This window comes from Coenobita brevimanus, chromosome 33 (genome assembly GCF_032717465.1).
Source record: "Coenobita brevimanus isolate Jiangsu-jjx chromosome 33, ASM3271746v2, whole genome shotgun sequence".
NCBI lineage: Eukaryota > Metazoa > Arthropoda > Malacostraca > Decapoda > Coenobitidae > Coenobita > Coenobita brevimanus.
In genome coordinates, this window is record NC_136986.1 from 12953244 (window position 1) to 13025332 (window position 72089).

Below are 72089 nucleotides of genomic sequence, written 5' to 3' on the forward strand. Positions count from 1 at the left end.
AAAATGTGAGTATGTTTAAGTACTTGGGTAGTGTGATGAGTAAGGATGAAAGTTCTGAAGGTTAAGTGCTTGAAAAGGTACAACAAGGACGAACATTGCTGGTTCTTTGAAAGCAGTAATAAGGAAATAGGGAAGTGAGCATGGGAGGTGCAGTGTTACTACATGACAGTAGCCAGTGATACTAACTCTAACGTGTATGGAAGCTAAACTTGGACCTTGTTGGAGGGATACAGGTCAAGAGTGAGAGCAGTGGAAATGAGTTATTTGAGAGGAGCATGTAGAATCACATGGAGAGACAGGCCAACAAATGAGGATGTGAAGGAACGTTGTGGTGTGGATGTGGATGTGATACAAAAGTTTTAGGAGAAACACATTGAGCTAGGTTTGGCCATGTGGAGAGGATAGAGAGTGAGAGACTGAAGGGGAGAGTGTATGTGACGTGGAGGGGGAGAGGGGGAAGGGGGAGGCCAAGGATGAGATGGAGGGAAGTGGAGAGGTAGCATAGAGAGAGGGGTGTGGCAGGCTGGGAACAGGGAAGTGAAATGGAGGGGGGACAGGGAGACGTGTAGGTGATTTGTTTTGTGGCCAACCCCGTAAGGGATTAAGTAGTCTGGCAATAGATAGATAGATTTTATGACAAATGCTCAGACAGAAGTTGCATCCACACTATGCCACCTCCTCTGCATGCCATCCCCTATGCTATATGGGCATCTGGTAACGCTCATGACTAGAATGTAACACTGCCAAATTGCAGAACTTCCACCTATCAGAAATCTTTTATTCCCTGAACTGCATCTCTTTGCAACTCACTTCCCCAGAGTTGTTTCCCTCTAAACTTCAACCTACAGCTGTTCAAGCCCAAATGTTACTGATTTTTATGAATCAAGGATACCAGTAATTTGGTGTATGGATTTTTTTTTTTTTTCCTGTGATTTGTTTTTCCTTCCTCTGTTCTGTTATTAAACAAAGAAAAAAATATCACTGTAAGCAAAACCAACTCACTTCATCTTCAGAGCTGCGTTGAGTCCGTCCATAACATCTTCCCCGACAAGCATGCTCCCAAGTTCTCTATAGGCACTTGATTCAGAGTTTAAAAAGAACTTCTTGTATGAACCATCAAAAGATCTTATTGTCACCCTGTAACATGTACAAATTAAAATTGTTTAGTTAGTATTACTACTAAGGCCCCATAGAATAACGCAACACCAAAACTTAACTTCCAGATACATTTAGTAATTTTCTGTTAACTTTAAAATTTACCTAAAATTGCCATATTTGCATTTCGAATGCTAACTTGTGACAGTAAATTAAAACCAAGATATGATGCTAGTCACGAAAAAGTGCTATGGAAAAGAAGCAAGACGTAGTACTGTCTCTCCCTGCCACTGAGTTTCCTGAAAAGTTACAAATAAAAAAACGGGCAAGGTAAATTGAAAGAGCTATAGTATTTTTATTTGGTCTTTCTCTATATCGCTTATTACAGCACATTCATTGCATTTATCCTATTGTAGTATAATAATAATAATAATAATAATAATAATAAAGTTACACAACTTTCTGAATATACGACAAGCAGTGAACTGAATAATTTCCAAAGTGCCACAGGATGTGCGGATCCAGTCCACGTATTAATGCAGACAGTGGAGGAGGCATAAGCGAAAGTCTGTACGGCAGTGATATATCTGCAGAACAATGGATGTGAAAGTGAATAAGGTTACAAGGGCGGTAAGCACAAAAGTAAAGAGAAAAAGAATATAGAAAGCCGGAGATGAATATTGAGGGATGGAATATTTCAAGTATGGTTAAGTGGATGATGTATTACGTGGTACTTGAGAACACCATTTATTGATTCTTTCAGTGTTGCCCTGCTTTCGAACAATCAGGTCTGAAAGTAACGTATCAAAGGATTTGAATAAAACACCAGCTGCTGGGTGAAAACTAACTCACTGTGTGATGTGTTGGTGAATGAGGGGCAAAATAGTACTAAGAGTTTAAGAACTTTGATGCGGTGATAGAGCAGAGATAAATAACCAAAGGGCCCAGCATTAACTTTACATTTCAATTTCATCCAGTACCTTTGCATCCAAACATTTGTTCTTCGATATCTTACCTGTCAACTACTTTGACCAGGTTCCTCAACTGTCTCTGGTCTGGGTGGCAGCCTTGGGAGGGTGAGGGAAGCGATGAGGCTGGCGCGATATGCTGTGCCCACTCACAACACCGAAGAACAACCAAGTGCCGACCAGGATGTGGTTGGACTGGCTGGTTGAGAGGCGTCCGTACAGTCCCTGGCCCAACAGGGTACCCACAGACTCCTGCACTACCGACCCAGTACTCAGCACTCCATGCCGCGTTTGCCATGTTTTTCTCCTCGTAATCTGTAAAACATACATATACAATGATATACATATACAACGATATGAGTGCGTAGCTGTTTCTTTATTGTGTCATAGGGGCGAGCAGTGATGTATCGGACAGTGAATGGTTTTGATAATACCAGTCATAAAAGAAAGTGCACCTTCACGCATCTGCTACCGTCAGGAAGACACACAACTCTGATGATGTCATTTGCATCATTTTTTTTTTTTTTCGGCGGAGCTGCTTGATATGTCCAGATTCGTAAAGTAATTTCGATCTTTTTCTACTTTTTCAATGTAATTTTTCGGCTACATATAGCACGCTGTACAATAGTGAAATTGTTATGGAATAGTCAGATATTGGTTATAGTGAGATTATGATGTATTATTCATTTTTTTAGAGTTCATTTAATTAGGAATGGCTAAAGTTCTTTCTTCGTCGAAAAAAGCAGACAAATTAATACTGTATGAAAGCAGAATTAATTAACAATTCCATGCTATGGTTTCAAGAAGTCAGCAAGTGTGAAGTTGCCTACCACTTACATGACAGTGGTGGCTGTAGCAGAGGCTCGGGGTGGAAATAACAATCTGAACCCACTCTTTACTCATCTATACCATAAATATATATTTCAGCAAAGTGTTTAATGTTATGCTGTATAAAAGCAGCAATATATATTCTTTATTTTCCTATTGCATGAATCTAACATCATCCAAGAAGAGTCGTTGTACTTATAGCTGTAAAATGAAACTAATATTTTTTCCATTACATTTCTTTATTGCTCACTCTGATTTCCACCTGTGAGTCTCCTGTTAAAGACTCAGTTGAACATATCGTCTGGAGTTAACTGGAAAAGATAGTAGAATTAACCTGACCAAGGGAGTGTTCATGGTACGAGAATAAGCAATTGTCTCCATTGACACATTCAATTAAATAAATATCATATCCTGTTGGCTCATGTTATATAAAATGGAAGAAAAAGAAAACGCGACAATGAGAGGGTTAAATGAATCATTGTCCTCTGTTAGTATAAAACAGTAAAGAACAATGGCAATAGGCATATTTGGCACCAAATGGGCCTTCACTAAAATGAAGAACCATACTGTGCTTTGCTAGAGTAAAGCACATTTGTGAAAAAAATCCTGAAGGAGCTAAACAGAAACATCTACCTTGTGAAAATATATTTACGTGTGTGGCTACTCAGAGAGATGCCTGGAACCACTGTCAAACTCACATCTTCTTCATTTCTGCAACATTCTTGGCCTTTCCTCTTAACTTTCTCTCCGTCGAACATCACCTCTCCTCCTCTAAACCTCACCTTCTCTTCCTGTCTCAGGACTCAGCTGTCTGAGGCAACTAACAGCAAACCCTTTTCAGTTTCCTCCTACTTCTCTAGACTCATTTCAAAGCCACAGGTGGCTGTTGTATATGTGTACTCAACGATTTATCTTACTCTCGTGTTCCTAAACTTGTTTCTTCTCAATTCTCTACTCTCTAGCGTCGGCTTTCTTGTTATTCTCTGGCTAAATATATCTGTGCTGCTTACTTAGCTACTGACTATGAAAAATTCTTCGACTGTCTTACTTCACTGATGGAACACATTCTCTCCATTTCTCCTTTCTCTGAAATCTCCATTCTAGGATATTTCAATGTTCACCACCACCTTTGGCCTCTCATCTCCTTTCACTGATCTACCTGGTGAACAAAACCTACATCTTTTCTATCCGTAATGATCTATAGCAGCTTGTATAGCACCCTACCCGTATCCCTGACCGCCTTGGAGAGATTTCTAACATACTTGACCCTCTTTCTTACAACTAATCCTTCTGCTTACACTGTTAATCTGTTCGTTGGGCTCCTCCGATCACAACCTAATTACCTTGACCTGTCCTATTGTTCCTGTACGGCCTGTGGACCCACCAAAGAAACGTCGACTGTCGCACTTTGGAGCTGCAGATTGGGAGACTCAGAGAGTACTGCATCTGGGTGTGCATTGCACATTACGGAGGTTATTCTCTCAGGCATGGAGCATACATTCCCATCTCATATCCTTTGACTAATGCAAGAAAGTCTTGGTTTAATCACGTTTGTTCTAATGCCATCCGCCCAGCAAGGAAAGGGCCTACAAAAGGTACCAAAACCAACCCACCCTGAATCATATCTCGCTTATGTTTCTGGACTGGAATTGTGCTAAGTCTGTTCTCTCCACGAAAAATAATTTCATCCATACAAAATGCTCTCAACTCTCAAACTCGAAATGTTCTCGCTCCTTCTCGCACCTTGCCAAAAACCTTTCTAACAACTTTATCTCATCATCCTTCCCTCCTCTTTTCTATTCTGATGGCTCTGTAGGTATTTTTTCTTCTGATATAGCAGATCTCTTCGCTCAGACTTTCTCCTCCAATTCCACCTTAGACGATTCAGGGACTGTTCCTACATCACTTCCACTCTCTGACTTCCTCATGGCTGACATTAAAATTTCTTCAGCTGATGTATTTTCTTATATCGCTGGCCTTAATACTAACAAGCCATATGGGCCTGACGGAGTCCCTCCTGTTGTCTTGAAGAACTGTGCCACTGTTCTTACACCCTGCCTAGGTAAACTCTTTTGCCTCTGTCTGTCAACTTATACCTTTCCTTCCTGCTGGAAGTTTGCTCTCATTCAGCCAATCCCAAAGAAGGGTGACCATTCCCAACCCTCTAACTATCGTCCAAGTACTTTAACATCCTGTGTCTCAAGAATTTTTGAGTAAATTCTTAACAAAAATTTTTAAAGCATGTTTCCCCATCACAACCTTCTTTCTGATCGTCAGTATGGGTTCCGTCAGGGATGCTCCATTGGCGATCTTCTCACCTACCATTCAGACTCCTGGTCATCCTCCTACCGGGACTTTGGCAAAAGCTTAACTATCGCACTTGACATCTCAAAGGCTTTCGATTGAGTCTTACCATAAATATTTAATTTCCAAACTGCCCTCTTACGGTTTCTATCCTTCTATCTGTGCCTTCACCTATAGCTTCCTTTCTGGTCATTCTATAGCCACTGTTGTAGATGGCCATCGTTCTTCTAGATCTATCAACAGTGGTGCTCCTCAAGGCTCTGTCCTATCACCGACTCTCTTCCTTTTATTCATCAATGACCATCTAAGCTGTACATGTAACCCTGCCCACTCATACGCTGATGATTCCACCCTTCACTTTTCTATTCGGTTCCCGCAATGTCCATCTCAGCACTTACTTCAACAAATAAGGGATGAGGCTATGGCAAACCTAATGTCTGACTTGGCTCGTATCTCTGACTGGGGTAAAAGTAGTCTTGTTGTTTTTAATGCTTCAAAGACTCAGTTTTTACACCTATCAACCCGACACAATCTTCCACAGGAGTACCTACTAATGTTTAATAATATCCAGCTCAATCCTGCATCATCCTTGAGCATGCTTGGGATTTCATTCACTCGGGACTTATCTTGGAAAGATCATATTGCAAACTCTTGGAAAATCTGCTTCCAAGAGATTAGGTGTGCTAAGCCGACTCTGTACCTTCTTTACCGCTGCACAGTGTTTGACTTTATACACGTTTTTTTTTTATACTTTATACACGGGTTTCATTCGCCCCTGTTTAGAGAACAACTTTCATCTGTGAGGAGGCTCCCCACATACAGCTCTTCTCATTTTGTCTCATCAACTCTCCTTCTCTTACTGGCTCCCCTTCAGCCTCTGTCTCTTCGCCACAATGTTGCATCTTTATTTGTTTTCTGTCGCTGCTTCAATGGTCGCTGCTCCTCTAAACTCTCTGCTTGTATCCCTCCACCTTTACGACGGGCGAGTAGCACCCTTCTAGCAACAAACTTTCGTTCCTTTTCTGTCCAACTCTCTAATGCAAGAGTTAACCGTTACTCTCAATCCTTCATTTATGCAACAAGTCAACTCTGGAACTGCCCCCTTTGTCTCTATTTCCTACTTCCTATGATCTCCAGTCTTTCAAACGATATGTGTCCAGGCATTTCGCAATGAACGGATCTTGAATTTGGCTCTCTTTGGTATTGTTTTTTTTTTTTTTTTGAAGGAACGGTTTGTGGGCCCCTGGCCTTTGGTTACTTATTTCTTGCATAAGAAAAAATAACTGAAAGACGGCCCGGGGCTGCTAACTGAGAATGTCCCAAGACTAAATTTAATATAATGATAAACAACAACCACAATAAGAACAACAACAAGGACAATAATAATAATAATAATAATAACATAAGGAACCGTTTTCTGGTGCCTGTTATTACTAATACTGGATGCGCCCGTTCCTGACCAGTTGCATGTTTACCTTGACAAGTGTGAAGCAGACAGTCAGCGTACAAGCCAAGACACCGATCCACACTTGGCCACTCAAAGGGTAGTAGAAGCTCAGCCAACTGGGTGTTATGACTGGCGTGGCCATGGCGAATTTAGCAGCAGTTTGATCATAGGGAAACGTCAAATCCCATCTGGAAACATTGTTAGAAATAAAGAGGCTACGTTTGTAGATGTTATAGCCATTTGTTCCATCTAACCAGAGGAAGGAATTTGTTATCGAATAATAATAATAATAATAATAATAATAATAATAAATTAATAATAAAACTAATAATAATTATAATAATATCAATAATAACAATAGTAATAATAATTAAGAATGAAAGAAAAGCATTCCGAATCCGAATGCTAATTGCCTGCCAGAATATGCTGTTGACTAAGTCCATGATTTTGGCCATATCTTCATATGCTGAAGGTTTCATTTTGATAGCTCAAGTCGTTTACGAAATATAATTGTACCACAGGCGGTCTATAAATGATTCTTGATTTTTGGCAGCCATGTTTCTGATCTAAACCAAGACCCCGAGTGCCCATTTTCGAACTCGGTCAAGATTTTGGCCACATCTTGATACCCTGAAGGATTCATGTTGATAGCTCAAGCCGTTCATGAGATATAATGATGCTAAAGACGGGCAATAAAAAGTAGTTGAACTTTGGCAGCCATTTTGATGACCTTGACCTTGACCCCGATTGCCCACTTTCGTACTCGGCCAAGATTTGGGCCATAGCTTGAGGCCCTGAAAGTTTCATGTTGATAGCTCAAGTCGTTCATAAGATAAAATGGGAACACACACACACACACACACACACACACACACACTGAGACAGGGAAAAATATTATTTCTCTGCCTCGTAAGGTGGGCGATAACCAGAGGCCCTCCCAACTGGGGAATCACACCAGCCGCAAGCCAATACATATCTAGCACGGCTTGAAGTATGACATTGACCTACTTTCACCAATTTCGAACTTGTAGATTTTCATCCCTACTACGCACCTGTAAAATTTAGTGATGATATCTTGCAAAGTTATCATGGTAACAGATACACAGATCTTGACCTACTTTCACCAATTTCTAACTCATAGAAAATTTCGATCCCTGCTGCAGTACATACATGTTAAGTTCTGTGGTGATAACCTGAGCGGTTGCAAAGTTATTGTGTTAACAGATACACAGACCTCCTACTTTCACAAGTTTCAAACTCGTAAGAGATTTTCATCCCTCCTACACACCTGTAAAATGTTGTGACGATATCTTGATCGATCGTGAATTTATCATGGAAACAGACACATAGAGCTTGGCCTACTTTCACTAATTTCGAACTCGTGATCGATTTTTTATCTACTACAGACCTGTAAAATTTTGTAATGATATCTCGAGCGGTTGCGAAGTTATCTTGCCAACAGAAACACGGACAGACGGACAGAAAGACGGACAGAAAGACGGACAGATTGAAAACAATACCAGCCTCGCTATTATTATTATTATTAATATTATTACTATTATTATTATTATTATTACAGCTGAAACTGAAGTCCCATCTGGAAACAGTACCATAAAATTAAAGATTTTTTATATTTCCCACTTGATCATCTTCCCATAGCTCCATGCATAGGCAACCCTCCAGATCATTTCCTATACCATCGAACATTGTTAGACTACAAGAAGCTACGGTACAATATTTACAACTCCATCATCATCTTCCCATCCATTATATCCTTCCTATTTCTGTTTATGTTGGGAAACGAAACTCTATCTGTCTATCTATTGTCTGACGCCATAATCCCATAAGGGGTGGCCATTTGACTTTGGAGTTATTTGTTTTACGGGGAGGGGCACTAACCCTCCACCTACCCAATTGCTGACACGTAGGGAGCACGTATGGTTTGGTTATATGATAACCATCCAGCGCTGTAAATGGTTTCTTGGCTTACGGGAAACCATTTGGCTTGTCACTCAATGTAAAGCCACCTGTAAAGGAAAGAAAAGCAATAAAAAGTGACAGGAAAGATGGGAGAAATAGGAAGAGAGGAGGGCAGGCACAGAAAAAGAATGATAAAGACTAAGGAAGAAGTAGGCAGCACTACATGAAGTGAGTGGATGATGGTCGTCACCACCTACCACTAATAAAACCGAGAATAAGGCACAGGTAATATATTTTTCTCATAGATGAATATATAGTCCTTCTTGGACGCACTGGCGGAACACGTTGGTACTGACATTTTTTTCATCGGCTGAAATAAGATTCTTTTTTAAAAGATGAGTTATCAGAGCCAGTTTCTAACCCCTTCATTATGGGATGGACTTTCTTAGGCTTACTAATGTTGCTTAGTAACATAAGTGAACCAAGAAAAAGTGTCATTATTGTCAACAAGCAAGAGAAGGTAATATGTACAGAATTCAGTTCCACATTTGTAGACAGTCAGTAGAAGAATGCTCCTGAATTTTGTTCACTGACAGGTTCATTTTCAACTTACCCCACTTTTACAAGTAAAACAAAATTCAAAAACTATTTTCCTCATCACTTAGGTTATCTATAATTAATAAGATATTAGGCAGTTTCAGATTAGATAGGCTATCTCTATCTTTTGACAATGTGTAGGTTTTCTTTGCTGCAAAAACTATCCACAGTTAAACCGGATTATCAATAAAAACCAGTGAATACTGCAGTGCAAAGGTTACCCTTAGCTTTGAATCTCACCTCTCCAGTTCTTGAGGAATAACACCATATATCACTGTTGCCATGAATGATTTACGAATCTGCACCTGATCTGTCACCTGCAAGTAAATATAACAATGAAAGAAAGAAATGAAATCCCCAGTTGATATATATATATATATATATATATATATATATATATATATATATATATATATATATATATATATATATATATATATATATATATTATTTCGTGTGTCATTCTTACCATAAACTCTTTCAGAGAAATGTTTCGAACTAAAGTTATGATGTAGCATTCCTTAAAGCTTACCAGCAAGATGCCCTTCCTAATTTGAATGAAACTGATCGTTTTAGTGCTTAATAAAGTACGAGCCTAAGGCTCCAAGTATAATACTGTATTGTTCTTCCGAGGAAAACCTAAAAACATCGTCATGTTTATTTCGAGATGTCTGGATTGAACACATTGGTTAAAGTTTAGTGATCATAGGCAGTGTGAAATACAGAATGATGACAGATCCTAATTTGATCGTTTATATACATGAGGATTGAGACTACCAGGTAACTTTTGCAAGCAAGAGCTGGAAAGGAAAGGGGACTATGGTTCCCTGCTTGGCGGATGCTATATGGCTTCCGTTATTGGGGAGGGACAGAGGCATTCACTTCAGGAAAGTAATGTCAGTAAAATATGGCAGGATATGCAACGCTTCAGTGAAATGCGAGAAGCGCTATGCCACAAAGAAGCAGAGGGGTGGCGGGGAATCATGCCTTCACCTCCACTGTGTTTTAAATACGAGAGAGAGAGAGAGAGAGAGAGAGAGAGAGAGAGAGAGAGAGAGAGAGAGAGAGAAGTCTTTCCAGAGTAAAAACAATCCCCTGGACCAAGTCATCAAACTGTCCAGAGATAATGGACGAGCTAAGGCATTTTTTTTTTCTAGTTTTTTCCAGTTAGGGAATAAATATTCAGAATGAAACATAAATTACTGCTTTCGGTACCAAACTTTTTGAAAAGAAATCTAATAATATCCTCTAAATAATAAAGAATATAATAACATCCTATAAATAATTAGTTATATATCAAACAGGGATAGAGTCGAAAGAAGCCCATTGGTGCATACCAAACAAGAAAAAAAGGACGTCACTCACACGACATCGCTCACAAACAGTGGTGCACTATGGTTGAACTTATCTAAGTACATACTGGGGGTTCATAAAATATACCAAATCTGATATCCCTGGGGTTTATCATGTAGTTTTAGGTGGCACTGACGATACCGATGCCAGCGACAGCTAGCAGTTTGTACTGTATGTTTCATTGATCGACATCGATCATCCCTGAGGGCAGCGGAGATGTGAAAGTGCTGTTTCAGTAAGTTTACTTTCATTCATTCATTCATTCGAAGTTTTCCTACACACATAGTGCAGGCCGGGCCATACATTAGCCCGGTCAGTGGGGTATGGGCTGGTTAAATAATAGTAAGTGGGGAGGACAGGACCTGGGGATTGCCCAGCACACACGTCCTGTCTCCTGGCTGGCTTTGTGGTGTTTTCAGCAAGGATGATATTGTAGAACACTGATATGCCAGAGCTAAATCGAGTTTGATTAACACCTTAAAAGGGATGACATCTTATTTGAAATTAGGTTTCAGGCAGTAGCAGCCAAAATGAGATCAAATCCAAACCCTTGCAGTGAATACTTTTGGAATAATAATTGTGAAAAACAATGCAGTATCTTTAGAGGTCACATTTTAAACAATCGCTAACATAAAAAAGTAAGTGGGCTACTAAATACAGTATTCCTAAACGATGCTGATATTATATTCGTATGTAATATTCAAATTAATTACTTTAAAAAAAACAACAGATAGTAACAGCAAAAGTTTGAATGTAGACAGGTATATAATTCTCACCTCGATCCAGCTGCGTGATGGAAGGACTCGGTAAGTAAAATTCAGGGCTTGGCCAACCGTAACCAGCTGATTGTAGTCAGTGCCTGAGTACCTGGTGGTGTTGCCTTCAATTGCCTCTTGCCAGTAGGGTTCTATTGGAAGCGCCGTCACGTTTATCGTTGCGCCATAGAAACTGCCAAAAATAATGTAATATTGTGAACGTATGGAAGCTGCAGTGCAACATTAGGTGGAAGTGACTTTTTATTCAGCCTATGATAATCCTGTAGGAATAAAGGCTATTGCATATTATTCGAAGCAAGTATAGGTACCAGGTACTCCGTGACAAATTTTTATCATACTGGATTACTAATATTAATTTCATTTAAGTAATTGTGTTTTGGCTCGGTGTTCTCTTTGATTACATTGTAACATGTATACTACAAGCTACAAGTTACACCTGTTTTACACTAATCTGCACTAGATTTTCAACCTTTCACAAATAGATACCTCAGATGCAGAAAAATACAAAGCCGTGGCTCTACTTCATTTCCATAACACTTTCTCATGACTAGCACCATATTCTAGTGTTAATCTCTTCTTAAACCCGTTCAAGATGATGAGATGACAGTTTTAAGCCAGGTTAGAATGAAATGGGTATAGCCCAGTCTATACTCGTGAGTAATTTGGATACGTTACTTATGTTTTTTTTTTTCCATTTTGTAATGCCCAGTAATTTCAACACATTACATAAGATACTTCAGTTCTGAAATGGCCAGTAATCTGTACACATTACTTGGTGTATTTCTCCGGGAAAAGGGTGGAAGGTGTGAGATAGCGTAGACCTGATGTGGGGGTCCAGGAAGCCACTTGCACCACCCGGGCACCGTCAGGACTGTACGGCAAGTGAATCAACATGCTGTACCTGCACAATACGTTTATAGTTTTGAATGAATTATCTTTATTCCCTAGACACTACAAGGGTGTATTTTATTATTTCCTGTAGCTAAAGAAGGGACAGTTTCATGTAGTCTTTGGAAGAACTCTTGTATCTAATCGAGGCTATAATTTAACCCATTTGTTTAGGAAAATATAACTAACACTTCAATCTGAAAATTGTCTCCCTAGTGAAATTTTCTGGCCGTAGCAGGAATGAATGAAAACAAAAATGTATGAAGTTAATTCCACTTACATTCTGTTCATCACATAGGGCCGTCTTTTCTAAGTCTTGGATGGTTTCTAGTAATAAATCTTGTCCAGTTAATTGGTTACTACAGTTGACTCATCAGCCATTGGTTCTGTATAGCCTACTCTCCACTGTTTTTATCTCGCCGAAACAAAGTCGTACTCAGGGCTTCTCACGGGATAAAGACCAGTTACTCTGCCCTGTTCACTTTAACTTGACCTAATCTTATCACCTCTCCATCTTGAATGCTAAGCTGTAACTAGATATCAGCACTATGATATGTTCATGGTCGTGAAGTGTCATAGAAAGGAAGTATAATCACAAAATTGTTGTTCTGCCACTTAGCTGTGTGGAATAAGATGCAAAAGGAAAAAAATCTGGGATTAATTATAATGAAGAAAATGAAATGATCATGTAGACTGCACAAGTAATAATATCATCTTGCTTTGTTCTCGCTTCAGTCCAACAAAGCTTTGAACTACCAACAGCAGGCTTTTATTCAGTGCGGAACTCTGGCTGCCATTTCCTTTTACTTGTTGGGAAATTTAGAGGGTCGGCAGATACTATTGCTCAAAAGTGTATGTGTATATTTGCCACCTAATTATTGCAGCGTCTTCCATTTATTCATTTTCTGGGGGAGGGAGGAAGGGGATTCCCACAACCGCTAGATAATTTTACTCAACACTGGAGAGTTTTTAAATACAGGGGTGAAAAATAGCCTCCATCAAATCTTTCACAACGAAATCTCCATCCAAAACTCAACTTAAATTCTTGGGTTTTACTCTTGATTAAATTTCATGAGACATTACGGTTCTGAAGGTGCTAAGATCTCATCTATGATTACGTATTCGTCGTTGTTAAAGCTATTTAAATGACACACAAGCGCATAAGAGGGTGTCCCATGCAAAATTAGTAAAGAAAGAGAATGAACCTACTTTCGTAAGGCACCGAGGATCCGACACAAATGACAGTACACTTAAATTACAAAGGGAAATACGGACTCCTAGATAATAACAGAGATATACGCATGTCTGTGGCCGTGGTGTACGTGGTGCACGTGCCCATTGCCCTAGTTCCCATCAGCCAAGTGTAGGGACAATCAGTATTACTGTGTGAAAGGAGGGGAACGGGTTTCAGCACGCGGAGGCTGCTTCTGATGATCCTCAGACAGGTATTTGGGCACATTTTCCGGGGACAGGCAATTCGTGCATCATGGATTTTTCACGGCATTTTTTTTTCATTGTCCGTGAAGGAATACCTGCGCACAGGATCATTATCACCAGAAACTCTCCCTACATTGGCTTGACTGCCCTTCCTGTAACAAGGGCAAATATGACGGAATGGTATTCTTTTGAAGTCAGTGAATTATACATGTTGTCACAGAGTTTTTATAGAGTATGCGATATTAAAGAATAATATGCAATAATACTTGAGAACAGGACAGAGAATCGACTTGTGAAAATCAAGCAATGATTACTTTATGCCGACTTACTTCACCGATTCTCTAAGGACGAGAATTTATAAACTTTCACAACAGTACACAGCAGAGACTAATTGCTCACACGTGCTGTTTGTTGGTACTGTTGGCCTGTGGAGAAAGTGACTCCACACCTGACAATCAATAACTAATGCTATTAATGATAAACAGATTCTTGCGGGTGCAATTAACTCCTGGTTGCACAACGGATTTTAAGCTTAATACAAAAGGATCGGCCTAAGTACCAGTTAGGAATAATGCAAAGCGTTTATGCAAACTGGGAGCTATAAGTGAAATAAACTTAATGGAGAAATAAAACACGAGTTTACATTACATTAAGCTCAAGAAAAATAAAATTAATTTATTGATTACAATGAAACAAATTTACGTTACACGTTTCATTATGAATTTTAAAAAAAGGAGAACACACTCACTCGCTCACTCAAGAGTTAAACTCTTAAGCCTAGGAAAATATGAAAGAAAAATACTGGTCAGAGAGTGGGCTAAGCAGGAACTGGGCGTCATTGCTGAGGAAGGATGCTGCCTCACTGAACCTCTCACCAAATCACGCTAGGTGGTAATTCAGGAACTCGCTGGACAACGGTGGCGGCGGGATGAACTGGTCGTCGTTGCTGAGGAAGGACGCTGCCACACACGCTGCTCGACACTGAGCCCAATCGAACCTACTTCCACAATGCTCAAATCCTGCCTGAATTCAAACAAGCGAGGCGAGGACTGAGGCCAGCTGCCAACTGTTAATGGCTAGAAGTGAGCAAAACACACCCATAACAAATCACTCTGTGGAGGTGCTAATGTCATGCACAAACACGATCACTTATGAAACAGTGAAAAATTGATCCGAAAACACTCCCGATTAGGTGAATATGTGGCGGTTGACTGAGTGATACATACTGGGATTCCACTAGAATTCGTGGTTTCCCACCAAGTTCAATGTCACGAGTTTATTTAAATATATGGTCGCAGCAACCCGTGACATAACGCCCCATCAAAATGAATTTTTTTTCTTGGGGGGAAAAAAAATTTCAATTCACATACATATAAATTCTAACTCAGTCACACAAGATTCACACTGTGGTGTGTGTGTGCTATCCTGCTACAGGAGAAAGTCACAGTTGCCAGTGAGCAAAAGAACCTTGTATTTACGTTAATAGAAGCAAGCTTGAGGAAAAAACTTCGTAATGACGGTGAAAAATCCTGTACTTAGGTCAAACTGAGCAAAAAATTCGCTGCATTTACATTAACAACTAAATGTTATGTAGCGTGATGTATGTAATACTTGGTGTAAGTGTAACAGTTATGATGTAACCGTACCTACGTGTAAAATTACATAATGCAAATCAGCAGTAAATGATGACAACAAGGCAGAAGAGAAGAGGCGGCAGCATGCATCAGGGACGATCAGCTGTTCTGCACTGCAATGCTGCACCCGCCAGCTGCACCTGCAAAAGGAATCAAGGTGGAGGGTCAAAAGTGTCATTTCTCTCTCTGCCTAACAATGAGTACTTATGTTATAATTAACCAGGAAAAGTAGTCTTTGGATTTACAAATCTCTTAGAATCCTTGTAGTTTACTGGTTAACGCTTATTAACTAGGAAACGTGCCAGTTCTTCAATTCACAAATTTCTTAGAACAAGCAGTTTACTAGTTAACCTAACATTATTAACCAGGAAACGTGCCAGTTTTTGAATTCACAAATTTCTTAGAACAAGCAGGTTACTGGTTAACCTAACACTACACTTACAATTAACCCACCCCATCCCGACGTTTTCTGGGCAGTAGTACGCCCCAGTCCCTACATTTTGGGACCTTTTTTTTTTTTTGGCTCAAACATCTGCTTTAGGTGAGAAACATCGAAAATTCATAGAGAAATCACTCACCTGAGGTTTAAAATACTCGATCTAGGTACGAGTACCTCCTTACCTGGCTGGGTTTTCTAACAGGCTGGCACCAAAGAAAACGAGTTCTATGGAAGGGTAACTATTTTATCCACTCATAAACAGTATTTATTTATTTACTTGGTACGAATTTATATGTAGTTCAAGAGTATATTGGTTTTCAAACAGTAATATAGACATTATAAGCATTGTTTCACTCTTTAACTCATCACCATTCATGACCTTTTTTTCCCACATTACCTGATCATCATTTCTGACTGTTTCTTCCTCTAATGCTATGTAAACTTTGTCCTCCACATTGTCATCGACTGGGGAATCACTCTGGCCTTGAATGTCTTTATTGGCCAGGTCACTGGTAACAGGTGAATTGCCGAAACAATGGCGTGTAGGGGGGGGGAGAGGTTATGCGGTGTAAGGCATTGTCCCTATTTGGCATCTTGTAGAGGAATAGAGGAAGGTGTCCTGTGTATACGTGTCAAAAATCACTCACAAAATCACTCGTGAAAATTGAAAATTGTGCAAATTAGGGACCTTGCAATGTTGCCGCATTAATTCACGTCTCCGGGATATGAGTGCACATCATGTGAGGACGTGAATTCACGTCTCCGGGACGCGGTGGGTTAATGACAGGAAGCTGAGAATCCCTACGCTATCTCGGGCAGGTCACATTTTAACACCCACCGTGGGTGTGAACACTCATGTGGATAATGTGCATTCTCCGGGAATCCTCAGAGAGGCCCACAGCTCGAGACATTCCACAAGGTAATTCATACACTGCCTCGGACTGTCTCTGCGGGGTTCTCAAACTTCCCCCTTAACTTATGGTATACATGTATATACAGGCCCTGGACATACTGTGTCCGGTGGGGCCAATGGGTGAGACGTCAGGTCTGCACCCACTTTACCACTGCCCTGTCTCTCAACTGCTTCAGAGATTATAGGTGTGGGTTCAAACGGCACAGGAAGGAGATGTCCCTGATTAGTAGTACTTTGACACACACTGCAGGAACGCACAAAACTATCTATCTCTCGTCCCATCCCTGGCCAGAAAAAGTCAGCTTGGATACGGCCCTGGGTCTTCCTTTGCCCATGTGACCTCCTGAGGCTGAACAATGACCCCATTCTAACACTGCTAGGCTGTACTTAGCGGGAACGACAGACTGCAGTCGAATCTCGCCCTGGGGTGTTCGTGACTCATGGTACAGCCGTCCTTGTTTGCGAAGGAACTTGGCTTGACCTCCCCGTGAATACTTCATCACTCTACCCTTTTGCTTCTTCCACATGGCAGCAGGTGTCGGGTCAGAGTGTTGTTCTTGAACAACAACTTGGCTACACATCAGATCTTGCGGCGATTAAATGGTCACTGGGGTGACACAGTTTGGAGCCTCAGCCATGGCTCGGGTTACTGCAGCCAAAGTCTGAGTAGCGTCATCTTCAGTGCAACCATACTTGGCACCGGGAATATTGCCTATGATAAGGTCAAATAAAGGTTCTGGCATGACAACTGCGACTGTCGTACAAGTGTAAAATGGAGATGCCACCTGGATACATGCCTCAGGAAACAGTCTCAATGATCCATCAATAAGGTTAGCTTGGATCTGTCGACCTGTGTACTCCTCAGGCCGAACTAGACTCTGCCTGACAGAGCAACCTGAGCAACCATTGTCTCTCAGAACCTTCACAGGAATGCCTCCCACAAACCCTGGCTGAACAAGGAAATCACTGTCACCTGTGGGAAGGCCTGTGGAGGAAGCAGCAAGCCACTGATGAGGCTGCTGAATAAATGATGCGGCAAACATGGTGCCCTGAGAATTAGATGCTTGAGGGGTTATACTCACTGTCTGTGGAGATGGAGCATTGGCCTCCTGTGGAGTGTTCACTGTCACTTAGGGACTAGTGAACTGTGGGGAAGTACCCGTACTGCTAGGGACAACACCACCGTGCTGCTGCTGAGGAATGAAGGCTGCGTTCGCCTCCTGCCTCGGATACACTGGGGCTGGTGCCGAAAAGGTTTGTCCCTTCGGTCGATTGCGTGGCTGATACTGCTGCTGGTTAGGGGACTTGTTGTACCTCTTCCACTCAGGCTTCTGAGTGTTTTGCCCCTGGTCCTTCCTCTGCGGTTTTGGACCTTGGCCAATATTCTGAAAACGGCCTTATTGCTGGGGTTCAACCTGAGACGGTTTCCCAGATTTATCAGCTTTCCTGTTCCAGGTATGCTGCTTGCGAGTTTGATACCCGTATGCAGTGAAGAATGCATCAGCTTTCTTCACCATTTGGCTGGCATCTCTTACCTGGCAGATCTTAAGCTGAGCCATAAGTTCAGTAGGCCACAACTTTTCTAGCTGCGTGCGCAGTATAAGATCAATTATCCCCTCACGCATGGAAGGAGTTTCATCTTTCTCCATCCAATCATCTAAGTAAGCAGTAAGGAGGTCAAGAAACTGAACGGCAGTCTCTTTTTCCTGTAAACACGCTCTCATGAACTGACTCTTGGCATCTTCAACTGTGAGACCATATGCTTTGACGAGTGCTGCCTTCATCATCTCATACATGAGATTGTCTCCACGAATTCTGTGGAGAATATCGAGGGCAGGGCCCTCAAACAGGCTAAGAAACTGAAGCTGCTTAGCTGCATCATCCAGTGGCTACAGTTGAGCCATGTCTTCAAAACGAGCTATGTATGGCTCAATTCACTCGCCTTCCTTGTATGGAGGAAGCTTGATGTGTGGGGTCACCAAAATATGTGCAGGGATAGTGCTTGAGGAGCTTGGGCCAGCTGCACCAGATGTGTCTGAAGCCAAGGAACCTCACTTGAGCTTCAACATTTCAAATTCATGTTTTTCGCATGCTTCTCACTCGGCACGTTCGTGTTCTCGTTCTCTCTCTCGTTCCTCATGCTTTTCTCGCTCATGTTCTAACTCGAGTTCGCGTTGTTTACGCTTGTGTTCGCGCTCTTTTTCGCGTTCCTCACGCTGAATTTGCCGCTCTTCACGAGCATCATTCTCACGTTGCTGCTCATAATTAAACCGAGAGAGGACATGGTCCTTTATTTTCTCGGGGTCTGTAAGCCTCATATCTTTAGCTTCCTGTACATAAATGCTGGTAGACATGATGCTAAGTCAATCTAAGTGAACTAGAGACTCAGTACTGACTGCAATTTTGCAGAGAAAGATGCCAATAATCGAGAATAAAGAATATAGGCACAGGTTAGTGGTGACCAGTTTTATCAAATTAAACTGGTAAGGAAAGAAAATTAAGCAATTGACTGTGAAAACTATTACGTAAATTAATAGAACTGAATCAATAATCACCAGTAAGATAGTGCCTATAGACTTTAATAATAAATACCTAAGTATGAGTGAGTGAGTATTATCTTGTGAATAGCTTTAGAGCTAGGAGTTAATATCCTGGCTAGGTCGCCAAATGTCATGGGGTTTTTATAGAGTATGCGATATTGAATAATATTCAATAATACTTGGGAACAGGACAAAGAAATGACTTGTGAAACTCAAGCAATGATTACTTTATGCCGGCTTACTTCGCCGATTCTCTAAGGACGAAAATTTATAAACTTTCTCAACAGTACATAGCAGAGACTAATTGCTCACACATGCTGTTTATTGGTACTGTTGGCCTCTGGAGAAAGTGACTCCACCCCTGACAATCAATAACTAATGCTATTAATGATAAACAGGTTCTTGCTGGTGCAGTTAACTCCTGGTTGCACAATGGATTTTAAGCTTAATACAAAGGGACTGGCCTAAGTACCAGTTATGAATAATGGAAAGCGTTTATGCAAACTGGGAGTTATAAGTGAAATAAGCTTAATGGAGAAATAAAACACGAGTTTACATTACATTAAGCTCAAGAAAAAGAACTGTTAATTTACTGATTACAATGAAACAAATTTACGTTACACGTTTCATTATGAATAAAAAAAAAAAAGAACACTCACTCACTCACTCAAAAGCTAAACTCTTAAGCCTAGGAAAATATGAAAGAAAAATACTGGTCAGAGAGTGGGCTAAGCGGGAACTGGGCGTCGTTGCTGAGGAAGGACGCTGCCTCGCTGAACCTCTCGCCAAATCATGCTAGGTGGTAATTCAGGCACTCGCTGGACAACGGAGGCAGCGGGATGAACTGGGCGTCGTTGCTGAGAAAGGACACTGCCACACACGCTGCTCGACACTGAGCCTAATCGAACCTACTTCCACAATGCTCAAATCCTGACTGAATTCAAACAAGCGAGGCGAGGACTGAGGCCAGCCGCCAACTGGTAATGGCTAGAAGTGAGCAAAACACGTCCATAACAAATCACTCAGCGGAGGTGCTAATGTCGCACACAAAGACGATCATTTATGAAACAGTGAAAAATTGTTCTGAAAACACTCCTGATTGGGTGAATACGTGGCGGTTGACTGAGTGATACATACTGGGATTCCACTAGAATACACGGTTTTCCACCAAGTTCAATGTCATGAGTTTATTTAAATATATGATCGCACTAACTCGTGACACATGTGCCAAGCTCTGACCGTACTGATGGCCCTAATAAAAAAACCTTCCCATACAGGACTATTGGATCATGGACGACCTCACAGCCACACCTGTCTTTGGGAGGTAAATGGCACATTACACAGTACTTTACCATATTATGGTTCCTGCACTTTTCCACAATGTGGGACCCTTACCAAATTCTGACCATGCTAAAAGGTTCTTTCACCATTTCTTTTCGCCTTTCCATAAAGCTGTGGTGGATGAGTTGCATGTATTGTTCTGAGGTTGACTGGCATTTATCCAATACACATTGTCCAACGTCATCTCTTATGCATCACAGTCTTTGTTGCTTGTGACTGCAAGATTGGATATATGCTGGACGTTGTAGTTGTCGCCCATCTAGCGTGACGATAATGTAACCACTTGCGTCTCTCCTTGTATAATATAACTGCCAAGTTTCTCCTTGAAAGTGGGACAGGAACCAGCGGTACTGTCAAGCGAAGGAGGAAGCCTGTTTTCCCTGCCAAGACCGAGAATGGTGCTTTACTCATCGAGAAATGTGGTAACATGTCGGTCATCCACTGGCATGACAATGGGATGTGCTGCAGGTGGTACAAGAAAGTGTTTCTACACTTTCCTGCTATCACTCTTATGAATGCATTCATACTGTTCAGACGTCTTGTTGGTATAACTGCTGCACCAAGGACACAGTGCTGCAGTAATGCCTGACAGGGTCACCCAGGCAGACTACTTCGCGTGTCACTGCATGGTGAACCTGGGCACCTGCAGGTTAAAAACTGTGCAGGCAGTGCCATGTCTGCCTGAACTGTAGTGACGGCAGCAGGTTCAAAAGGAAATGCTCTACAGTGCAGTGAGTTAAAGGAGATTTCCTCAGTCACTGGTGTGTGGGAGAGTGTAAATAGTATATCTAGTGATCTCATTACATGAAAATTTATAATATAGAGTATAATATAAAAAAGGTATGGACTTAAAACATTGTGAGGTTGCACTGCAATTGAACTTGCAGTATAAGTGCAAATATGTTTTATGGTTATACAGTGCAGCATACATGCAAATTGGATTTTTTTTTATAGCAAACTAGTAATTACCTTGTGCTTTTCCTCTAGTGCACTAAGAAATTACACCAGGAAGTGATTTTTACCACAGAAGAATATAGAATATAAGGAAAAGTACGTGTGTAAGGAAATGATCTCAGGATATGGTGGATGATCTCGCAATACAACTGCCAGAAATAAAGAAATTTTATTTTCAGGTTACAGTACAAGTCAACTTGCATTACAAGTACAAACATGTATTATGGTAATATAGCGTAATATTAGTGCACACTGCTTTTGTTGTGATACTTTTTATTTATTTCTGCACATTAGCAAATTTTCCTTTAATTTTCTCTCTGCTGAACGCCACCTCTCTTCCTCTAAACCTCACCTTCTGCTCAGTACTGAGTCTCAGCTGTCTAAGGCGACTTAATGCAAACCCTTCTCTGTATCCTCCTAGTTTCTCTATACTCAATTCAAAGCAAAAAGTTGCTGTTGTGTATATGTACATAAAAACATATCGTGCACCCACGTTCCTGTTCTTCAGTCTTCTGAGTTCTCTAGTATCTAGCGTCGGCTATCCTACCATTCTTTGACTAAGTATATCTGTGCTGTTTGCTTATCCGCTACATCTGCTGATGATGAAATATTCTTTGGCAGTCTTATTTCTAAGATCGAACATCCATTTAATTTCTTCTTTCCCTGAAATCTCGATTCTAGGTAATTTCAATGTTCACCACCACCTTTGGCTCTCCTCTCCTATCACTAATCCACCTGGAGAAGAAGGCTACATCTTTTCCATCCTTAATGTCCTAGAGCAGCTTGGACAGCATCCAACCTATATCGCTAACCATTTTGTAAAGAGTTCCAACATACTTGACCATTTTCTTACTCCTAATCCTTCTGCTTGTGCTGTTAATGTTTTCTCTCCATTGGGCTCCTCTGATTGCAGTCTTATAACCTTAACTGTCCGATTACCTCAGAAAGGCCTGTGAACTATCCCAATAAGCGGCAACTTTGGCATTTTGGAGCTGCTGATTGGGAGGACCTCAGACAATACAAATATATATTTTTTCCCTGGAATGATTATTGCTTCCATGGCCGAGAATCATCTGAGTATTCCTCAAGCATTACAGAGGTTATTCTCTCAGATATGGAAACATACGTTTTTCTCTTTTATCCTGTGACTAATGCAAAAAAAAAAAATGTTAAATTACGCCTGTTCAAATGCCGTCCACATCAATGAGAGAGCCTTCAAAAGGTACCGGAGCCAACTCATCCCTGAATCTCATCTCTTTTATGTTTCTGGCTGGAATCGTGTTAAGTCCGTCCATCACTCTGCTAAATAAAATATCAATCGTACTACCTCAAATTCTTCCTGCTCCTTCCAATGCTTGCCAAAGACATTTCTAACAACTTTACTTCATCATCCTTTCCTCCTACTTTCCACTCTGACAACTCTGTAACTGTTTCTTCTACTGAAAAAGCAGAACTCTTTGCTCAGACTTTCTCCTCTAGTTCCACCTTTGAGGATTCTAGTGCTGTTCATCCATCACTTCCTCTTACTTCCTCATGGCTGACATTAAAATTTCTGCAGTTGATGTGTTTTCAGCCATCACTGGCGTTAATACTGACAAACCATATGGGCCTGATGAGGTGCTGATGGGGTCCCTCCAGTTGTCCTCAAGGGTTCTGCTTCTGTGCTTACAGCCTGCCTAGGTAAACTGTGTCGCCTTTGTCTGTCAACTTGTACCTTTCCTTCTTGCTGGAATTCTGTTGTTATGGAAGATTGATTATTTCCGGCCCTCTAACTGTCGTCCTATTTTTTTTTCTAATGCAAGGAAGAAGGAACCAAAGGCCAGGACCCCGTAAATTTTTACCTCCAGGAAAAAAAAAAAGAAAGCAAGGTAAGACAGCCAAATTCAAAAACTGTTCATTTCGAGGTCCCTGGACACACTGCATTTGAAAGACTGGAGATCATAGGCAGCAGGAAATACAGACAGAGGAAGACAGTTCCAGAGTTGACCTGTTGCATACATGAAGGACTGGGACTAATGGTTAACTCTTGCATTAGAGAGTTGGACAGAAAAGGGATGAGAACTTGTTGCTAGACAGGTGCTCTGCGCCCTCCACAGTGGTGGAGGGATGCAAGCAGACAGTTCAGATGACCAATGACCATTGAAATAGCGATAGAAAAGAGATAAAAATGCAACAAAACAGCGAAGATACAGAGGATGAAGGGAGCTAGTAAGAGAGGGAGAGTTGATGAGATGAAAAGCGGACACCACCATTTTGAGAAAAGTTGTATATGAGGAGCCTCCCTACACATGATAGTTGTACTCTACACAAGGAGTGAATGAAACCCGTGTATAAAGTCAACAACTGTGCAGGGGTAAAGAAGGCACGGAGTTGACTTAGCACATCTAATCTCTTGGAAGCAGATTTTACAAGAGAGGTAATACAGGTATGTTCTTTCCATAATAAATCCCGAGAGAATGAAATCCCAAGTATGTTTCAAGATGATGCTGGATTAAGCTGGATATTGTTGAAAATTTGAGGGTACTCCTGTGAAATATTTTATCGGGTTGATAGATGTAAGCAATGAATTTTTGATGCATTAAAACCAAGATTACATTTTACCCCAGTCAGAGATATGAGCCAAGTCAGACATCAGGTGTGCCATAGCCTCATCCATTGTTTCTTGAAGTAAGTGCTGAGATCGATGCTGTAGGAAGTGAATGGAAAGCTTAAGGGTGGAGTCACCAGCTTATGAGTGGATAGGGTTAGATGTACAGCTTAGGTCATTGATGGACAAAAGAAAGATAGTTGGTGATAGGACAGAGACCTGAGGAACACCAATATTAATAGATCTAGGAGAATAACGGTGACCGTCTCCAGCAGCAGCTATAGTACGACCACACAGGAAGCTAGAGATAAAGGGGTAGGTAGAAGGATAGTAACCGTAAGAGGGCAGTTTCGAAATTAAAGATTTATGCCAGACAAGATTGAAACCCTTTGAGATGTCAAGTGCAATGGCAAAGCATTCGCCAAAGTTCCAAAAGAGGATGACCAGGGATCTGAAAGGTAGGTGAGAAGATCGTCAATGAAGCATCCCTGGCAGAACCCATATTAACGATCGGTAAGAAGGTTGTGACAGGAAAGATGCTTAAAAGAATTTTTGGTTAAGAATAGTCTCAAAATCCTTTGAAATACATACAGTTAAAGCAATTCCAATAACATCCTGTATTTGTAAAGTGTTTAAACCTAATTCTGTAATACAAAAAAAAAATAAAGCACCTCCCTTATCATACCCTTGTGTTATTGTCATCAGGGACTCAGACAGGGGTGCTCCATTGGCTATCTTTCCACCTTAATTTAAGACACCTGATCATCCTCCTTTCGGGAATTCGATGAAAGATTTGCCATTGTACTTGACATTTCAAAGCCTTTCGATCGAGTCTGTCATTAATCTTAAACTTACAGCCCTCTTACGATTTCAGCCCCATCTGTGCCTTTATCTCAGAGAGTCGTCCTATAGATGCTATTGTAGACTGTCACTGGTTTTCTCCTCGAGCTATCAGTAATGGTGTTCCTTAGGGCACTGGCCTGTCACTAACTCCCTTCCTTCTATTCATCAATGACCCACTAAGGTTTACATGTAACCTTAATCACCCATATGCTGATGACTCTACCCTTCATCTTTCAATAAACTTCCTACAGCGTCCATTCAACAGTTACTTCAAAAAACGAGAGGAGGATATGGCTCATATATCTGATTCGGATAAAAGTAATCTTGTTTTTAATGCATCGAAAACGCAGTTCCTACATCTCTCGACCCATTAAAATGTACCCTAGCAATAGCCTTTTAATTTTTAACAATACCCAACTCAATCCTGCATCATCTTTGAACATGCTTGGGGTTTCATTCTCACGGGATTTATCTTGGAAAGATCATATTACCTTCCTTTATGAATTCTGCTTCCAAGCGATTAAATGTACAATGCTGACTCTGTTCCTTCTTTACCCTGTACAGCTGTTGACTTTAAACAGGGGTTTTATTTGACCTTCTGTACACCGCTACTTTAATGTGTGGGGAGGCGCCCCTCGTACAACAAGGTGGAGTCAAAGACTTTTCATCTCATTAACTTTCCTCCCCTTACTGATTCCCTTCAACCACTATCTCTTTGCCGTGCTGTTGCATCTTTGTCTCTTTTCTATCGTTAATTCAATGCTCACTGGTCCTCTGAATTCTCTGCCTGCATCCCTCAAACCACTATGGCAGGCACGTAGCACCAGTGTAGACACAAACTCTTATCCCTTTTCTGTCCAGCCCTCTAATGCACGAGTTAATTATTAATGCCAGTCCTTTATGTGTGCAGCAGGTCAGCTCTGGAACTGTCTTCCTCTGTCTGTATTTCCTACTGCCTATGACCTCCAGTCTTTTAAACACAGTGTGTCCAAGCATCTTGAACAGATCCTCAATTTGGGAATCTATTTTCGTGTATTTATTTTTGCATACAGGAAGCCATTTGCAGACTTCTAGCGTTTATTTTCTTATTCTTGCATTAAAAAAAAAGAATTGCTGGAATATACTGTATCATACATGGGAACTGGGTTTGTTGTTATAGTAAACTAGTGATTTTTGTGTGCAGTTCTTCTCATGCAATAAGAACTTAGCTAAATAAGTGCTTTAGAAAAAAAAAACACCACGCGTGTCAGAAATGGACATCACCACAGGGGCAGCTCAAGGGATCTTATGTGACACAGAAGACGCACTCGTGCACTCGTAGAGCAAGTAAAAGCAGTTGTAATGGTTAGTAATGTGTAATACACCCTGACGTTTCTTTTGTCTCGCCCATCCAACACACTGTAATGCACAATCACTTTAAATAAACCGGAATAATTGGGCCAGTAAAATGAGTAAGCCAAACGTACAAGGAGTGATGATTCATTCATGTGGCAGTGGCGGGGGTCATGGGAGAGGAGTGTCAAGGACAAGTGGGGCAAGGGGGGGTATGGGTATATATGAGCCCGGACAACCAGGCTGGGGCGAGGATTGTGGGCTGTAAATATCAACCCACCCCCCTACGAAAACATCCTTTCGTGATTCCCCAAATTACCTCCATTCATCATCTCCTACCTCCACAATGCCTCCACCTAAAGCCGACCTGTGGACACTCACAACGAAAAGATGAAGGAGAGATGAATAATCTGGTCTTTAATTGAAACTTCAGTATAGTGTAATTATGCAGCTATGACTGGTTGACAAAGCTTACTTTTAAGCAAAAAAGGCATACGTGAAGGACCTGGTCTGTAAGACCCCCAAGCTTTGGGAATTAAGATTGAAGTGAGCGTAATACTTGGTTAACTACATTCTGAAGTTGTTGGAGATATGGTAATGAACAGGAGTGGTACCGATGGTGACTGAAGCCTTTTTCAGGGGCTTGAGTATTTCTACACTTTTGTAGATTGGTACTGTAGGACAGGTAGCACTGGCAATTTAATAAAGATTTTGATTAGAAACTCTGTGAGGCACAGGAAGGTAAAAAGGGTTACTTGAGCTGAGACGAATGATTAGAGAGATTAGCATATTTAAGTGCTGAACAAGGATGGATGGTATACACAAGGTCAAGATTAATATAAACTTGACAAAGGATTCAATCAATGTTATTTTTATGGCAAATAGAAAAAAAAAAGGTAAGCATATGCCTCTTTCAAATATGCGGCATCTTCCAAAACAACTACAAATTAAAATTTTGGCATTAGAGGTATATTCTTTATCGCTGAATAACTTACCGTTTGTCAGATGCTGAGGTTTCATCATTTACTATCAAGGTGTTCATCATGGAAAATGTCCAGTGGGAAAAGAATAGAGCCCCGAGGTCTTTCCTGGGCAGGCGAGAGACTACCATGAGCCTCGTCGACCACACCAGGAGGCGGCCATTGAGGGACCAATCGGCAAAGGCAGTGAGGAAGGCTGGGTCGTCACTCACCACCACAACCATCACACACCAAGACACCTTCCGCAGCTGCTGACGTCACCATGGTACAAGTTAGCAGTGTGACCTACCTGCCTCAGAAGTAAAGAGACTGACCAACCCACCTCAACATTAATGTGAGAATAACCTACCCACCTCAGCAGTGCAGTGAGACTGACCTACCCCCCTCTGCACTAATGTGAAAGTGACCTATATGCCTAACCAGTAATGTGAGAATAACCCACCCGTCTCATTAGTAATGTGAGGGTGATCTACCCTCCCAAGCAGTGATGTAAGAGTGGCAAATCCATCTCAGTAGTAATGAGAGAATACCTGACTGCCTCAAGAGTTATGTAAGAGTGACCTACCGGTACCCTCCACAACAGAAGTGTTAGAGTGACCTTCCCACCTGAGCAAAAACGTAAGAATGACCTACCCGACGAGCCTGGTTGACCACCGGGGAGAGCTGTGCCTGCGTCACGTTAGCGTCCTGGCCGTCCACACCCACCTCGAACACACCCAAACCCCGTGCCGCTCCAATACCACCAATATTCTAATAAAAAGCAGTATATAATTATGTAAAGTAAATTAGTTTTCATAGACTTAAGAAGCCAGCGAGGAAAGTGTATTATTACTTTAAAATTTCTTCCATATTATCTAGCTATCAATCTATAGGCAGACGTCTCAATCCCGCAAACAAAGGCAACAGACGAATTGATTCCATGTCGCTCTGTCCCAGGCCATTTTGCTGCCTTCCCCCCAGCTCTATCCTCTTCTCTCATATATCTCTCCACTCCATCCCTCCATTTCATCCTTGGTCTCCCCCTCCCTCTTCCAACACTCCACCTCACTCACATACACTCTCCTCATTAGGCTTTCCCTCTCCATCCTCTCCACATGGCCAAACCACCTCCGTGTATTTCTCCTAACGCTTTTTATCACATCCACATCCACACCACAATGTTCCTCCACTTTCTCATTTGTCAGTCTGTCTTTCCACGTAACTCCGCATGCTCCTCTCAGATAACTCATTTCCACTGCTCTCACTCTTGACTTGTGCCATTCGAACAAGGTTCAAGCTTCACTACCATGCGTTAGATTTGGTATAACAATCCTGTCATACAGAGGCTTTTTTACCTCCATGCTCACTTCCCTATTTCATATCACTGCTTTCTAAGAATCGGGGACCTCCCTTCCCAGTTGTACCTTTTCATGGACTTCATCCTCTAAATTTCCATCCTTACTTATCACATTACTCAAATACTTAAATAAACTCACATTTTCCATTTCCTCATCATCCAGCCTCACTGTGCATTCGGCGACTTCATTTCTTTCGAAGACCACAACTTTACTCTTCCCTGCATTCACCTATTGATTCCGTTTCTTACACATTCTCCCAGACTCAGTCACCATGCCTTGTAATGCCCCTTCGTCGGCATTTAACAATACATTATTATCTCCAAACAATAAAATAGGAAGTTTCCAAACGCTGCCCTCACTCATTAGAACCTCTCCAACATCCACTGCCCTACCTTGTATCTCTAGTGTAACTCCATCCATATGCAGATTCAACTACCGTGGATACATGAAAAGTCTTTGTTTCAGTACAACATGCAGAGAGAAAAATATGCTCAGTTCACCATCCAAACGTAGTGCAGCCTCAGCGCCCTCGTACATACTCTTCACGGCATTCAACAGCTTCCCACTTGCTCCGTATACAGTATTCATAATATTTTCCACATTGCTAGGCTATCCACTCGGTCATGTTTTCTCCAATCCATGAAAGTCATATACAACTTCTTTCCCTTTGTTGAAACTTTTCCAATGAAGATCTTAGAACGAATATTTGCTCAACACAACCTCATCTCTTCCTAAAACCTCCCTGTTCTTCTCTAACTTATTCTTCTGTTATTTCCCCAACCCGGTCAATAAGCATCCTACCATATAACTTTCCTATTACACCTAGAAGACAAATACTACTGTGTTTACCACACACTTCTTTTTCCCATTTTCCTTTATACAGGGGAATAATTCTACCTGACTTTCAATCCTCCGGAACTCTGCCTTCCTCCCACGGCAATCTGCACATATTCCATATCCATTTCACTAATACTTGCCCCTCCCCCAGTGTTTCAGTATTTCACCATGCATTCCATCAATTCCTGGGGTTTCCCCATTTTGACTTTCTTCATTGCTTACACCACTTCCATCCTACTGATCATTTCCTCCCTTATCTCCCTTCTCGTCCCAGCTACTCCACAGTCACTTATACCCGCACTAGTTTCATTCCCTGTGTTAAACAATTCCTTTGAATAATCTCTCACTCTGTTCAGTTTTTCTCTCTTCTCCACTACCAATGTACCATTTCTAACTTCCACTTCCCTATCACTCTAACTCTCTTTTCCTCCTCCTTAATTATCAGTAATATCTTTCATAAAAGAATAAATAGTTTTCTGTGTATTATTGAGTACTAAAAGTAACTTTCAGTGTTAAAACACAATTCTATCTGTGAACCAACGCAGTGGTAATGAACTGAGCTATCAAAGTAATGATCTCATCCAGTTATGGAGCCTTATTTAACATCAATTAACGTATTCTTTCCTGTTACCTTTATTATGGTGCTATTTGCTGCTAAGTTGTCCGTGAGCAGCATTGGAAAACAACTGCCTTGTAGCCAAGTTTCCAACACTGATCCAACCATCGGTACTGATTCCCACAGACGATCTCTAGAATCTGTAATAAAATAATGACTCTCTCTCTCTCTCTCTCTCTCTCTCTCTCTCTCTCTCTCTCTCTCTCTCTCTCTACCGTACACACACACACACACACACACACACACATATATATATATATATATATATATATATATATATATATATATATGGGTTTATGCCAGGTAGGGGGACCACTGATGCCACATTCATTGTTCGACAGCTTCAGGAAAAATATATTGGTAGGAGAAGGGATCTTTATTTTGTTTTTGTTGATTTGGAAAAGGCCTTTGACAGAGTCCCTAGAGAGGTGGTGAAGTGGGCAATGAGAAAGCTTGGCTTGTAGGGGTGGCTGGTTAGGGTGGTTATGGCCTTGTATGTGGGTGCTCACACCCAGGTGAGAGTGAATGGAGATTTGAGTGATGAGTTTTCCGTGAATGTTGGTGTGCATCAGGGGTCAGTCTTGAGTCCCATGTTGTTTATCATGGTATTTGAAGCCCTTTCACGTGACTTTAGAAAAGGACTCCCGTGGGAGTTGTTGTATGCTGATGACTTGGTGTTGATTGCAGAGAATGAAAGGGAGGCAGAGGAAAGGTTTAGGCAGTGGAGAGATGGTATGGGGCAAAAGGGTTTAAGAGTAAATGCAGATAAAACAAAAGTGATGATATCTAGGGTTGGTGGCGGTACTGTCAAAGACGAGGGAGAGTGGCCTTGTGCAGTTTGCCACAAGGGCGTGGGAAGTAATTCCATCTTGTGCGGTGTGTGTGATAAATGGGTGCATAAGAGATGTAGTGGTATCAGAGGTAGACTGCGAGATAATGCTGATTTTATGTGTACGGCGTGCCGGGGTGAGCAGATGGAGATTGTCAGATGTGAAAGGATTGAACTTGCAGGTGAATCTCTTGAGTGTGTGGAAGAGTTTTGTTATTTGGGAGACATGTTGTGTGCTGGAGGTGGGGTTGGAGCTAGCTCTGTGGCTAGGGTGAGAAGTGGTTGGAAGAAGTTCAGCGAGCTCTTGCCTCTCCTGACATTGAGAGGGCTCTCCCTACGTGCTAAGGGGTCTTTGTATCGTTACATAGACTATGATTTCATCATCCTTTGTATAATTTTAACGTACAGTATGCTGCATGTTTGATCACGATTCGCCTCGTGGCTTCCATAGTGCGTGTTCTACCTCACTCCCCCCCTCCTCCCTTATAGTAGAGTAAGTCGTTCTTTCTGTTGTTCAGAGCAGGAGTGTCAACTCTTTGTCCCCTATGGCTTCATTTGCGCGTCCTTCTTACAAGTTGTATCAAGCTCTGCCGGCCCCTATATAATGAGCTCAGTCTCTGCATTAATTGCCACATAGATCTACTCCTCATTTTGTTCACATCTCTGTCCCGCCCTGTACAGTTATTATTTTTGTGAGTGCTCAGGAAGTCTCCAACCATCTAGCTGCTGTGTAATTTGAGTATAAGTGTTATTACATTTTTTTTCTTGTACTGTATAGCATAAGGTGTTAATTCGTAGGCCTAGTGAGGTTTTTGTGATTCATGTGTTTTAGGTGTCAGCCATTATTAATAATAGTTTGTATCTGTAATAATATATCTTGCATTAACTGAGCATTATCCGGTTTTCTCATTTCATCAGAGCTGACTTAGATAAATTTACTATTGCTAATTTCGTGTTAATAGAGGCTATTGCAGTTACCCATATATTTAACCTGTTTTTTGCCATTACATTATCCTTATGAGTCCTGAATGTTTAGTTGTTAGTTTGAGCATTAAACTTTAACTTGTAATTTTACCTAACTCTTTTGTTTTGAACCTGGAAATTTGCGGGACAGTAGTGATTTTTAGTATTCTCACTTGAAGTGTTCATTATCTCTCTCTGTTCCGTAACAGTATGCAGCATGTGTTAGGAGTGTAATGCTGTATGGCAGTGAGACCTGGGCAGTGAGGGAGGAGGATATTCGCCGGCTCAGACGTACAGAAATGACAATGATTAGGTGGATGTGCGGTGCGTCCCTGCGTCCAAGGCCTGGAGGGGCTGGGTTTACAATGGAAGAGTTGAGAGGTAGGATGGGACTGGAGTGTATTGGTGTTGTGATGAGGAGAGGTAGATTGAGATGGTTTGGACATGTGGAGAGGATGGGGGATGATAATTGGGTGAGGAAGGTGAGAAGTGTTAAAATTGGAGGTGGGGTTATGAGGGGTAGACCGAGAAAGACATGGGACGAGGTCATTAAGTGTGACCTTAGGGTTAAGGGACCGAACAGGGAGGCTGCAGTGGATCGTGCAGCGTGGAAAGCCGCCATTAGGTGACCAAGGCCGACACATGCAAGCATGCTCGAGCCTTTAAAAACGAAACGAAACGATATATATATATATATATATATATATATATATATATATATATATATATAGATATATATATATATATATATATATATATATATAGATATTGCCAGACGCCTCAATCCCTTTCGGGGTGGCCACAAACAAATCGCCTCCATGTCGTCCTATCCCCCGCCATTTCACTGCCCTACTCCCAACTCACACCCTCCTCTCTCATATACCTCTCCACCCCATCCATCCATCTCATCCTCGGCCTCCCCCACCCACTCCCACCCACCACCACACTCACATACACTCTCTTGGTCAGTCTTTCACTCTCCAACCTCTCCACATGGCCAAACCACCTCAGTGTATTCCTCCTAACGCTTCCTATCACATCCATATCCACACCACAACGCTCCTTTATATCCTCATTTGTCAGCCTGTCTCTCCATGTGACTTCACAGGCTTCTCTTAAATAACTCATTTCCACTGCTCTCACTCTTGACTTGTGTCCTTCCAACAACGTCCAAACTTCACTTCCATACGTTAGAGTTGGTATCACAATACTGTCATGTAGTAACTTTTTCACTTCCATGCTCACTTCCCTGTTTCTTATCACTGCTTTCAAGGAACCAGCAACCTTTCTTCCCTGCTGTACCTTTTCAAGCACTTCACCCTCCAAACCTCCATCCTTACTCATCACACTACCAAAGTACTTAAACGAACTCACATTTTCCAATTCCTCACCATCCAACCTCACTGTACATTCACTGACTTAACCTCTCTCAAAGACTATCACTTTAGTCTTCCCTACATTCACCTTTAGATTCCGTTTCTTACACACTCTCCCAAACTCATCCACCATGCCTTGCAGCTCCCCTTCGTCTTCACTCAATAACACAGTATCATCTGCAAACAGTAGTACAGGGAGTTTCCAAACACTACCCACTCTCACCAGGGCCACTCCAACATCCACTGCCCTACCTTGTACCTCTTTTATTGCCCCATCCATGTACAGACTGAACAACCATGGAGACATGACACATCCCTGTTTCAACCCAACCTTCAGAGAGAAAAATTCACTCAGTTCACCATCCACACGCACTGCAGCCTTAGCACCATCATACATACTCTTCACAGCATTCAACAACTTCCCATCTACTCCATATATTCTTATTACTTTCCACAATCCTTTTGTATCGACCCTGTCATATGCTTTCTCCAAATCCATGAAAGCCGCATACGACTTCTTTCCCTTTTGTAGAAACTTTTCCACTAAAGATCTAAGAATGAATATCTGATCCACACAACCTCTTCCCTTCCTAAAGCCTCCCTGTTCTTCTCCAACTAATTCCTCTGTTCTTTCTCCAACTTTGTCAGTAAGTATCCTACGATACAGTTTTACTATTATACTAGGAAGAAAAATGCCCCCATGATTACCACACACTTCTTTTTCCCCTTTTCCTTTGTACAAGGGAATAATTATACCTGACTTCCAATTCTCCGGGACTTTACCTTCCTCCCAGGGCAATCTGCACATCTTCCACATCCATTCTACTATTATCTCTCCCCCATGCTTCAGCATTTCACCACACACTCCATCAATTCCTGGGGCTTTCCGTAATTTAACTTTCTTTATTGCTTCCACAACTTCTATCCTACTGATTTCTTCCTGACTTCACACCTCCCTTCTACTCCCAGCCACTGATATTCGCATTACTTCCATCATCTATGTTCAACAATTCCTTAAAGTGTTCTCTCCATCTGCTCACTTTTTCTCCCTTCTCCACTAGTAATCTACCATTTTTATCTATCACTCCCCTGCTAACTTCACTTCCACCCTGTCTTACTCTCTTCACCTATTTCCAGAACATTTTCTTACGGTCCCTCCACTTTACACTCAAATTCCTTCCAAATTCCTCATCCACTCTCTTCTTTCTCTTACTAATCTTTTCACCTCTGTCTTCCTTTCTACATATAACTCTCTCTTACGTCTCTCAACTTCTTCCACGCCTCTATTTCTCATCCATTTATTGTATGCTTTCTTCTTTTGTGCCACAGCCTGTCTCCTCTCTTCATTCCACCACGCTGTTCCTTGCACCCCCCCTCCGTCTTCTCTTCCCCCCACACACCACATCACATGCTGCACATATTTCTTCTGTGAATATCCTGCTCACACCTTTCACGTCCCCCATCTGCTTCAATTCATATATGCCCAATCGTTCCTCCACTTCTCTCTCATATTGTGCCTTTTTCTCATCCTCTTGTAACCTTTCCACTCTCCTTGCAAATACTCCTTCTTCCCATCCTTCCCTTCTTTTTCTCCATCTTACTTGGATCTTGATCCTGGCCACCACAAAGTAGTGGTCAGAAAGTCCACTCCCCCAACCTCTATAAGCTCTTGCATCCATTACACATCTTCGCATCCTTTCATCCACACACACATAATCAATCATTGCCTTCCTTTCATTCAGTTCACCACCCACCCTTCTCATCACTCGCCATGTATACCTGTGGATCATTTTGTGCCTGAAGAGGGTATTGGCTATCACCAACCCCCTCCCAGCACAAATGTCCACAAACGCACTGCGATTCTCATCTATCTCAGCAGGCACACCCCACTCACCAACTATTCCATCCACCTTCACATTCCCTACTTTACTATTCATATCAACGATCAAAAACACTCTCATTCCTTCCAAACTTTTCCATGCACACTTACATATTTGTCCAGAACTCTTCTCTCACTCTGCTTGCACGACCTTGCATTGGCGCATACTCGCACACAATCGCCCACATTTGTATTCCAACTTTCAATCTTACCCACACAATCCTTGACCCAACTTATCCATACTCTCTTATGTTTTTCTTCCATCTTTTACTCACAACTATACACACTCCTTTTGCCCTCTCATTCTCACCTACTCCCGCACATATACCCCATCCATACTCCCATTCTGTCACATTCTCACCTTTCCATTTAGTTTCAGTTACTCCACACACATCAATTTTCGCACCCTCAAGCACCTGGACAATCTCTATCTCTTTCACCTCATCATTCGCTCCCCTTACATTCCATGTTGCTATTACCATGTCCTTTGTCCGGCCCTTGGTCGTCATCTTTTAGTCAGTCCTTGTCCGAGGCTTCTTGTTTGTCTTTTTAGTTAGTTGATTTCCGGGGAGGGACACTAACCCTCCGCCAACCCTTTTAGTCGCCTTGTACGATAAGCAGGGATACTGGGGGAGTATTCTTGAAAAAAAAAAACTACCCCCAGGGTGTGTGTGTGTATATATATATATATATATATATATATATATATATATATATATATATATATATATATATATATATATATATATATATATATATATATATATATATATATATATATATATATATATATATATATATATATATATATATATATATATATATATATATATATATATATATATATATATATATATATATATATATATATATATATATATATATATATGGAGCCTCTGTGGTGCAGTGATAGATTGTGCGTTTCGTACACGGGTGAACCAGGGTTCGCGCCCCGCCAGGGTCATAAACTTTGGGAGTGTTCACCCGGCCACGTACTACATTGGCAGACACCAGGGGTGCTCTGGTTGAACCAGTGTCGCTTACTATAAAGTATGCTTGCACTCAGTCGGCTTGAGCGGGCCGATTACACTTGGTTCACAGACTACACACACATCCAAAGCCACTCCAACACGACAATTACACTAACAAGCACTTCTCACCCTACATACAATCTCTACTAGACAGCCTAAGCCACTTGGTAGAGATACATTGGCTGTATCGTCCCGACTTCGGTCGGGATAGGCCGGTCCTGCAGTGGATACTCAAACGGCTGATGATGATATATATATATATATATATATATATATATATATATATATATATATATATATATATATATATATCATTTCCTGTGACACGCCATGAGATGCATAGGGCCTCGATGAACTTTCTCCACCAATATTTGTCTCTTGCCATCTCCTTCAGGTCCCACCAACACTCCTCACCTGCTTCTCTTTTCATTGTCCTCAATCAGGTTTCCCTCGGCCTACCTCTACCTCTTCTTCCTCTAGCAGTCCACTCTGGCACATCCTGTAGTAAACTGCCTTCTTTTCTGTACATGTGCCCCTGCCATTTCCAGCGAGACAGTCTCACATATTCATTAACTGATTCCACTCTCGTAATATCCCTTACTCTTTCATTTGTAATTCTGTCTTGCAACTTTACCCCAAGAATCCTTCTCAGTATTTTATTCTCAAATCCTAATACTTTTTGATCTGTTGCAATTGTACTGTACCATGACTCATGCCCATAAATTAAAATTGATCTAACCATGGACTTGTAAATTTTCACTTTAGTATGTACCGAAAGCATATTATTATTCCAAACAGATTTCAACATTCCAACAGCTGGCCAAGCCTGTCTAATCCTCTCCTCAACTTCATTGTTTAATGATCCATTAGATGATACAATCGTTCCCAGATATTTAAAGTTTTCTACATTCTTTACCACATTATTTCCAATTACACAATCGATTTGGTTCTCCACGTTCATATTAATAACTTCAGTCTTTCCACAATTTATTACCAATCCCACTTTTTCTCCTTCTTCCACCAGACAATCAAGCACCCTCTGCATCTCGTAAATACTTCCGCAGATCAGTACAATATCATCAGGATAGTCCAAATCCATCAGCTTATTTTCTTTCCAGTTAATTCCTGCACCTGTTCTCCTTACAACCTTTCTCATAACATAATCCATAACCAAAACAAACAGCAATGGCGAAAGAACTCCTCCTTGAATCACGCCTGACCTAACTTCAAATGGATCACTCAAAGAACCACCCACCATTACCTTGCAAAAAGTACCTTTATGCAGGCTTCTAATAATATTTACAAACTTTTCTGGTATACCATAGAATCTCATAATTTTCAACATAGCTCAACGTGAAACACTATCAAACGCCTTTTCAAAATCCACAGAACACATACTAAGTGGCATTTTCATCTCATTAGCTTGTTGCATTAGATGCCTTACAATAAAAATCTGATCATTACAACCTCGACCCTTTCTAAATCCCACTTGTTCTTCTCTTAAAATTTATCAATTACTGGCTCTAATCTGTTCAACAAGATTTTGGAAAAGACTTTTGCAATTTCTTTCGCAACTACAGGAGTCAAAGTTACCCCCCCTCCAATTGCCACACACACTTAAATTTCCCTTTTTTGATATTTTTATAATCACTCCATTTTTTCACTCTTCTGGAATTCCACCATTATTCCAAGCTACATTGAAAAGTTTCAAAGCGCATTCATCAACTCATTATTTTCCACCTTAAGCATTTCAGGAAATATTCCATCCTCTCCTGGGGCCTTAAAATTCTCTAACTCCTTTATAGATTTTGCTACCTCTTCCAAGGTTATATCTCCTGTTTCTATCTGCAAATCTCTCTCGGCTGGCAAAATGTCCTCTTCAGCTGGGATTGGTCTGTTTGGAACAGATTCAAAATGCTCTTTCCATCTTCCTTTTATATCCAATTCTTTAGTCATCAAATTACCATTTCTATCTCGTACAGGTATTTCTTTCCTTCTCTTGTCAGTCCCAGTTAACTCCTTTATGGCCTGATACGCTGCTCTTGTGCTCTGACCGTCATTTTTATTTTATTTAATTTCTGTCTCTGTTGCCTTTTCATCATATAGCCTCCTCTTATCACATCTAACGAGCCTTTTTACTTCAGAATGTAAACTCCAGTACTTTGCTGTAAGTACTTCAACTACCTGGCCATCAACATGTTGTTCTTCACTTCTTAACTTCGCCTCTTTCCTTTTCTGAATTGCATTCCATGTTTCATCTGACATCCACTTTTTCCTTCTCTCTGTTCCCTTTTTCTTAATAGTAACCTTAGCACTCTCATGCAAAACCTCGTTTACCTCTCTCCACATTTGATTATTATCATTGTCTTCAGATTCCATCAAAGTCTGCAGGACTAGAAATCTGTTCTTACATTCCAACCGAAACTTTTCCTTCGTGCTCTCATCACTTCTCAGCTCATCCAAATCAAAATTATTACCTCCTGTACAATTACCATTAGCGTTTCTCTTAAGTTTTATTTTAATCTTTGAAACAACAAGTTGATGATCACTACCTATATCTGCCCCCCTCCTTATGCAAACGTCTTGCAAATAACTCCTATGCCTTCTGCTAATTGCAATGTGGTCAATCTGGTTACAATATTTACCACATGGTGAAATCCAAGTAGTCTTATGTATTTTTCTATGCTCAAAGATAGTTCCACCAATTATAAGGTCATTTGCCAAACAAAAGCTTCCAAGTCGCACCCCATTTTCGTTTCTTATACCAACACCCTCCTTACCCATACAATCATCAAAGCCATTCCTACTACTGCCGACAATCGCATTAAAATCACCAATGCAAACTAACACATCATGTCTTGCCACTCTATTCACTACATCCTGCAGCTTCTCTTAAAAGTCATCCTTCATTTCATCAGCAGCCTCATTTGTCGGAGCGTACCCTACAACCATACTGATATTACCATGGTCAGATTTTAAACGAGCATAAAGCAAACGCTCATTAATTGGCTGAAACTCACATACTGCCTTACAAGCATCTCTACTCAGCAGTAAGCCTACACCTTGGTAATGATTTCCATCACTCCTACCAGAAACCAACATAGTAATACCATCCTCCAAATTCATTTTATCAACTCCAAACAACCTCGTTTCTGTAAGAGCACAAATATCCATCTTGTATTCCTTGAACACTGAAATAAGCTCTTCCATTTTACCAGCCTGACTGAGAGTTCGAACATTCCAGTTTCCTATTCTTAAGGATCTTTTTGGATGTATAAACTTATTTTTACACCGTGGGATTCTTAGCACCCCCTGCCCACTTAAGGGCTGCACGGAACTGAGGGCCATTGCTTCGTCACCAGAGTTCATCAAGATTTCTTAGGCAGAAAAATATTTTACCCTGGAGCCAATGCCAGTGACTCGCAGGAACCAGACAGTGGAGAGAGGAAATTAACTAAATAAAAGTAAAATGCACAGGGTTTGGACAGACAAAATACAAGGGAAAGAAAGAGAGCAAAGAGAATGTAGATAAAAGTGTCCCTTTTAGTCGCCTCTTACAACAAGCAGGGACTACTGGGGAAGTATTCAATCCCCCCTTCCCCAGGGGGAATATATATATATATATATATATATATATATATATATATATATATATATATATATATATATATATGACTGGCATTCCTTGGAGTTGACAGAACCTCATCTTACAAGGAACATAGACATAGAAAATATCATGGAATTTATTCATTAGAGTGATGTTCCACATTCTCAAGCAAAGGATATTCCATGTCACACTCAAGCAGTGGAGCATTACATCAAGCTTGTTACCGAGGCTTCTGAGAAAGTTTGTGGGAGATGCAACTGGGATGGATTTATTCAATCAACTATGTTGTCTCGCCAAGAAATGCCTCGATTTGCTACTAAAAAGCAGTTTGGCACATAAATAGTTCCAGCAATGGTAGGGTGGTTGGGCTGGAATAGGGCGGAACTCGAAATACAGCCACCTCCTCGCGGTGAGTTCTGGGTAATTTTTCCTCGATATAAATGAGAAAAAATAAGCAAAGAGCTGTATATGATATTCTATTAAACTAAATAATAGTTTAAGAACAGAAAATGTATATTCTGAACTCTGTCAAGCAGTCATGGATGCAGTGTTTTTGACGAAGTTCCTGAAAATAAGTAATATTGATTTTAATTGGGGCAGTGGAAGATATTATTGTATATTGATGTACAGTACCTTTGCACAAATGATATATAGGCTTTTAGTTTTCATATTTTAGCCACCCCTAAATTATAGACATCATGGTAGAATTTTAGGAATCATTAAATAATACTGATTTTTTTTCATTTTTTCAGACGAGTTGGGGCAGTAGAAGATATTATCATATATCAATCCGCCTTTGCATGTGTTATTTACAAGGTATAACAATAGTTTTCAGCAGTATCCAAAAGGAAAATACATAAAAATATCAAATTGGGGTATATCACATCTGTTGCCTATTTTTGAGGGTGAATTTTCAAACTTCAATCAGCTTGGGGCAGTAAAAGATATCATCTTAGAGGAATATGCTTTTAACACAATTTTTATCTCATCAAATGACAACTTTTCTGCACAATGCACATAAAAAAATCGAATAAAGTGTAAAAACGCTCCACTCAACACACACACACACACACACACACACACACACACACACACACACACACACACACACATACACACACACACGCACATATGAAGATAGGTAGATAGACAGATAGACATATAAAAGCCAACGTGGAACATCTTTAATAAACTGGTAACGTTTCGACAACTCATTTGTCATATTCATACCTAGGGAAAATACAATGAAACCAAAGAAAACACCATATCTATGATAAGAATACAAACAGAACATGATTATGATACCTAGGTTTGAAAATGAGTTGTCAGAACATTACCAATTAAAGATATTCCTGATCAGGTTGGTGTTTATCATCTTAGATTACGCTTCCCCCATGGTGAATCTGTTGCATCTGTCTGTCTGTATATATATACATCGCTTCTTGAGGGGGGCATTGTCGCGTACTCGGGGTAACCCCGGATTTGGGCCACTCTTCGCTGCCCGTCTCGCTTACAAGGAGTTCAATTCGCTTACTAACAAAAAATACACTAAAAAAATAGGTCCTTGCGTACAAGGGGGATCGCGTACTCGGAAGTCGCGTACTGTGGGGATGTAATATATGTATATGTTCCCAGATGCCTTAATCCTGTAAGGGGTAGCCACAAACACATCGCCTCCATGTCGCAAGGTCCTCCACAATTTCATTGCTCTGCTTCCAGCTCACACCCCACTCTCTCATATATCTCTCCACTCCATCCGTCCATCTCATCCTCGGCCTCCCCCACCCCCTACCCCCCTCAGCTCACTCACATACACTCTTCTCGTCAGTCTCTCACTCTCCATCCTCTCCACATGGCCAAACCAGCTCAATGTGTCTCTCCTAATGCTTTCTATCACATCCACATCCAAACCACAACACTCCTTCACTTTCTCATTTGTCAGTCTGTCTCTCCATGTGATTCCACATGCTCCTCTCAAAAAACTCATTTCCACTGCTCTTACTCTTGACTTGTGTCCCTCCAACAAAGTCCAAGCTTCACTTCCATACGTTAGAATTGGTATCACAATACTGTCATGCAATAATTTTTCACTTCTTTGTTTCTTATCACTGTCTTCAAGAACAAGGCAGCCTTTCTTCCTTGCTGTAACCTTTCAAGCACTTCGCCTTCCAAATTTCCACACTACCCAAGTACTTAAACACATACATTATCAATTTCCTCCTCATCCAACCTCACTGTACATTCAGTGACTTCATTTTTCTTGAAGATCATAACTTTACTCTTCCCTACACCCACCTTTAGATTCCTTTTCTTACACACTCTCCCAAACACATCCACCAGTCCTGGTGCATTGGTTTCTTCACCGAGGGTCTACCCCCAAGAGGCTGTCGAAGCAGAGGAGGAGGACAGCATGGGGCCAAACCAAGCTAACCCCCCCAACGCCTCACAGGGCCCGAGAACCTCGGAGTGCCTTCGGTCACCCGGGCAAGTATCACATTTCTCAATAGAACACACACAACAACACCGTTTTTTGTACACCGAGAAATGACTTCCCGGTGGTCATTTCTCAAGGACTTCTTCTAGCCGGGGAGATTGAAAGCAATCCATGACCCATCAACAAATACATATTATGTCCAACATGCTCAAAACCTATCACTTCGAGCCGTCAGACAAAGGGTTCGGTTCAGTGCAACTCCTGCAAAAACTGGACCCATTACACTTGCACAACACTTGCATCCAGAAAATATTACGCAAACACCTGGACCTGCTGCATATGCTCCTTCCCCCCTCCACCAACCCCACACGTACTTCCTCCACACCTCCTCAGCCTAACCCACCGATCCTTCCCACAGCATCCAATCCCTCAACCCCTCCCATTCCACCCCAGTCTAAGTCACCCCAACCCTTACCTCCATCACAACCTTCTCCTAACCCTTCCCCTCCACCCACACACCCACTTCCCTCTGTGCTGCAGCACCCAGCACACATCACACACACAGTATGTACATTCTTCAAATAAACATAGATGGCATACACACCAAAAAACAAGAACTCATACAATTCATCAAACAACAAAACATACTCATTGCCATCTTCAGGAAACAAAACTATGTACAACACAAAAAACAACTACATTTCATAATTTCATCTCCATTAGACAAAACCGGGCCAACAGCAGTGGTAGTGGTACACAAATCCATCAACTTTTGAGTCACTAGTTCACACACATAGTCTCTTGTCCTCCCACATGACACAACAAAAGAAATACAATTAATTAAAATACGCACTAGAACCAAAACACATATAACAATTGCCAACACATACATTCCCCCCAATTGTCCCCCACAGTACCACACAATTACTCTCTACAAATACACCACATTACTAACATACTCAGCACTAACCTAGGTGGTGATTTCAACACAAAGGCATCGGCCTGGCATGCCAACAACCCTGACACAGACAGAGGGCACTACAATTCCAAACAGATCTTTTCATACTCAGTAATCTCCATCAACATACCCATATGCCACACCAAGCCCTCTTCCTCCCATTATCCCTAGACATCACCTTTTGCTCCCCAAACCTCGCCCCCACGACATCCTGGAGAGCTGTCAAAAGTTCAAAACCCTTAGCTCTGACCACCTCCTGAGCAACATCATTACCAAAACTAAAATCATCCCAGCTGGCCACAGACGCACATACACTAATTATAGGAGAGCCAACTGGGATGCCTTCAACAACTGAAACAGAACAACACTGAAACATTAAACAGTACACCCATCACAAACATCAACACCGCTGTGAACTTTCAATAAAATTATTCAAAATGCAGACAAAAGACATCCCTGGAGGCAACAGAAAGAGACACAACCCCAACTTCACACCAGAAATTCAAGGCATCATCAGTCAACGGGACACACTACCACACTCACCAACGCCCCATACACAAGACACCATAAAACAAATACATGAACTCAACACACAAATAAATAGTAAAATATCAGGACAGCAAACACTAAATTGGAATAATTAGCTCCAAATACTTGATCACAAAACAAACACAAGCAAACTCTACAAACACTAAACAACATCACACTCTCCAACAGCAACACTACACAATCACATGCTGCCGTTACAACAACGGACACCATACCTTCAAACAAATAACAAGCAAACACTCTCATCAATCATTTTTCACATGTCAGCCATCTAACCCCCATCGTGACGACCGATGTGTCGTCCGACGCAAGAGATAGTTTCCACAGCATCAGTCTTCGCACCTTTCAGTTACAACCAGACGAAGCGCATCATTAGAAACTTTGTGGTATCTTGACCACATAATATGTAAATCCTGAGAGCAGTAGTTACACGTGAGTAGGTTTGTAAGTAGATAATCTTAGTTCCTTTTGTCATGCAGTGACAGGAGAAGTTAAAGATGGATACTGAGTCTTGATTTGTAGTTTATTTTCTTCAAAGGTATAACTCCAGTTGATAAAACAGTGTGTAACATAAGAGCCAACTAACGTCTCGCTGGACCTCTCTTCTCTTTCCCTCTCTCTACAACCTCTCGCTCCTGTGGATAGCTTCCTCCTGACCTCTAATTCCTCCTTCTTGTCTAGGAGAGCTAGTGTCACATGTAATGACTGTGTGTGAATTTTCTAGAAGCCTGTATGTCTGTGAGTATGTAGCGTTTCCTATCAGGCGTCATGAGGTGCAGACTGCACATTTTTTGGAGGGAATGTGATGATATTTCCTGTTCCCACACCTAGATTTACTGGTGTACCTATCTATTATGAGTTGTATTATGATAATGTAGCTTCCTACATCTATCTAACATGCTATCTATTATGATTTGTATTATTATAATATGAAGTCCTGACAATCTTAAGCACTCATCTGCCTATGGACCAGATAACATAAGCAACATACATGTTAAACACCTTGGACCACAAGGCATACAAGCACTTACCAACATATCAAACTACAGCCATTCACACAACATAATACCCAACATCTGGTAGCATGGCACTATAATCACTATCCACAAACCCGAAAAACACCCCACGTTACCTTCCTCACACCGCCCCATCACACTCCTCTGCACCGCCTCCAAAGTTACTGAACGAGTTAACCCCCCCCCCAGCCCCATCACAACATGGTTTTAGGCCACTACACTTCACAAAGACTCTTCTTACAGACCATACACAGAGAGTTTTTGATGCCATGAATTCAGCCAGGCCACCACACAGAACACTCTCAGTCACACTAGACATTAGTGTCACGGGGTTTTTATAATTATCACGGTGTTTTTAAAATAAATGATAAGTATTATTTAATTGATAATAATATTCAATGATATTAAAGAGCAGGGACAATGATTGTCTTGTTAATTTGAGCAACGATTCTCTAAGAACGAGAATTTATAAACTTTCTCAACAGTACACAGCAGAGACTAATTACTCACAATTGCTGAATTACTGTACTGTTAGCCTCTGGAGAAAGTTACTTCACCCCTGACAATAAATAACTAATACTAACATCAGGTTCTTGCTAAAGCTTAACTCCTAGGTGGCACAACGGATTTTAAGTTAATACGACAAGACTGGTCTAAGTACCGGTTATGAATAGTCAAACGTCTATGCAAGCTAGGAGCTATGTGGGAAATAAGCTTAATTATGGAGAAATGAAACAAGAGTTTACTTTACATTAAGCTCAAGAAAAAGAACTGTTAAATTTATTGATTACAAAAAAAAAAAAAAATTTAACGTTATAATTCAAAATCAAATTAATGAGATCGCACTCACTCACTCATGCAAAAGCTAAATCCTTACGCCTAGAAAAAAAACACCTTAATTAAAGGCTTAAGACTAGGGAAATACAAGAAGGAAATACTATAGTCGATGAATGCTGTGTATCACCCAGGGGGTGGGAGCTTGGATAACTGTGATCTTGTGGAGCTTGGGTGCTAGCTGACCTCTCCTCTCACACTTCTGGAGCACAGGACCTCTCTCCGTCAAAGCAACAACTAGACTGAGTAAGTCATGGGAACAAAAGGGGGAGCAGTAGGCCGCATTTTCTAACGGTCCAGGCAAGCAGGGGCGAACAATAAAGAAACAATAGAATGGCTCAGTACAGCACTTAGTGACGTGCATTAAATCGGTCACTTTTGAAAACAGTGACGAATATTTTGAAAAGTATACCCCGAAATGGAGGGAGAAACGGTTAACTGAACGATACACAGTGAGTTTTCCACCAATAGTTCGTGGCTTCTCACAAAAGGGAAATGTCACGAATTCGATTCGTGACATTACGCCCCTACAAAATTAAATTTTTTCCTTATGGGAAAAAAATTTGTGGATATATATATATAGGTACACATCCTAAGTCATTCACACAAGATTCACACTGTGGTGTGTGTGCTATCCTGCTACAGGAGAAAGTCACAGTCGCCAGTGAGCGAAAAAACCTCGTATTTACGTTAATAGAAGGAAGCTTGAGGGAAAAACTCCGTGACGACGGTGAAAATCCTGTACTCAGGTCAAACTGAGCGAAAAGTCGCTACATTTACACTGACAACTAATTGTTGTGTAGCGTGGTGTATGTAATACACGGTGTAGGTGTGACAGTTGTAGTGTAACTGTACCTACATGTAAAATGACACAGTAAATAATATGGCGACGACGAAGGCAGAGGAGAAGAGGCGGCAGCGTGCGGCAGACGATCAGCTGGCCCGCACAGCGAAACTGCTACGCCCATTGCTGTACCTGCAAAATTAATTGAGGTGGAGCATCAAAAGTGTCAATAAGACAAAATTTTATTATGTTACAATTACTCTCTCTGCCTAGCAGTCAGTGCTACGACGTACAATCGAGGTCGCCATTAATTATAGCACACGATTATGGTCAGCAAGTTGAGAATCCCTGTGCAAACTCGGGTCTTCCATAGCCTCGAACTGCACACGGGTCCTCAACCTTTATTCCTAAATTTCCGACAGAGGATGCCTATCCTGGTGAAATATTATTCGCCCATCACCAACTAAAATAGAAAATGGGAGGAAGTGCCTTAACCTACAGTACTTATATTAATATCGGGGAGCTGAGAATCCTTGTGCAAACTCGGGTCTTCCATAGCCTCAAGTCGCCTTTGCAGAGTTCTCACTTCCCCCTTAACCTACAGTACACGTGTATGTACAAGCCCTGGACATACTGTGTCCTGTGGGGCCAACAAGTGAGACGTCAGGTCTACACTTTTGACTGGGAACCAGGCTGGTCCTTGGATTACTCAAATAAAAGCTGGAAACCCTGGTGAAATATTATTCGCCCATCACCAACTAAAATAGAAAATGGGAGGAATTATTCCTAAATTTCCGACAGAGGATGCCTATCACGGAACCCAGCATACAACAACTGCTCATGTTAGTCAGCAGTTAGTAGGCGAGACATCAGGTCTGCACCCACTTCACCACTACCCTGTCTCTCAACTGTCTCAGAGATTGCGGGTGTGGTTACAAATGGCACAGGAAGGGCATGTCCCTGATTAGTGGTGATACTTTGGCACACACTGCAGGAACGGACAAAACTATCTATGTCTCGCCCCATCCCTGGCCAGAAAAAGTCAGCTCGGATACGGCCCTGGGTCTTCCTTTTGCCCATGTGACCTCCTGAGGCTGAGCAATGACCCCATTCTAACACTGCTTTGCGGTACTTGGCGGGAACAATAAACTGCAGTCGAACCTCGCCCTCGGGTGTTCGTGACTCACGGTAGAGCCGTCTATGTTTACAAAGGAACTTGGCTCGACTTCCCCGTGAATACTTAATCACTCGACCCTTTTGTTTGTTCCGCACGGCAGCAAGTATTGGGTCAGAATGTTGTTCTTGTACAACAAGTTGGCTACACATCAGATTTTGCGGCGATTCAATGATCACTGGGGTGACACAGTCTGGAGCTTCAGTCATGGCTCGTGTTACCGCAGCAGCCGAAGTCTGAGTAGCGCCATCATCGGAGCAACTATCCTTGACTCCTTGAATATTGCCTACTATAAGATCAAATAGAGGCTCTGGCATGACAACTGCGAGTGTCATACCAGTATAAAATGGAGAAGCCATCTGGATACGTGCCTCAGGGAACAATCTCACTGATCCATCAATAAAGTTTGCATGGATCTGTCGACCTGTATACTGCTCAGGCCGAACTAAACTCTGCTTAACAGAGCAACCTGAGGAACCATTGTCTCTCAGGACCTTCACAGGAATGTCTCCCACGAACCCTGGCTGAACAAGGAAGGTACTGTCACCTGTGGGAGGGCCTGTGGAGGAAGCAGCTAGCCACTCATGAGGCTGCTGAATTGATGCAGCAAACATTGTGCCTTGAAGACTACATTGGGAAGATGGAACATTGGCCATCTGTGGAGGGGGGTTCACTGTCACTGTGGGACTAGTGAACTGTGGGGGAGTACCCATACTGGTAGGGACGTGACCACCGTGCTGCTGCTGAGGAATGAAGGCTGCGTTGGCTTCCTGCCTCCTTTGAGCTGGTGGTGAAAAAGTTTGTCCCGACGGTCGGTTGCGTGGCTGATACTGCTGCTGGTTAGGGTACTTGTTGTACCTCTTCCACTCAGGTTTCTGAGTGTTTTGCCCCTGGTCCTTCCACTGCGGGGTTGGACCTTGGCCATTACTCTGAGAACGGTCTTGGTGCTGGGATTCAGTCTGAGACGATTTCCAAGATATGGCAGTATCTTTTCTGCTCCAGGTGTTTTTCTTACGAGTTTGATACCCATATGCAGTAAAGAATGCGTCAGCCTTCTCTGCCATTTGGCTGGGATCTTTCACCTGGCAGATCTTAAGCTGTGCTATGAGCTCAGCAGGCCATGTCCTCTCTAGCTGCATACACAGCGTAATGTCAATTATCCCCTCACGCGTGGAAGGAGTTTCATCTTTCTCCATCCACTCATTTAAGTAAGCTGTGAGATGATCAAGGAACTGAACAGCTGTCTCCTTGTCTTGGAGACGAGCTCGCATGAACTGAACTTTGGCGTCGTCTACTGTGAGACCATACGCCTTAATGAGTGCAGCTTTCATCATCTCATATGTGAGTTTATCTCCACTAATTCTGTGGAGGATATCGAGGGCAGGGCCCTCAAATAGGCTAAGAAACTGAAGCCGCTTAGCTGCCTCATCCAGTTGATACATGTCTGCCATGTAAACGAGCTATGTACGGCTCGATTCGCTCGCTTTCCTTGTATGAAGGAAGCTTGATGCGTGGGGTCGCCAGGACATGTGCAGGGGAAACGCTCGTGGAGCTTGAACCAACTGCAGCAGACGTGTCTGAAGCCAAGGAATCTCGCTTGAGCTTCAGCACTTCAAGTTCATGTCTCTCGCGTGCTTCTCGGTTGGCACGTTCGTGTTCTCGCTCTCTGTCTCGTTGTTCACGCTCGTATTCGCGCTGTTCTCGCTCTTGTACTAGCTTGTGTTCGCGCTGTTGTCGCCCTTTTTCTAACTCGAGCTCACGTTGTTTTTGCTCGTGTTCGCGCTGTTCTCGCTCTTTTTCTAACTCTAGCTCGCGTTGTTTTTGTTCGTGTTCACGCTGTTCTTGCTCACGTTCACGAGCGTCTTTCTCACGTTCTTGCTCGTAATTAAACCGTTAGAGAACGTAACTCTGTATTTTCTCTGGGTCAGTGAGACCCATATCTTTGGCTTCCTGTACATAAGCACTGGCTGCCATGGCGCTAATTTATTAAGCAAACGAAACTGAGTACTGACTGCTTCGCAAACGAATGCTAATAATACAAATAAAGAATACAGACACAAGCTAGTGGTGACCAGTCTTATCTAGTTAACTGGCAAAAATTAAAGCAAAAATGCAAATGACTGGGAAGACTCAATAATAAACACAATGGGTACGCTGACTTCCCAGAAGCGAATAAAATCGTCTGGCGTTACCAAAAATAAACTAGAGCTAAGTACTCTATTGATTAATAAAGCAAAATTCACTTGCTAAATTAACGGTAAACACCAGTAAACTTGTGCCTATAAACTTTAATTATAAATACCTAAATATGAACGAGTGAGCACTATCTCGTGAATAGCTTTATAGCTAGGAGTTAATATCCTGGAATGAGGTCGCCAATTGTCACGGGGTTTTTATAATATATCGCGGTGTTTTTAAAATAAATGCTAAGTATTATTTATTGATAATAATATTCAATGATATTAAACAGCAGGGACAATGATTGTCTTGCTAATTCGAGCAACGATTCTCTAAGAACGAGAATGTACAAACTTTCTCAACAGTACACAGCAGAGACTAATTACTCACAATTGCTGAATTACTGTACTGTTAGCCTCTGGAGAAAGTTACTTCACCCCTGACAATAAATAACTAATACTAACATCAGGTTCTTGCTAAAGCTTAACTCCTAGGTGGCACAACGGATTTTAAGTTAATACGACAAGACTGGTCTAAGTACCAGTTATGAATAGTCAAACGTCGTCTATGCAAGCTAGGAGCTATGTGGGAAATAAGCTTAATTATGGAGAAATGAAACAAGAGTTTACTTTACATTAAGCTCAAGAAAAAGAACTGTTAAATTTATTGATTACAAAAAAAAAATAAATTTAACGTTACAATTCAAAATCAAATTAATGAGATCGCACTCACTCACTCACGCAAAAGCTAAATCCTTACGCCTAGAAAAAAACACCTTAATTAAACTCTTAAGACTAGGGAAATACAAGAAGGAAATACTATAGTCGATGAATGCTGTGTATCACCCAGGGGGTGGGAGCTTGGATAACTGTGATCTTGTGGAGCTTGGGTGCTAGCTGACCTCTCCTCTCACACTTCTGGAGCACAGGACCTCTCTCCGTCAAAGCAACAACTAGACTGAGTAAGTCGTGGGAACAAAAGGGGGAGCAGTAGGCCGCATTTTCTAACGGTCGAGGCAAGCAGGGGCGAACAATAAAGAAACAATAGTATCGCTCAGTACAGCACTTAGTGACGTGCATTAAATCGGTCACTTTTGAAAACAGTGACGAATGTTTTGAAAAGTATACCCCGAAATGGAGGGAGAAACGGTTAACTGAGCGATACACAGTGAGTTTTCCACCAATAGTTCGTGGCTTCTCACAAAAGGGAAATGTCGCGAATTTGATTCATGACAATTAGCAAAGCATTTGATACCATTCCCCACCACAACCTTAAAAACAAAATATTCAACAGAAACATGCACAATAACACAAAAAGATGGCTGGCAAACTATGTGGCAGGCAGATGTGAACACGTAGCATTTGCCGGTCACTCTTCGAACATCAGAGACTTCACAAATTGCGTCCCCCAAGGATCTGTTTTGTCCACTACTCACTTTACCCTATACATGCATGACATACCCGACACACCACATATACACACAGCTTTATGTGGACAACATAACACTTACATGTACACACCAAAATCCAAACACAGCGGCACACATCCTCCAACCTTACGTCAACACACTACACGAATGGTTCACCACAAACATGCTCAAATTAGCCTAGCCAAATCTGCAGCGATCCTTCTTACACACTGGACAGCAGAACATAGTTGCATTCCACACCTCACCATACACAACACTCCCCTACCACACACACACACACACACACACACACACACACACACACACACACAATCCTTGGTGTAACATACAATACATCTATATTATTTAAATAAAACATCACAAAAATTAAAGATAAATTATCATCAAGACTCAGTGCCTTGAGGTTACTTGCCCATACAACATTTGGACACAACAAAGAATCCACCACCACAGTATACGAGTACAAACATTACAGTATATACATTCAGTGTTGAATTATGGAAGCCCTGCTTGGGCTTCTAACCTCACTAAAATACATTACAACAATCTACAGACCATACAGAACAAGGCCTTAAAAATAATCACAGGCTGTACAGCACCCACAGACCACTTACACCAAGAAATCAAAGTCCTCAAAGTTAAGGATCACGTAGACATAAGAGGCACCCAAATTTTCGCTACAGCCTCCACAAACACACACCATCCACCGCACTACAGTACATGGCAGCACTTCCTCACACAACAGGGAACATCAAAACAACACACAGCACACAATATCATACAGAAATACTGTCATCTCTCCCCGCTTCTCCTACCTCAGACCAGCTTCCAGACGCATATCCATACTCGAATCACTTGCCGCTCCATTCAGTCACTCAAAGACAACACACAGCTGCATGCATGGCCTCCTGATATCCACCCTTCTGAATCCTTTCTCCCTCGTGAGGACAGGGTCCACCTGGCGAGGCTGAGATATGGGCATCATCCAGTCCCTGAGTTATCAATAGAGGCTGGATGACTCTGTCACTGATGCCTGTCCAGGCTGCAACACAACACCGAATACTATTAAGCACATTATGGAAGACTGCATTGTACACAATCATCTGCGTCAACCAAACAACATACACTCGTTGAGAGCACTGGGAAAGCCCTGTCTCGGCCGTGGCCTTCCTTAGGGACTCTGGGCTTTTTGTCCAGACTAGTTAGGGAACAACTACTACTATTACTACTCATCCACCAAGCCTTGCAGTTACCCTTCGTCTTCACTTAACAACACAACATCATCTGCAAACAACAGTACAGGGAGTTTCCAAACACTACCCTCTATCAATAGGGTCGCTTCAGTATCCATTGCCCTACCTTGTATCTCTTTTATACCCCATCCATATACAGATTGAACAACCATGGAGACATGACTCATCCCTGTATCAATCCAACCTTCTAATAGAAAAATTCACTCAGTTCACCATCAACATGGCCTGCAGCCTTAGCATCTCACACATACTATTCACGGCAATCAATAACTTCCCATGTACCCCATATATTCTTAGAACTTTCCACAATCCTTGTCTATCCACCGTCTCATATGCTTTCTCCAAATCCATAAAGGCCATATACAACTTTTTTCAATTGTCTAGAAACTTTTCTACTAAAGATCTAAGAATAAATGTTCTGACCAACACTTACTCTTCTCTTCCTAAAACCTCCCTGTTCTTCTCCAACTAATTTCCCAGTTAATTTCCTAACCCTGTCAGTAAGTATCGTACCATATACATTTCCTATTACACTAAGAAGACATATGCCACTATGATTACCACACACTTCTTTTTCCCCATTTCCTGTGAACAAGGGAATAATTATACCTGAATTCTAATCCTCCGGGACTCTACCTTCCTCCTATGTCAATCTGCACATCACCCACATCCAATCTACTAGTATCTTTTCCCCATGCTTCAGCATTTCACCACACACTGCATCAATTCCTAATGATTTCCACATTTTGACTTTCTTGATTGCTTCCATAACTTCCATCCTACTGATTTCTTCCGCTCTTCTAACATCCTACCGTCCCCAGCCATTGCCCAGCCACTTCATATATATATATATATATATATATATATATATATATATATATATATATATATATATATATATATATGTATATGTGTAGATAGATAGATAGATAGTATATATATATATATATATATATATATATATATATATATATATATGTTAGGTAGATAGCGAGATAGTATATATATATATATATATATATATATATATATATATATATATATATATATTGTTACATAGCCTATGATTTCATCATCCTTTGTGTAATTTTAACGCACAGTTGCTGCATGTTTGATCACGAGCGTGTTCTGCCTCAGTCCCCCCCTTCTACCGTTATAGTAGAGTAAGTCGTTCTCTCTGTTATACTTTGCGGAATTGTCATCTCTTTGTCCCCATGGCTTCATTTGCGCGTCCTTATTACAAGTTGTATCAAGCTCTGCCGGCCCCTATATAATGAGCTCAATCTCTGCATCATTGCCACTTAGATCTGCTCCTCACTTTGTTCACATCTCTGTCCTCCCCTGTACAGATATTATTATTGTGAGTGCTCAAGAAATCTCCAACCATCTAGCAGCTGTGTGTAATTTGAGTATAACTGTTGTTGCATTTTTTCTTGTACTGTATAGCATAAGTTTAATTTGTAGGCCTAGTGAAGCTTTTGTAATGCGTGTGGGGTTCTTTATGTCAGTCATTTTTGATAATAGTTTGTATCTGTAATTATTTATCTGGCATTCACTGAGTATTATCTGGTATCTCATTTTATCAGGGCTGACTTAGATAAATTTACTCTTGCTAATTTCGTGTTAATAGAGGCTATTGCAGTTAACCATATATTTAACCTGTTTTTGCCATTACATTATCCTTATGAGTCCTGAATGTTTAGTTGTTAGTTTGTGCATTAAACTTTAACTTGTAATTTTACCTAACTCTTTTGTTTTGAACCTGGAACTTTGCGGGACAGTAGTGATTTTAGTATTCTCACTTGAAGTGTTCATTATCTCTCTCTGTTCCGTAACATAAATTTGGCGACCTCATATCAGGATATTTAGGATATTATCATAAGGATATTGCTTGATATTTTGTGACTGTTACTTATTAATTATGTCTACTATTACTACACTTGATGAAGCCAAGGACTTTTTGTCAAATGTGCAAACAGTGTGTGATATAGAAAACAGAACAAAGAATGAACTTAAGCTTGTTGCTCAACAATTGGGAATTGCAGTTCACTCTCAGCATTCTAAGGATCAAATTGTTGGCATGATTAATAAAAGCTTGTTTAATGTAACTCCTCCAAATGAGCAAACGCAGATTGAATTAGCTAAGTTACAGCTAGCTCTGCAGGAGGCTCGTGCTAAAGAAGCTGAATTTCAGGCAAATGCTAAGCAGTCGGAGTCTCAGGCTCGTATTAAGGAGGCTGAATTTCAAGCACGTGCCAAGGAGGCTGAGTCTCAGGCTAAGGAGGCGGAATCTCAGGTTCGGATTCAGGAGGCACAGATACAGGCTCAGGCACAAGTTGAACTTGCCAGGATTCAGGCAGACCATGAGTATCGCATGAAACAAGGTGGAACTGGATCATCTAGCTCTGATGATTTTGATGTGGCTAAAAATGTTAAACTTGTCCCTCCTTTTAATGAATCTGATTTAACAAAGTATTTTCAGTTGTTTGAGAGGGTAGCTACAGGTTTTAATTGGCCTAAGGAGTATTGGACAGTACTCCTTCAAACTGTTCTCACCGGTAAAGCTCAAGTAACTTATGCATCTTTGCCTCAGGATCAGTCTGATAATTATGATGTAGTTTAGAGCTTGATTCTTAAGGCCTATGAGCTTGTTCCTGAAGCCTATAGAGTAAAATTTAGGACAACTTACAAGCAAGATAAGCAATCCCATGTTGAGTATGCAAAAATCAAAGAAGATCTGTTAGAGCAGTGGTTAAATTCTAAGAATGTGGATTCTGATTTTGGTAAATTTAAGCAGATGATTTTGCTGGAGGATTTCAAAAGGTGTATATATAAAGATGTAAGCCTATATCTTGATGAGAAAAGAATAGATAATTTGTCTGATGCTGCAGTTTTAGCTGATGAGTATGTTCTCACTCACAAGAGATATTCTAGAGAAAAAGGGAAAGCTGAGAGTAAGTACGTTGCCTCTACTCAGAGTACAGGTAACAGGAAAGAGAATAAGGATGATGTTTCTCAGGAAGTAAATACCAGCTTCACCTCTAGATTTCAGAAAAGTAAATGTACTTATTGTAGTAAGCTTGGTCATACTACGGAGAGATGTTTCAGGAGACAGCGTGATGTGAACAAAAAGGAGTCTTTAAATATTCAGTCAATTGGTCTAGTGTCCACTCTTGAGAGTTCCCAGAATTCTTTAACTGAGTTAACTGAACCTGCTTTGAGGGATAACTTAAATTCTCATGATGGAGCTCCTCTTTTGAGCAGTAACGTGGGTGACACTCTCAAGAGTTCATGTGCTAATTTCCTGTCTGATGGTTTTGTCAGTCCTCTGGACAGTAATGACAGGAAATCAGTTCAAATATATCGTGATACAGGTGCTTGCCAATCCCTTATGCTGACCAGTGTTCTAGGCTCTAATTTTAATTCCTCTGATGAAACTGTAATCTTACAAGGTGTAGGGAATAATTACTTCTCTGTTCCTCTGTGCAAAGTGAATTTAGAGTCTGGTTTTGTTAATGTTTCTGTTATGGTTGGGTTGGTTGAGACACTCCCAATGTCAGGTGTAACTTTCTTACTTGGAAATGATATTGGTGGAAGTCAAGTGTGTCCAGCTCCTCAGTTGTCTAGTGAGCCAGTGGCTGCGGCCCAGGATTGTGATGTCCCTGATGTGTTCCCTGCATGTGCTGTCACTAGGGCTAAGTCTAAAGTTACTGGTGATTTAGAGGATAATGATGATGATGATGTTATCCTAGCTGACACTTTTCTTGCTAATTTGGACCACTCACCAGATGAGGCAGTACCCCGTAGTGTTGATAATTTGTCTCGTCAAGAGTTGGTTGAGTTGCAGGTTGCTGACCCTGAGTTGAAAGGTCTAGCTAACTCTGCTTACAGTGAAGAAGAGTCAGCCGGTGCTTCTACTTGTTATTATGTAAAGTCAGGAGTACTTATGAGGAATTGGAGACCCCCAACAGCATCAGCCGACTGTGAATGGGAGGTTGTACATCAAGTTGTCATCCCTCGTGTTTGTAGGCAGGATATCATTCGAGTGGCTCATGATACCAGTTTGACGGGACACCTTGGAGTGAGGAAGACTGTGGCACGCATTTTGAAACACTTCTACTGGCCAGGTATCTTCAGGGATGTTTCCTGGTATTGTAAGTCTTGTCACACCTGTCAAGTTGTGGGGAAGTGTAATCAGACCGAAAAGGTTGCACCTCTAGTTCCCATTCCTCCTTTTGAGGCGCCTTTCACCCGTGTGTTGGTGGATATTGTGGGCCCTCTTCCTAAGACTTCTTCAGGATTTTCTTATGTGTTGACCATGATTGATATGGCTACTCGTTATCCTGAAGCCATTCCACTTAGAAACATCTCAGCAAAGAACGTGGTTAAGGAAATGCTAGGGTTCTTCACAAAGTTTGGTCTGCCCAAGGAGGTACAGTCAGACCGAGGAAGTAATTTCATGTCAAATGTTTTCAAGCAGTCTCTGAAAGAGTTGGGCATCTCCCAGATCACGTCTTCAGCTTACCATCCCCAGACCCAAGGAGCGTTGGAGAGATATCATCAAACACTCAAATCGATGCTCAAGAAATACTGTTTGGAACATCAGAAAGACTGGGATAAAGGTCTTCCATTCGTTGTGTTTGCTGCAAGAGAATCTCCAAATGAATCACTGGGCTTCTCACCTTTTGAACTACTGTTTGGCCATGAAGTAAGAGGACCCCTTAAGTTACTCAAGGAATGCTGGCTGTCGGAGGAAGATGACGTCAACCTGCTGGAGTATGTGATGAAGTTCAAAGAACGGCTGTCCACTGCTTTACAGCTGGCGAGAGAGAATTTAGGAGCTGCTCAGGAGAAGATGAAGACTTCGTATGATAAGAAGTCCAGGTTACACCACTTTCAGCCAGGAGATCAGGTTTTGATTCTGCTACCAGTTCATGGGCAACCTCTTCAAGCCAAGTTTAGTGGCCCTTATTTCGTGGAGAAGAAACTCAGTGATGTCAGCTATGTCATCGCCACACCAGATCGTAGAAAGAGCAAGCAACTATGTCACATCAACATGCTAAAGTTATATCACAGGCGGGACGAAAATAATCCAGTCTGCACTGTAGCTGTTCCACCCGAGTCTGCAAGTGAAGCTCTCCCATGCAGTATGAGCCTGAGTGATAGTTTGGGGAAGAATCCTGATATCATGAATGATCTCCAGACTAAGCTTTCTCATCTACCACCCAAGGAAAGGCAGGAGTTTTCGGCATTACTGCAGGAGTACCCGCAAGTGTTCCGTGCTACTCCAGGAAGAACCACTGTGTTGATGCATGATGTCGATGTTGGAGACGCAAAGCCAATTAAATTGCCTCCTTACCGTGTGAACCCAGTGAAAGTTCCTCTCATCCAGAAGGAGCTTGGCTTCCTGTTGGACCACAAGATGATTGAGCCCTGTCAGAGCGAGTGGAGTTCTCCTGTCACTCTAGTCCCTAAGCCAGGTGGGTCACAGAGGCTTTGCATCGACTACAGACGTGTTAATCAGATAACCAAAACAGACACTTACCCTCTCCCTCGTGTGGAAGATTGCATAGACAAGATCGGAAAGGCTAGGTACATAAGTAAGTTTGATATGTTAAAGGGATACTGGCAAGTACCTATGACTGAACGTGCTAGGGAGATCTCATGTATTGTAACATTAGGAAAGACATTTGCATGTTCTGTAATGCCATGTACAGATTGTTTTAGAATAATAAGAAATTTCCTTTGTAAATTTCTTTTTTCTTTGTGGGGAGGTGTTACATAGCCTATGATTTCATCATCCTTTGTGTAATTTTAACGCACAGTTGCTGCATGTTTGATCACGAGCGTGTTCTGCCTCAATCCCCCCCTTCAACCGTTATAGTAGAGTAAGTCGTTCTCTCTGTTATACTTTGCGGGATTGTCATCTCTTTGTCCCCATGGCTTCATTTGCGCGTCCTTATTACAAGTTGTATCAAGCTCTGCCGGCCCCTATATAATGAGCTCAATCTCTGCATCATTGCCACTTAGATCTGCTCCTCACTTTGTTCACATCTCTGTCCTCCCCTGTACAGATATTATTATTGTGAGTGCTCAAGAAATCTCCAACCATCTAGCAGCTGTGTGTAATTTGAGTATAACTGTTGTTGCATTTTTTCTTGTACTGTATAGCATAAGTTTAATTTGTAGGCCTAGTGAAGCCTTTGTACTTCGTGTGGGGTTCTTTATGTCAGTCATTTTTGATAATAGTTTGTATCTGTAATTATTTATCTGGCATTCACTGAGTATTATCTGGTATCTCATTTTATCAGGGCTGACTTAGATAAATTTACTCTTGCTAATTTCGTGTTAATAGAGGCTATTGCAGTTAACCATATATTTAACCTGTTTTTGCCATTACATTATCCTTATGAGTCCTGAATGTTTAGTTGTTAGTTTGTGCATTAAACTTTAACTTGTAATTTTACCTAACTCTTTTGTTTTGAACCTGGAACTTTGCGGGACAGTAGTGATTTTAGTATTCTCACTTGAAGTGTTCATTATCTCTCTCTGTTCCGTAACAATATATATTTTGAGTAGACTGTAGCACCAGTCGAGCAGGCCAGTACTCCCAAGGTGGATGGAAAGCTGATGACAGGGAGAGCTGGAGCCCCCTTTTCAACAGCCATCAGGACTGGTTCCTGACCATCCTGCTTTGTTGAACTTTTTCAGTGCTTCCGTAACACAGAGAGAAGGCCAGCATCCTCTCCAATACAAGTTTCTCCAACTGTCAAGACCAAACTACATGCACAGTACACACTACACTACCTTTAATTAAAAAAAAAAATGGCGTTAATAAATCATGCCTCGGAGTCCCCAGAGGGGGGAACATTAATTCTCCCACCATCCGCCCCTTTCCCGGTGACGACTCTGAGAGATGCCTGGAACCACTGTCTGACTGACTTCTTCATTTCTGCAACATTCGCAGCCTTTCCTCTAGCTTTCTCTCTGTCGAACACCACCTCAAATCCTCTAAACCTCACTTTCTCTTCTTGACAGAGACTCAGCTGTCTGAGGCAACTGACAGCAAACCCTTTTCTGTTTCCTCCTACTATCTCTATACTCATTTCAAAGCCATAGGTGGCTGTTGTGAATATGTACTTAACGACCTACCTTTCTCTCGCGTTCCTGAACTTGATTCTTCTGAATTCTCTACACTCTGGCTTCGGCTGTCCTGTCATTCTCTGACTTAATATATCTGCACTGTTTACTTGTCTCCTAATTCTACTGACTATCAAAAATTCTTCTACTATCTTACTTCTTCGATGGAACACGTTGTGTCCATTTCTCCTTTCTCTAAAATCTCTATTCTAGGAGATTCCAATGTTCACCACCACCTTTGGCTCTCCTTTCCTTTCACTGATCCACCTGGTGAACAAGCCTACATCTATTCTAACCTTAATGACCTAGAGCAGCTTGTACAGCACCCTACCCGTATCCCTGACTGCCTTGGAGAGAGCTCCAACATACAGTACTTGACCTCTTCCTTACAACTAATCCTTCTGCTTACACTGTTAATCTTTCCTCTCCATTGGGCTCCTCCGATCACAACCGTATTACCTTAACCTGTCCTATTGCTCTGGTGTGGCCTGTGGACCCTCCAAAGAAAAGTCGTCTGTGGCACTTTCGAGCTTCAGATTGGGAGGCCCTCAGGCTGTACTTCTTTGATTTTCCATGGAATTATTATTGCTTCCATGGCCGGGAGCCATCTGATTGTGCCTTGTGCATTACGGAGGTTATTCTTTCGGGTATGGACGCATACATTCACTTCTCATACCCTCTGACTAATGCAAGAAAGCCTTAATTTAATCACGCTTGTTCGTATGCTGTCCACAACAAGGAGAGGGCTTAAAAAGGGTACCGGAGCCAACCCACCCCTCAATCACATATTGTTTATGTTTCTGCCCGGAATAGTGCTAGGGCTGTTCTTCGCTCTGCTGAAAATAATTATATGCGTACTAAATGCTCTCAACTCTCCAACTCGAATTCTTCCCGCTCCATCTGGCACCTTGCCAAAAACCTTACTAACAACTTTACCTCATCATCCTTCCCTCCTCTTTTCTATTCTGATGGCTCTGTAGCTATTTTTCCTACTGATAAAGCAGATCTCTTCACTCAGACTTTCTCCTCCAATTCCACCTTAGACGATTCCGATACTGTTCCTCCATCAATTCCCCCCTCAGACTTCCTCATGGCTGACATTAAAATTTCTTCAAATGATGTATTTTCTCCCATCTCTGGCCTCACTACTAACAAGACATATGGGCCTGATGGAGTCCCTCCTGTTGTTCCCAAGAACTGTGCTTCAGTGTTTACACCCTGCCTAGGTAAACTCTTTCACCTTTGTCTGTCAACTTGTACCTTTCCTTCTTGTTGGGAGTTTGCTCTCATTCAGCCAGTCCCAAAGAAAGGCGACCATTCCCAACCCTTTAACTATTGTCCAATTGCCTTAATATCCTGTGTCTCAAGAGTTTTTGAGTAAATTCTTAACAGAAAAATTTTAAATTATCTTTCCTATCACAACCTTCTCTCTGATCGTCTGTATTTGTTCCATCAGGGGCGCTCCACTGGTGATCTTCTCACCTACCTTTCAGACTCCTGGTCATCCTCCTTTCGGGACTTTGGCAAAAGTTTTACCATTGCACTTGACATCTCAAAGGCTTTCGATCGAGTCTGGCATAAATCTTTAATTTCCATACTACACTCTTACGGTTTCTATCCTTCTATCTTTGCCTTCATCTATAGCTTCCATTCTGGTCGTTTTATAGCTGCTGTTGTAGACGACCATCATTCTTCTCCTAGATCTATCAACAGTGGTGTTCCTCAGGGCTCTATTCTATCACCAACTCTCTTCCTTTTATTCATCAATGACCTTCTAAGTTGTACGTCTAACCTATCCACTCGTACGCTTGTGACTCCACCCTTCCCCCCTCCATTTGGTCCCCGCAAAGTCCATCTCAGCAGTTACTTCAGCAAAAAAAGGATGAGGCTATGGCACACCTAATGTCTGACTTGGCTCGTATCTCCGAGTGGGGTAAAAATAATCTTGTTGTTTTTAGTGCATCAAAAACTCTGTTTTTACACCTATCAACCCAACAAAATCTTCCACAGGAGTACCCACTAGTGTTATATTATTCTGCTTTATCCAGCATCATCCTTGAACATGCTTGGGGTTTCATTCACCTGGGACTTACCTTGGAAAGATGATATTGTATTTCTTGTAAAATCTACTTCCAAGAGATTAGGTGTGCTAAGCTGACTCAGTACCTTCTTTACCCTTGCACAATTGTTGACTTTATACATGGGTTCTATTCGCCCCTGTTCAGAGTATAACTCTCATGTGTGGGGAGGCTCCCCACATACAGCTCTTCTCAATAGGGTGGAGTCAAAGGCTTCTCGTCTCAACTCTCCTCCTCTTATTGGCTCCTTTCAACCTCTGTCTCTTTGCCGCACTGCTGCATCTTTATCTTTCTTCTGTCTTTACCTCCATGGTCACTGTTTGGTTGCATCCCTCCACCTCTATGACGCGTGCGTAGCACCCGCCTAGCGACAAACTCCCATCCATTTTCTGTCCAACTCTCTAATGAAGTAGTTAACCGTTACTCCCAGTCCTTCATTTATGCAACAGGCCACTCTGGAACTGTCTCCCTCTGTCTGTATATCCTACTTCCTATAATCTCCAGTTTTTCAAACGCAGTGTGTCCAGGCATCTCAAAATGATCGGATCATGATTTTGGCCCTCTTTTGTTTTTTTTTTGTTTTTTCTTGGAGGGAACTGTTTGCGGGCTCCGGCCCTTGGTTCCTTCTTTCTAGCATTTTATATATATATATATATATATATATATATATATATATATATATATATATATATATATATATATATACTATCTATCTATCTATCTATTGCCAGATGCCTCAATTCCGTTTGGGGTGGCCACAAACAAATCGCCTCCAAGTCGCCCTGTCCCCCGCCATTTCACTGCCCTGCTCCCAACTCACACCCTCTCTCTCATATACCTCTCCACCCCATCCCTCCATCTCATCCTCGGCCTCCCCCTCCCTCTTCCCCCCTCCACCTCACTCACATACACTCTCTTCGTCAGTCTTCCACCCTCCATCCTCTCCACATGGCCAAACCACCTCAGTGTGTTCCTCATATTGCTTCCTATCACATCCACATCCACACCACAACGTTCCTTTATATCTTCATTCGTCAGCCTGTCTCCACGTGACTCCACAGGCTCCTCTTAAATAACTCATTTCCACTGCTCTCACTCTTGACTTGTGTCCTTCCAACAATGTCCAAGCTTCACTTCCGTACGTTAGAGTTGGTATCACAATACTGTCATGTAGTAACTTTTTCACTTCCATGCTCACCTCCCTGTTTCTTATCACTGCTTTCAAAGAACCAGCAACCTTTCTTCCCTGCTGTACCCTTTCAAGCACTTCACCCTCCAAACCTCCATCCTTACTCATCACACTACCCAAGTACTTAAACGTACTCACATTTTCCAATTCCTCACCATCCAACCTCGCTGTACATTCACTAACTTCACCTCTCTCAAAGACCATCACTTTACTCTTCCCTACATTCACCTTTAGATTCCGTTTCTTACACACTCTTCCAAACTCATCCATATATATATATATATATATATATATATATATATATATATATATATATATATATATATATATATATATATATACATAATATATATATATAGATATATATATATATATATATATATATATATATATATATATATATATATATATTGTTACGGAACAGTGAAAGATAATGTACACTTTAAGTGAAAATACTAAAAATCACTACTGTCCCGAAAAGTTCCAGGTTCAAAACAAAAGAGTTAGGTAAAATTACAAGTTAAAGTTTAATGCTCAAACTAACAATAAAACATTCAGGACTCATAAGGATAATGTAATGGCAAAAAAACAGGTTAAGTATATGGTTAACTGCAATAGCCTCTATTAACACGAAATTAGCAAGAGTAAATTTACCTAAGTCAGCCCTGATAAAATGAAAATACACTGGGTAATGCTCAGTTAATGCAAGATAAATTATTACAGATACAAACTATTATGAACAATGGCTAACAATAAGAACCTTACATGAATTACAAAAACCTCACTAGGCCTACAAATTAACAACTTATGCTATACAGTACAAGAACAAAATGCAATAACACTTATACTCAAATTACGCAGCAGTTAGATGGCTGGAGACTTCCTGAGCACTCACAATAATAATAACTGTACAGGGGAGGACAGAGATGTGAACAAAATGAGGAGCAGATCTAAGTGGCAATTAATATAGAGACTGAGCTCATTATATAGGGGCCGGCAGAGCTTGATACAACTTGCAAGAAGGACGCGCAAATGAAGCCATGGGGACAAAGAGTTGACAATCTCGCTCTGAACAACAGAAAGAACGACTTACTCTACTATAAAGGTAGAAGGGGGGAGTGAGGTAGAACACGCTCGTGATCAAACAGGCAGCACATTGTACGTTAGAATTACACAAAGGATGATGAAATCATAGGCTATGTAACACCTCCCCACAAAGAAAAAAGAAATTTACAATGGAAATTTCTTATTACTCTAAAACAATCTGTCTAAAGTCTAGATAAGCAATCTGCAATAACATTTTCTTTCCCCTTGACATGTTGTATGTCTAATGAATACTCCTGAAGAAGTAGACTCCATCTTGTCAATCTCTGATTTTTATCTTTAAACTTACTAAGGAGTTTCAGTGGGTTATGATCGGTATAAATGACTATGGGGTCAAAACCAGAACACAAATAAAATGAAAAACGCTGTAAACCCAAAATCAAGGCCAAAAGCTCTTTCTCAATAGTTGAGTAGTTCTTTTGAGGTGGAGTGAACTTCTTACTGTAATAAGATACAGGGTGTTCAATACCCTGATCATCCTCTTACAGCAAAACAGCCCCAGCTCCTGTATCACTTGCATCAACGGCCATCTTAAAAGGCTTAGCAAAATTTGGAGTAGCGAGCACTGGCTGACTTAATAGGATAGCTTTAAGTTTGTTGAAAGAGGATTCACAGTTATCGGTCCAGACAAATTTAACCCCCTTTTTCAGTAGATCTGTAAGTGGTGATACAAGAATTGAAAAGTTAAGAACAAATCTCCGGTAATAACCTACCATTCCCAAAAATCTTTGTAGCTCTTTCCTACTTTTAGGTCTGGGAAGATCACTTATAACCTGAACCTTAGCTGCTGCTGGTGCAACATGTCCATCACCAATTACGTACCCAAGGTACTGAACTTTAGCTTGACCAGACTCACACTTTGATAAATTAGCTACAAGATTAGCTTGAACCAAACGCTCAAGAAATTTACTGACATGGCATAGGTGATCTTTCCAGTTGTCACTGAAGATTAATACATCATCAATATAAACAACACACCCTGCCAAACCCTCTGTTACAACATTCATGAGCTTCTGAAATGTGGCTGGTGCATTCTTCATACCATATGGCATTACAGAACATGCAAAAGTCTTTCCTAGTGTTACAAAACATGAGATCTCCCTAGCACGTTCAGTCATAGGTACTTGCCAGTATCCCTTTAACAAATCAAACTTACTTATGTACCTAGCCTTTCCGATCTTGTCTATGCAATCTTCCACACGAGGGAGAGGGTAAGTGTCTGTTTTGGTTATCTGATTAACACGTCTGTAGTCGATGCAAAGCCGCTGTGACCCCCCTGGCTTGGGGACCAGAGTGACGAGAACTCCACTCGCTCTGACAGGGCTCAATCATCCTGTGGTCCAACAGGTAGCCAAGCTCCTTCTGGATGAGAGGAACTTTCACTGGGTTCACACGGTAAGGAGGCAATTTAATTGGCTTTGCGTCTCCAACATCGACATCATGCATCAACACAGTGGTTCTTTCTGGAGTGGCACGGAACACTTGCGGGTACTCCTGCAGTAATGCCGAAAACTCCTGCCTTTCCTCGGGAGGTAGATGAGAAAGCTTAGTCTGGAGATCATTCATGATATCAGGATTCTTCCCCAAACTATCACTCAGGCTCATACTGCATGGGAGAGCTTCACTTGCAGACTCGGGTGGAACAGCTACAGTGCAGACTGGATTATTTTCGTCCCGCCTGTGATATAACTTTTGCATGTTGATGTTGTCATAAAATGACTAAATGTCATACAAGACTTTGTGGTTCCTTTTGGTTGAGTTATATATATATTAGACTTATGGACGAGCAGTGTTTATATCTTGGAGTAGCTTCCCATTTGTCATGTAGTGACAGGAGAGGTAAAGAATAGTATGGGACTATTTTTATTTGTCTTGGAAATATTAACAAGTCTCTCACATGGAGCGGAGTATAGAGTCCAGTCCCGCTAGCTATCTCTCTGTCTCTCTCTCTCTGTCTCTCTCAAGTTGCCAAGCCCTTCCTTTTTCTGACCTGCCTGTTCTAAGGCTTGTCTCCTTCTGAGCTCTCATTCCTAAATTCTCGTGTAGCAGGGGTGTGTCACGTGTGTTCCTTGTGAGTGGAAAATTCTAGCAGCCTGTGTGTGAGTATGTGTGTGTATGGTCACTAGGTCTTTGTTCACGGTTGGACTGCTGACAACTAACTGCATCATCATCTGTCGTCAGCTTTTCCTCAGTGTAATTTGCAAGCTCATTTCCTTTTCCCAGGCTCGCATAGGGCTGTCTATCTATCTATTTATCTATCTATCTATTATGATTTGTAATTATAATACATTGCTCGGTCACGCGAAAATGGCGTACCATCGACAGTTAATAGTCCTAACATATTAATACACATTATATATACATTATAATGAACTTATAAGTTAATTAAGTGAAATACATAATATTAAAAAAGTAACATAATTGTATGAATATTGTATACATATAATATTCATACAATTATGTTACACAATTATAATACATAGTTGCTTGCTCTTTTTCTTCGATCTGGTGTGGCGATGACATAGTTGACATCACTGAGTTTCTTCTCCATGAAATAAGAACCACTAAACTTGGCTTGAAGAGGTTGCCCATGAACCGGTAGCAGAATCAAAACCTGATCTCCTGGCTGAAAGTGGCGCAACCTGGACTTCTTATCATACCAAGTCTTCATCTTCTCCTGAGCAGCTCCTAAATTCTCTCACGCCAGTTGTAAAGCAGTGGACAGCCGTTCTTTGAACTTCATCACATACTCCAGCAGGTTGACGTCATCTTCCTCCGACAGCCAGCATTCCTTGAGTAACTTAAGGGGTCCTCTTACTTCATGGCCAAACAGTAGTTCAAAAGGCGAGAAGCCCAGTGATTCATTTGGAGATTCTCTTGCAGCAAACACAACGAATGGAAGACCTTTGTCCCAGTCTTTCTGATGTTCCAAACAGTATTTCTTGAGCATCGATTTGAGTGTATGATGATATCTCTCCAACGCTCCTTGGGTCTGGGGATGGTAAGCTGAAGACGTGATCTGGGTGATGCCCAACTCTTTCAGAGACTGCTTGAAAACATTTGACATGAAATTACTTCCCCTGTCTGACTGTACCTCCTTGGGCAGACCAAACTTTGTGAAGAACCCTAGCATTTCCTTAACCATGTTCTTTGCTGAGATATTTCTAAGTGGAATGGCTTCAGGATAACGAGTAGCCATATCAATCAGGGTCAACACATAAGAAAATCCTGAAGAAGTCTTAGGAAGAGGGCCCACAATATCCACCAACACATGGGTGAATGGCGCCTCAAAAGGAGGAATGGGAACTAGAGGTGCAACCTTTTCGGTCTGATTACACTTCCCCACAACTTGACAGGTGTGACAAGACTTACAATACCAGGAAACATCCCTGAAGATACCTGGCCAGTAGAAGTGTTTCAAAATGCGTGCCACAGTCTTCCTCACTCCAAGGTGTCCTGCCAAACTGGAATCATGAGCCACTCTAATGATATCCTGCCTACAAACACGAGGGATGACAACTTGATGTACAACCTCCCATTTACAGTCGGCTGATACTGTTGGGGGTCTCCACTTCCTCATAAGTACTCCTACAATAAGTACATTTACTTTTCTGAAATCTAGAGGTGAAGCTGGTATTTACTTCCTGAGAAACATCATCTTTATTCTCTTTCCTGTTACCTGTACTCTGAGTAGAGGCAACGTACTTACTCTCAGCTTTCCCTTTTTCTTTAGAATACCTCTTGTGAGTGAGAACATATTCATCAGCTAAAAATGCAGCATCAGACAAATTATCTATTCTTTTCTCATCAAGATATAGGCTTACATCTTTATAAATACACCTCTTGAAGTCCTCCAGCAAAATCATCTGCTTAAATTTACCAAAATCAGAATCCACATTCTTAGAATTTAACCATTGCTCTAACAGATCTTCTTTGATTTTTGCAAACTCAACATGGGATTGCTTATCTTGCTTGTAAGTTGTCCTAAATTTTACTCTATAGGCTTCAGGAACAAGCTCATAGGCCTTAAGAATCAAGCTCTTAACTACATCATAATTATCAGATTGATCCTGAGGCAAAGATGCATAAGTTACTTGAGCTTTACCGGTGAGAACAGTTTGAAGGAGTACTGGCCAATACTTTTTGGGCCAATTAAAACCTGTAGCTACCCTCTCAAACAACTAAAAATACTTGGTTCAATCAGATTCATTAAAAGGAGGGACAAGTTTAACATTTTTAGCCACATCAAAATCATCAGAGCTAGATGATCCAGTTCCACCTTGTTTCATGCGATACTCCTGGTCTGCCTGAATCCTAGCTAGTTCAATTTGTGCCTGAGCCTGTATCTGTGCCTCCTGAATCCGAGCCTGAGATTCAGCCTCCTTAGCATTTGCTTGAAATTCAGCCTCCTTAACACAAGCCTCCTTAGCCTGAGACTCAGCCTCCTTAGCACGTGCTTGAAATTCAGCTTCCTTCACACGAGCCTCCTGCAGGGCTAGCTGTAACTTAGCTATTTCAATCTGCGTTTGCTCATTTGGAGGAGTTACATTAAACAAGCTTTCATTAATCATGTCAACAATTTGATCTTTAGAATGATGAGAGCGAACAGCAATTCCCAATTGTTGAGCAACAAGCTTAAGTTCATTCTTTGTTCTGTTTTCTACATCACACACTGTTTGCACATTTGACAAAAAATCTTTGGCTTCATCAAGTGTAGTAATAGTAGACATCATGAATAAATCACAGTCACAAAATATCAAGCAATATCCTTATGATAATATCCTGAATATCCTGATGAGAGGTCGCCAAATTTATGTTACGGAACAGCGAAAGATAATGTACACTTTAAGTGAGAATACTAAAAATCACTACTGTCCCGTAAAGTTCCAGGTTCAAAACAAAAGAGTTAGGTAAAATTACAAGTTAAAGTTTAATGCTCAAACTAACAACAAAACATTCAGGACTCATAAGGATAATGTAATGGCAAAAAAACAGGTTAAATATATGGTTAACTGCAATAGCCTCTATTAACACGAAATTAGCAAGAGTAAATTTACCTAAGTCAGCCCTGATAAAATGAAAATACACTGGGTAATGCTCAGTTAATGCAAGATAAATTATTACAGATACAAACTATTATGAACAATGGCTAACAATAAGAACCTTACATGAATTACAAAAACCTCACTAGGCCTACAAATTAACAACTTATGCTATACAGTACAAGAACAAAATGCAATAACACTTATACTCAAATTACACAGCAGTTAGATGGCTGGAGACTTCCTGAGCACTGACAATAATAATAACTGTACAGGGGAGGACAGAGATGTGAACAAAATGAGGAGCAGATCTAAGTGGCAATTAATATAGAGACTGAGCTCATTATATAGGGGCCGGCAGAGCTTGATACAACTTGTAAGAAGGACGTGCAAATGAAGCCATGGGGACAAAGAGTTGACAATCCCGCTCTGAACAACAGAAAGAACGACTTACTCTACTATAGCGGTAGAAGGGGGGAGTGAGGTAGAACACGCTCGTGATCAAACAGGCAGCACACTGTACGTTAGAATTACACAAAGGATGATGAAATCATAGGCTATGTAACAATATATATATATATATATATATATATATATATATATATATATATATATATATAAAGAGAGAGAGAGAGAGAGAGAGAGAGAGAGAGAGAGAGAGAGAGAGAGAGATCTGCGTGTGTTGGTGGCAGATTTTCATTAATACATGTTGAGTTAAACATGACAACATATTTGCAGTTGTTTAGCTTCTAATATTTTTAGCTTTCCTCACTAATAATCTTCCGTCGTGGGAGTGAGTGGAAACTAACTCTTCAAAGTTGTTAATTTTATTCGACGTTTCGTCTAGAGACATCACCAGAAATGGAAAGTCCACAGCCACATCTGGAAATGTAATTTGTTTATATAGGTACGTGTGGAGCAAATGTATACATAATTTATTGGTACCGCACAACAAGAATATTTTAAGTATCTCTAACAATTTTCCATATTCCATGTACATGGTGGTGTGCATAAGGAAATGCACATGCTATATATACGACCTCCTGAAGTGGCTAGAATATTGAATGATTTTTTTTTTCCCCTTCAAAAACTTCAAAACTTTTCAAATATCCTTTTTACCTACATTGCAGTAAATTATATGTACAGAAGAAATAATAAAAGATATACATACCAGTCAGACTGGGATGTTGTCTAAAACCAGTATAGTGTATGAATATCATCTTACTACTGAGGAGTGCGCGCCTCGTAATAATGCCTACGTTGATCACACGGCTTGCTCCGTAGGTCTTGGGCTATGCCCATATGTACAAGATGGAGCCATCAGAGAACATCAACTAGGACATCACGGAACTGATGTTGACAGATACAGTATAGCCCGGAACACCAAAGCTGTTGCACATTGCAATGACCAGAGAAAACTGATAATGTTAGAAGCAATTATTTATATAGGAGAAAGAGCACTGACGATTAATATACAACCTAACATGACTACGAACATATCCTTGTTTGATGCAAGATCTAAAGACTAACTTGATGGTGCTACATGCAGCCGTACAAGGAACAACGACACTCTCACCTCAGGTCAGAAAATCCACCCAACCCTTCCCCTGCCACTCCCCCGTCTACCCCATTCACCACATACATGAGGTCAGCCCGCATCCGGTCTAGCCGCGCCCACGACCCCCAACCTGTGCGTCGGGTATGAATACAGATGTAGGAACAACACATGTTTAGTTTTAGCTCTACAATATCAGTATGTAGTACACAAGGTGTCATCTGTACTGTCTTGATGTATCTTTCCTATATAAGGTATTTAAATGCATGGTGTTTTAGTATTTATAAGTACTTTAATAGCCTGAAATATCGATTAGTTATATCGCAGAGATTAGTGTATGTATAATATATATTATTTCTTCTGTACATATACTATCCTGTAATTTAGGTAAAACGTATATTCAAAAAGTTTTTGTACGTGTTTTTATGAGAGAAAAAATCATTAATCAATCTAGCTACTTAAGCAGGTTTTATAAATAGCATGTGCTTTTCCTTTTGTATACTCCGTTGTATAAAGGATATAGAAAACTGTTAGTTATATTTATATTGTTTTTTTATGTGCAGTACCTTTAAATTAGGTATTCATTTGCTCCACACGTATCTTTCTAAACATATTATAATTCCCAGATGTGGTTGTGATCTTTCCACTCCTATGATGTCTATAGAAGAAACGTCGAATAAAAATGAACAACTTTGGAGAATAAGTTTTCACTCACTTCCACAAAGGAAGATTATTAGTGACGAAAATTGAATATATTAGAAAGAAGCTTAACAACTGCAAAAATGCTGTCGTCTTTAACTCAGCACACACACACACACACACACACACACACACACACACACACACACACATAATGTATATATATATATATATATATATATATATATATATATATATATATATATATATATATATATATATATATATATATATATATATATATATATGAGTTACTTGAGAGGAGCATGTGGAGTGACGTGGAGGGACAGGTTGACGAATGAAGAAGTGAAGGAACGTTGTGGGGTAGATGTGGATGTGGTTGAAAAGATTAGGAGAAATACACTGAGGTGGTTTGGACACGTGGAGAGAATGGAGAATGAAATACTGACTAAGAGGGTGTATGTAGGTGAGGTGGAGGGAGGGAGAGGGAGGGGTAGACCGAGGATGAGGTGGAGGGATGGAGTTGAGAGGTATATGAGGGAGGGGGGGGTGAGTTGGGGGGAGGGGAGTCAAATGGTGTGTGACAGAGTGACTTGGAGGCGTTTTGTCTGCGGCCACCCTTTGCGGGATTAGGGCGTCGGGCTATATATATTTATATATATATATATATATATATATATATATATATATATATATATATATATATATATGTATATATATATATATATATATATATATATATATATATATATATATATATATATATATATATATATATATATATATATATATATATATATATATATATATATATATATATATATATATATATGAGAACATAAGAAGGGAGGACAACTGCTGTAGGCCGGTTGGCCCATGCTAACAGCTTCTAGAAGAGTAACTGAACTACGAGAATAAGGACAGCAAAGAAGAAGGCTCTCCCCCGCCCTCCAAACCCTCCAGCCGGAGCATGCAGGGAAAAGTCAGAAAGACCACCACGCAGTATAGAAAAACTGGCGAGGATCTTTTATAATAAAGTGTGAAGAGAGAAAAAGAGGATA